General features: G+C 44.9%; 1 protein-coding gene across 1 annotated transcript; it reads left to right on the top strand.

The window, feature by feature from the left end:
* The first annotated feature begins 22,184 nt into the window (after positions 1-22,184).
* IL2RA (interleukin 2 receptor subunit alpha) lies at positions 22,185-64,763 on the top strand. The gene is made up of 8 exons (XM_065872064.1): positions 22,185-22,248; positions 51,875-52,057; positions 53,665-53,772; positions 56,158-56,379; positions 57,504-57,611; positions 57,955-58,026; positions 59,224-59,290; positions 64,739-64,763. The coding sequence occupies exons 1-8, from the start codon at positions 22,185-22,187 to the stop codon at positions 64,761-64,763; spliced, it is 849 nt and encodes a 282-aa protein (XP_065728136.1).
* The last annotated feature ends 7,326 nt before the right edge of the window (positions 64,764-72,089 follow it).

Here is a 72,089-nt window from a genome sequence, read left to right as displayed (position 1 = left end):
TTGTTTGGCATAGGGTGTCCAGCACTGTAGCTTGCTGGTTGTTGAGTGGAGCTGGGTGTTAGCATTGAGATGGAGATCTCTGGGAGAGCTTTCGCCGTTTGATGTTACGTGGAGCCAGGAGGTCTCTGGTGGACCAGTGTCCTGAACTTGGCTCTCCCACCTCAGTGATTCAGGCCTGACACCCGGCAGGAGCACCAAGACCCTGTCAGCCACACGGCTTGGAATGACTCTTCACACCAGCCAGTAAGAATGTTTATGTGAAGATCTCTTTCCTTTTTTTCCCCTTTGTTCTTCATCAGGTTTTACTGGCTCACAGGATGCTGTGTGTGCAGGGGCCTTGCCCTCGGCCCTTCAGACCAGAGCTCCTGGTACAAAATGGCTGCCGCTGCACCTCAGCTGGGGGGCCGTGTCGCTTACCATTTCTTGATTTAATTACAACTCAGTGATGGATTGTTGATTTATTCAATGGTTTATTTATGATCCTACTTGAATTCAGGATGCATTTCAAATTCTTTTTCTAGTTTTATAATTCCAAATAATGATTCCCAAACACTCTCATATTCCACAACACACATTTTTAAACCAGAGGATTGTTTCCTAACAGGGAGCATGGGAATCAAAATGAAAGTGTGGAGTACACATATATGGTTAGAAAATGATAAAATGACTTTGGAGACAATGAAAAAAACTTTTCTTCTGTTTTCCCCACCTCATCTCTTCTACCATATTTCAAGGTAAGGTGGCAGCTCTGTGACTAAACAGTACCAACTGTATCTCCCCCATCAAGTGAAAAGCCCACAAGCATTAAAGAGGATGTCTTTATCAAAATACCTGTAATTGTGACCTTCAAAGAAACAGAACAAGAAGTGCTAGTGAATTGTTTTTTCACAAGTATCCTTCCTTCATTTCCTTTAAAGCTAAGACCTCTTCTTTAAGCAAAAACATAGTTTCTCTCTATTACAAAAAAGTTGAAAAACATAATTTGTTTCCATCCATTTGTTTTCCTCTTCTATGATAGTTGGTTTTCACTGCTCTAAGAAGAGACATTTTGTTTGTCTGAACATCATCCCAGAAAAGAAAGCAAACCTGAAACACCTTCTTGAAATCTGATTTGGGTCATCCTCTTGCCAAAGGCCATAAAGGGACTTGCCTGCATGCCTCTATGCTTTGAGTGAGAGAAGGGAATGGAATTGAACAATCATTATAGGATCATATAATCTTAGGGCTGAAAGGGACTATAGGCCCCATCATCTTATTCATCTTAACAACCTAAATATTCATCTTTATTTATTCAATAAATCTTTTCTATTGATACTATACCCACAGTGTTGGGATTTCAGGGTGCTAATTAATTTCACCTCTCTCCACTCTGAGTTCTGACTTCTTGAGGCCTGGTTGTTCAGCTTTCTTTGGATTCTGTGATATACCCCATATCTTTCCATAATTCTCTCTCTTCCTGTTCACTCTCCTCTTTCTGTTTACTTTGAGTGGATTTCTGTTAATTGCAATTAAATGTTCCTTAAGACACTCTGTCTTTGAAAAGGTTTATTTATTAGCCCCAACTGTTACTCTGAAAAAATCAAACCATATGCCTCCCCTACTCCCAAACTCTTAATCTCAAATCTTAGTAACCATTCAAGCCATGCTTCTCAACCTAAGCCTACAACAGAAAATTACCAGGAAGTTTTCTCAAAACTGCCAAGGCCCCAGCCACATCCCACAATGACTGAGTCAAATTCCAGATGCAGAGATTTAACATCAAAATGATTTAAAGTCAGGCTTCCCTGGTGGCGCAGTGGTTGAGAGTCCGCCTGCTGATGCAGGGGACGCGGGTTCGTGCCCCAGTCCGGGAAGATCCCACATGCCGTGGAGCGGCTGGGCCCGTGAGCCATGGCCACTGAGCCTGTACGTCCGGAGGCGTGTGCTCTGCAACGGGAGAGGCCACAACAGTGAGAGGTCCACGTACCGCAAAAAAAAAAAAAAAATGATTCAAAGTCTCTCCAGATAAATCTAAGAATCAGCCAAGGCTGCAAACCATCGGAATGTGGCAAAAATCACACATTCTGCCAGCATGTCTAGCCCGTGATGCAGTTCACATTCACCATAAGCTTTGTCCAACGATGATTTCTACTTTAAGAAAATCAGACATAGAAACACCCATTTTCTTTCAAAACAGAAAAATTACCAAGTAATTCTTCCTCTTTAAAAGGAAATCTTTTCTTGCCTTCCAAAATGATTTTTTTAACTTTTCTTAAATTAACATTCCCTGTTGATTAAAAAATATGCTTTGATTGATTCAGCAGCCATTAAGAAAGTGAAAAGTCAAGCTACAGACTAGGAAAAATATTTGTGTTACCTATAGCAGACAAGGGATTCATTAATATAAAGGACTCAGAATATACAAAGAATTCTTAATAATCAATTTATTAAAGAAGACAAACGCAATTTTTCAAAAATGGGTAGAAGACTTAAAGAGGCACCTGACAAAAGAAGATATCCAAATAGCCAATAAATATATGAAAATGTCCTCAACATTATTATTTCATTAGGAAAATGCAAATTAAAGCTACAGTGAGATACCACTACACATCCAACAGAATATCTAAAATTAAAAAGATGGACAATACCAGGTGTGGTGAAAATGTAAAGCAACTACAATTAGAATCTATACATCATCGCTGGTAGGAGTATAAAATAGTAAAACCACTTTGGAAAACTCTTTGACAGTTTCTCATAAGGGCAACATACACCTACTCAATGACCCAGTTTTCCCACTTGCATGTATATGCCCAAGAGAATTGACTGTCTGTATCCACAAAGATGCTATCAGGAGCTTTATTCGCTGGCAGTATTCAACTGGTTGGCAGTTTTATAGTCAACACACCATATGACTCAGGAATTCCACTCCTACATATACCCAACAGACTTGAGAATGTATGTCTACAAAAAAAGTTGTACAAGAATGTTCACAGGGGAACACTCCTACACTGTTGTTGGGAATGTCAGTTGGTGCAGCCACTATGGAAAACAATGTGGATATTCCTCAAAAAACTGAAAATAGAACTACCATATGATCCAGGGATCCCACTCCTGGACATATACCCAGACAAAACTACAATTCAAAAAGATACGTGAACCCCTACGTTCATAGCAGCAATATTCACAAGAGCCAAAACATGGAAACAACCTAAATGTTCATCGACAGATGAATGGATAAAGAAGACGTGGTACATATATACAATGGAATATTACTCAGCCATGAAAAAGAATGAAATAATGCCATTTGCAGCAACATGGATGCAAGTAGAGATTATCTACTAAGTGAAGTAAGTCAGAAAGAGAAAGACAAATATCACACGGTATCACTTATATGTGGAATCTAAAATATGGCACAAATGAACCTACCTATGAAACAGACTCACAGACATAGAGAACAAACTTGTGGTTGCCAAGGGGAGGGGGATTGAGGGAGGGAAGGACAGGGAGTTTGGGATTAGCAGATGTAAACTATTATATATAGGATGGATAAAAAACAAGGTCCTACCATATAGCACAGGGAACTATATTCAATACCCTGTGATGAACCATAATGGAAAAGAATATAAAACAAGAATGTCTATATGTGTACAACTGAGTCACTTTGCTGTACAGCAGAGACTGGCACCACATTGTAAACTAACTAGACTTCACTTACAAAAATAAAATAAAGAATCTTCACAGGAGACATTCATAATAGTCAAAAACTGCAAATGTCCATCAATAGAAAAATGAGTGAGCAATTTTGGTGTATTTATATGGTGGAATACTATACAGTAATAGAAAAAAGAGAATAGCTTACTCATATATGGAATGACATGAATAAATCTCAAAAGCATTATGCTGAATAAAAGAAACAAACTCCCTGAAAAAAAAAATACACACTGTATGGATTCCCGTTATATGAAGCCAAAGAACAAGCAAAACTAGTCTATGGTGATAGAAATTAGAAAAGTAGTTACCTCTGGCAGGAAGGGGATATTGACTGGGGACACTTCCTAGGGGGTGGAAATGTTCTGTGATTTGGTTGGGATCGTGGTTACAAGGGTGCATATGTGAGTTAACATTCATCAGACTGTATGTACATTTAAGATTTGTGCATTTTAGTGTCACAGATGCTAAAATTATACTTCAGTAAAAATGTATTTAATAAATATTTACAGAGCCACTGTTATGTGCCATGACCTGTGCCAGGCACTTTGGATTCAAAGATGAATAAGATCTCAAGGAAATTTCTATCTAGAAGGGAGCTGTTGAAGCTTTAGACAATTCATAAATAATAGATAATACCTTCTGTTTCCCTCCTTGGTTTACAATGATAACTAATAATTTTTTTTTAAAAGCAAAGGGACTTCAGGTATCAGAATATCAGCATTATTACTAAGTAAGGATTAGAGAACATGGCTTTAGATTTATCACCTAAATCTAGGCGTGATTTGGCAGACCTTGGGCTCTCAAGAGTCCATCCGAGGAGGCCGGGTCTGCAGACAAGACCTACTTTCCGAGATTGGGAAGCTTCTCATCCTGACATTTGTGACAACAATGGGTGGACCTTGAGGGCATTATGCTAAGTGAAATAAGTCAGACAGAGAAAGACAAATACAATGTGATCTCACTTACACGTGGCCTCTAAAAAAACTGAACTCATAGAAACAGAGCAAAGTGGTGGTTACCAGGGGCTGGGGGTTCGTGAGGAAAATGGGAAGATGTTGGTAAGAAGTCACAAACTTCCGGTCATAAGCTGAATAAGTTCTGGGGATCCAGTGGATAGCATGGTGACTACAGTTAATAGTGTTGCATCATACACTTGAAAGTTGCTGAGTAAATCTTAAACGTTCTTCCCGCAAAAAACAGAAACGGTAACTATGTGACCATTTAGAAAAAAGAATGGTAACTATGTGTGATTGAAGGTGTTAGTTAACGCTAAGGTGGTGACTATTTTCCAATATGTTAGTGTATCAAATCAACACATTGTACACCTTAAACTTACACATCGTATATACAAATCATATTCTAATAAAGCTGGGGGGGAAAGGATTTCTGGCTTAAGATTGACACAGAGTAGACCCACTTCCGAAGATTGCTGGCTCAGGGAATGGTAATAGAAGAAAACAAGAGTGAATCTTTAGTGGTCTTGAATTTCCAGTAGATTGGCTCCAGCCAACTGAGGAGCAGAGGTCAGATCGATGTCACCCATCCCATCAAGTGGGTCAGTTCTCCATGGAGAGGAGGAAGCTGGGGGTGGGAGGAGAGGCCAGCTGCTTGCTCCAGCAGGAGACCCTCCCAATGAAAACATGAGGCCAGGTGCTTCCCTGGTGGCGCAGTGGTTAAGAATCCGCCTGCCGATGCAGGGGACACGGGTTTGAGCCCTGATCTGGGAAGATCCCACATGCCGTGGAGCAACTAAACCCGTGCGCCACAACTACTGAGCCTGCGCTCTACAGCCCGCGAGCCACAGCTACTGAAGCTCACGTGCCTAGAGACCGTGCTCTGAAACAAGAGAAGCCACTGCAATGAGAAGCCCGCGCACCACAACGAAGACCCAACGCAGCCAAAAATAAAATAAATAAAATAAATTAATTTAAAACAAATGAACAAACATGCGGCCAAGGGAAGGGCTGGACCACCACCCCCCAAAACAGGGAGATAGACAAACAAACAAGTGCAAAATGTTTTGTCAGTGATCACAGCACATTTACAACAGGTACAAAAGAGAATGGTCTACTCTACTTGTGGGTGAAGGTCATAAAAATTCAGAAAAGGAGGAAGATGGGCTGACTTTGACAGATGAGGGGTGGAGGGACTTCCCAGGCAGAGGCAGCTTGAGAAAAGCCAAGGAGGTATGAAGTGTGGCCTGACACACTTAGAGAACTTTGGGGAGTAGTAGTTGGCATAGTTAGTTGCTCAGAGGAGTGTGGAAAGAAAAGAGGCTAGATTACAAATGCCCTGTAGGCCCTGATAAGGATTTGGGAATTTACTTCCATGTAACGTAGATCGTGATATAATCTGATTACTAGTTTAGGTGGAGGTGCAGACGATGGAGGAGCTCGGGTCAAGGAGAGGGGTGCTGAGGACCTGAAATAAATCCACTGAGTGGGGAAAAGAAGTGATGAATGTAGAAGAGTTAAAATCCAAAGGACTTTGACCATCAACGGAATGCGGAGGAAGTAGAAGAGGAAATGGAAGAGTACTAGAGTCCCAGTTGCTAGGCTGGACGACCTTTGAAGGTGACAAAGGTCACGGAGTCTGGGAGAAAGACTTGGGGGAAAAGATAATAAGTTCAGTTTGGGAAATGTTGAGTTTGAGAGACGATGGTCACCTGGGTAAATCTCTCAGAGGCAGCCTAATGTGTTGCGCTGTAGCTGAGAGGGAAAATCTGGGCTGAATGTATAGATTTACAAGTGATCAAAATAATTAAAGCTGTGGCTAGACAGAGTGAGAATAGAAAAGTACCCCCCTTCTTGTTGGAGGATTCTGTGTCCCTACCTGCTGTCTTTCTTGCGAGTTGCAATGCCTCTTGCCAAAGGAATTTAGCTCCCCACCCACTGGTGTCATGCCGGGGCCACGCAACTTGCTTTGGCTAGTGGTATGTGATGTACACTGCACCCAAAAAGCCCTAAGAGCTATAGCGTGTTCCTGCAAGCTCTCTTGTGTCACAAAGCTGGCACGTGCCAAACAGGGGCTGATTTTCTAGCTGAGATCTGAGCATGAAAAAATGAGGACAGAGCAGAGTGTTAGTCTAACCTCATCCTGGAGGAGAGCCACAGCCCATAGCAGGGCTGTAGATGACCCTCAGTTGACATGCAGCAAGAGTGAGAAACTTTTGTTAGCCATTGAAACATTGGGGTCATTCATTACTATAGCAAAACTAATACCCACTCCTACCTCTCACCCCTTCTCAAATCTACTAGAATATCAATTCCATGAAAAGCAGGGGCATGATTTTGTTCATGGCTATTTCCCTGGGTCCAAAAATGATGACTGGCCCATAATAGTTTCTCAATAAAACTTGTTAAATGAGATGTCTTATCTAATACCTCTGTGCTTCCCTCTCTCTTAGGTAAGGACCTTGCTTCTCATTTCACTGAGAACATAAAGCAACAAAAGAGATTCATCTCACCTCCCTCCACCACATTTACCAGCAGACCTACCTCTGACCCATGATTTACTCTCTTCCCCCTGTTACAGTGGAAGGACTGTCTATGCTGCTAGCTCAGGCTGGTCCCTTCATCTCTGCACCAGATCCTCTGACTTTTACTCAGACTTTGTACCTGCAATCTTCTCTTTCTCTCTCTCTCTCTTCCCCTCCCTTCAGCATTTTAATCAGCATACCACTATACTGTAATAACTCCTTCTTAGAAAACAAAATAATCTTTTGAAAATCCTCGCTAATTGCCAGGGGTTAGTGGGGGAGGGATGAACAGGTGGAGCACAGAGGACTTTTATGGCAGTGAAACTACTCTGTGTGATACTATCATGGTGGATACACGTCATTATACATTTGTCCAAACCCATAGAATGTACAACCCCAAGAGTGAATCCTGATGTCAACTGTGGACTCTGGGTGATGATGACGTGTCCACGCAGCGTCATCAGTTGTAGCAAAAGTCCCACTTTGGTGGCGTGTTGCTAGTGCACGTGTGAGGGCAGGGGGTCAATGGGAAATCTCTGTACCTACTGCTCAGGTTCTGACTGATCATGGGTTTGGTCACTTGCAATCTGGGCCACCTGTGGATCTGTGGTACCTGTTCCCTATGGGCTCTACCTTTAAAATGTATCCCCAAAGTGGGCACTTCTCACCACCTCCAGACCAAGCCACCATGATCTCGCTTGGACAATGGTGATAACCTGGTCACTTTACTCCTCTGCTTTCAACTTTCCTGTGGCTTCCCATCGACTCAGAATAAAATCCCAAACTCCTGACCTGGTCTACAGACCCTGAAACAAGCCACCCCTCTTAACATTTCCAAATGCATCTTACTTCTGTCTTCCGGCTCATCCACTCACACCATCCTGCTTTCTGTTCCTAGATGTTGAGCTCATTCCTGATTTTCCCCCAAAGAGTTACATGCCTTGTTCCCTCACTTCACCCAAGTCTCTGGCCAAGTGTCAGCTCCTCCAAGGGGCTTTTTAAAAAAAATTTATTTTTAATTTTTTGGCTGTGCCACACAGCATGCAGGATCTTAGTTCCCCTAACCAGAGACAGAACCCGCACCCCCTGCAGTGGAAGCACAGAGTCTTAGCCACTGGACCGCCAGAGAAGTCCTTGAGGGGCCTTTCTTGACCTGTTCACCTAAAGAAGCATCCTCTCCATCCCCATCCCTGGCCTGCTTTACCTACCTGTATTGTTTTTCTTTGTAACGCTTATCACCATGGAACATTACAGTGTAGGTTCATGCGTTTATTTGTTTATTGTCTGCCTCACCAGAACTTAAGCACCATAATAATGGCGAGGATTTTTGTCTGTTTTATTCTCACTATAATGCCAGTCCAATGTGCCTGGCAAACAGTAGGTATCAACAAATAGCAGTGGTAACGGCAAATGAGCTCAAAAATGAGTTCAGCAGAAAATGAGGAATTCCCTTCTTTGTATAAAACAGCCAAGTCGCCAAGGTAGGAAATACAGGTAACAATAGGCAAGATAGGGATTTTTCAGAAAAAGACAGGTGAGTAAATTAGAAATTAGTCCTGTCTCCAGCCAGGATGAAATTAACCTAGTCTCAACAGCTCTCAATCTTGTCATTTTGCAAACAAGAAACAGCATGTGTCACAGTAGTTTGGGAAGGAAAAATATGAGGTTACTGAAAAAGTTTTCAACTTCTCAGAAAGAAATAATTTCATCAATTCGAGGTATTGTTAATACCTCATCTGACTGATGAGACAGATATTTGGATTCCATGAATTTAACCACTTGCTAATGTCACTTCTAGATTCTTCAAATGAGCTCCTCTGTTCTGTTTTCATCCTCCAGGTGTCATAAAAAAAATCTGCCCATTATGAAATAATCTTCTGGCTTCATTACCCCCCAAAGTCCCTGCTTTGTTTTTCTGTTGTTGTTTTTTGTTTTTTGTTTTTTTTGCGGTACGCAGGCCTCTCACTGTTGTGGCCTCTCCCGTTGCGGAGCACAGGCCCCAGACGCGCAGGCTCAGTGGCCATGGCTCACGGACCCAGCCACTCTGCGGCATGTGGGATCCTCCCGGACCGGGGCACGAACCCGTGTCCCCCTGCATCGGCAGGCGGACTCTCAACCACTGCGCCACCAGGGAAGCCCCCTGCTTTGTTTTTATTTTTGTTTTGTTTCATTTTGTTTTCTCAAGCTCTGAAACTAGAAGTTGCCAGAAAGAATTGTGGAAAAACTGCAAGTTTTTAAACAGAGGATCAAAGTTGCTCAGAACCTAAAGAAGCAAAATGTTATACTCCTCCCTCCATGCCCCTCCCCCTGCTTGGCCTGCCCAGCTGAGTTCCTGGAGGCCCATCTGCTCTTAAGAAGACGTGAGTCCAGAGCTTAAGAGAACACACTCAGCTCCTTACATCAGCTGGTTGATTGCATCCGATTCTCTGGATTCTTGGTTGAAAATACTGACCATCCTGCCTCCTAAAACTGAAGGTGAGTATAAACCAAACTCTTGGTGTAAGTGTGGACTCAGATATGCCACAATCAAATGATTTCTCCCGAAACCCAATTTCATAAAGTAAAAGCCTGATGAAAACCAGTGAAGACTGATACCATATTACTCTTGTCTCTCAAAAGCAGAGGTCTGAATGGGTTCCCCATGCAATCTACATTCAACAGATTCTTAGTGAGTTTCTGTTCTGTGCCAGGTACTGCTCTGGGAATGAAAGGGCACGTGGAGGCATTTCCTGCCTCTAAGACACGTAGAGTCGAGTAGGAATGATCAGACGTGTCTCCAGAGACCCTGGACACAGTTGTAAATTGGGAAGTGCCCTGAGAGTGATGGGATGTGGCGGGAGACCTGGGGACCCAGACATGACACCACTCCCAGCTAATTTTAAGTGTGGGCATTTCACAACCACAAGGAGAGTCTGTCTTCATTTGTAAAATGGAAATACTGATAGTACAGGGACCTCATCCAATTTCTGTGAGAAGTAGGTGGGATAATACATATGAAAAGCTTAGCTCGGTGCCTGCCCTGTAGCATGCATTTCATCAATGTCCGTGATTATTATTGGTATTACTGAGACATGGGGAAGAGAGGGCACGTCCAGACAGAGGGATTAGGTGAGATTCCCTTTAGCACAGGTGTAGTGTTTGAGCTGGATCTTAAAGAGTGAGTTAGATTTGGACTTAAGGATTTGGCAGACAGAACCAAGAACAGAGGGGGCCATGCTAGGGGATTAGTGAGCAGTTGACGATTTTCATTTTGTTGTTTTTTCTGTAGCAGAGACAGCATGAAGGAGAATGGGGGGAGAGAATTCACATTGGAGAGATAGGCTAGGGCAGATGATGAAGGATCTTGAATGCCAGGCTAAGGAATCTGGGCTTAATTTCAAGGACATTAAGGACATTTCTAAGATTCTAAGTTTTTGATAAAAGAAGGGGGGAAATTACCGTGTTCTTCAGAAAGATTAAGCTGAACATAATGGGTAAGAATTATGGAGGAGTAAGAGGTAATAATACATTTGAGCCAGGGAAGCCACTTGGGAACCTAGGTAGAGGTCTAGACAAAAAATGATACAGGGGGGCTTCCCTGGTGGCGCAGTGGTTGGGAGTCCGCCTGCCGATGCAGGGGACACGGGTTCGTGCCCTGGTCCGGGAAGATCCCACATGCCGCAGAGCGGCTGGGCCCGTGAGCCATGGCCGCTGAGCCTGCGCATCCGGAGCCCGTGCTCAGCAACGGGAAAGGCCACAACATGAGAGGCCCGCGTACGCAAAAACAAACAAACAAACAAAAAAATGATACAGGTATTCCTACATACCCCGTCCAAATAACCACAGCCACTGAGCTCAGATGGGGCCCAGAATCTGCTCCAGGCAACTATTGGTAATTGATCAGCTCTGGCTTGAGAGATAAAATGCATTACTACCCATCCCTGAACTAGAGCCACAATGGAAGAGGTGAGGGGGTTTTGCTGATTTCCATCTAGCAAACATATCCTGCTCTCAAACAGAAAGGGAGAAAAGGAGCGTCACTTTTTGACAACCTCTGTGGCATCCAATAGGAATAGTCTTCATAAGCTACAAAATGATAGCAAAGTCAATTTTTAACCATTAGAGACAGAGGACTTGGTTTTTGATTCATACACACCAACTGTTCGCTCCCAGGATTTTATGGGCAGGGCAATTCACAGCAATCAAACAGTTCCTTAGAAACTAGACATGTGAGTAGGGGAAGAGGAATTTGATTCAAAGTGGATTTTGATTTTCCACGGTACCCTTCTACTAGTAAAATCTGGTGGAAATTACAAATTGTAGAAATTCAACTCAGCGTCTCAATAACAGGATGTACCTGTAGATTTCGTAGAATTTGCAGCAGCATTCTCTTGACACCAGTTTGAGAGAAATAAGACTGTTTTCACAGAACCAACTGGGGCCAAATCTGAAGCAGCATTACATCAATACTGCTCATCCCCTCAATGATGGCAGGCATCAATCACGGCAGATACAGTCCACCATCTAACAAACACGGATCGAAGACTTCTGCGTTTGGGCCTCTCTTGCATTGATTGATTCTCTACTTGAGGGATTACCAATCTGACAGATATGTTTGCAGTTAGCTGGGAGCTTTTCTGATTCCCAACCCCCAAAATTAGATGGTGGGCTCTTTGAGAGCACGAACACTTTTAAATTCCTTTGTGTATCTCCCAGTACTCATTGAATTGAATTATACTAAAGAATGCTCCCCCAGAGTGCATGAACTATGGAATAAAGTAAATTGTGGGACCTCCAGTGGAGATTTCAGGTCCACAGCTAAGAGATAAGGGGCAGAGAAAGGGCTGGGACACCACAGGCCTGAGAAGACCACCTCTTATGGAACCGCATAAGGCATACCCACTATGTAAACAACAGGTTCCCTGTACCACCTGTGGTCATCACACTGCCACTATCCAAGAAGGCAAAGGTTTTCTTCTCTTGGATTCTGACTCTGAGACCACAGCTCAGCACATCGCTCTGCTAGAGAAAGGAGGGTGTGAGATGAGAGAGCAAGGCTGCTTTCATGTGGTGCAGCTGGGTTAGGCAGGGCAGGCCTGGGCGGCTACGCGTCCCTGCAAACCCATCAGTCATTTCCCTTGTCAAGGGCCCACCTCCTTTTCTCTTTGAGTAGATCGTGAGCACCCTCTGAGCAGGGATATGCCCTCATTTCTTGGATTCCCCAGGTCCTATCACAGCACTTGTTTAACTATAGGTACTCAGTCAACATCTGTAGATGGATGACTTGACAGAAGTGAAATCCTTTTATCCAAGTCTCACCTTCTCTCTTTCTTGGACTTCCCTTGAAGATGTTAGACAAAATGAAATGGTAAAAAGGGCAGAAGCAGGAAAGAAAGGGGAGAAATCATGTGATTCTGAGCTAAATAGGTTTCCCTCTTGTCCCAATCTCACACAGAAAGCCATGCTCAGCATTTGAACGCATCTTCAAAGCGAATGCAGCTCCGGAAGGCATGAACGAGACATGGGCATTTGACTCAAGATTTTTGTGGAATGTTGGGGAAAAGGGTGAACATTGCAAAGCAAATCACGAAGTGTTATCCTCCAGTGATTTTTAAAATCTCTTCTGAGCTCTCTATTATCCCCCCAAAGTTTCCCTTAATTTTTCACTCTATCCTAATCCCCTCTCTGCCGCTTTCTCTCAACCCTCCTTCCCCCTCATTCATCCACCGTTTCTTTTTTCTGTGGAGCAGTTTTTCTCACCCTTGGCTTCTCTATTGTGCATACTTATACCCATCCTTGCAAGGACGCCTTGGAGAACTAGCGTTTTAATACCCGAAAACAGTAATATGTGGATTCAGTAGAGAGCTCACCCTAGCAAAGTTCAGTCTCCAGGATGACCCCCTCCCATGAGGATCAGGGGCTAGCATCACCAGGTGGGACTCACCATCGCTCACTGTGGTCACTTATCTCTTTCTTCCTTACCCCGGCCTTCTCTTATTTCATCCTTTTTAATTTCTGCATTCGTTCTTTCATGACCCACTTTTTTTTTTTTTTTTTTTTTTGCGGTACGCGGGCCTCTCACTGTTGCGGCCTCTCCCGTTGCGGAGCACAGGCTCCGGAAGCGCAGGCTCAGCGGCCATGGCTCACAGGCCCAGCCGCTCCGCGGCATGTGGGATCTTCCCGGACCGGGGCACGAACCCGTGTCCCCTGCATCGGCAGGCGGACTCTCAACCACTGCGCCACCAGGGAAGCCCTCATGACCCACTTTTTAAATCTTTCTTTCATAGGAGAATCTGTGCCACTTGGGACTAGGGGCATTGTTGAAATGACCATTGACAAGCCATAATGGCGAGTGAAGGAAAAGTGAAAGAAGGTGATTGGTTTCTCACCGCCTCTTCCTCTTTCACCTGCTACTCCTTCACCCCCTCTTCCCCAATCTAGATTCTGATCAGTAGAAACAGTTTGTTATAAGCTCTTCATTAGTGGGAGGGAGGGAGAGATTGGAGAGCCAAGGCTTAGGACGCTCTTGATGATAAATGACAAAGATAAAGTTCCTGTCTTCAAAGACCAAACAGGAGAGTGGGAATGAGAGAACAACCAAGAGTGAACAACGAACCTCTATCCATTAATCGAGCTTTTTGGAGCTCGCCTAACCTCAGCCCCACACACCTGGATTGAATCATCTGCCATCGTCTTCCACCTCCCCTCCCCCCCCCGCCCCACTCCCCACCCCGCCGCCCTCTTTATTTCACATTTACTAGCAACTTTGCCTGGGAGTGTTCAAGGGAAGGAAAAGATGAAACTCAAATCAATGAATTTCACTTCTGCCAAAGCTCACAACTTCCATCCTCTACCTCTTGCTTCCAAATACCAGGTATTAAAAACTGCATTTTGGGGGGGCTTCCCTCGTGGCGCAGTGGTTGAGAATTTTCCTGCTAATGCAGGGGACATGGGTTCGAGCCCTGGTCTGGGAGGATCCCACATGCCGCAGAGCAGCTAGGCCTGTGAGCCGCAATTACTGAGCCTGTGCGTCTGGAGCCTGTGCTCTGCAACAAGAGAGGCCGCGACAGTGAGAGGCCGGCGCACCGCGATGAAGAGTGGCCCCCGCTTGCCGCAACTAGAGGAAGCCCTCGCACAGAAACGAAGACCCAACACAGCAAAAATAAATAAATTTTTTTTAAAAACTGCATTTTTCCTTTGCAAGATATTCTGACATCAATCCTTCTGCCATTCCAATTTGCATCATCACCTCATTCGGGTCCTCATTATTTCATGCCCGAAGAGCATCTCAGCATCTCTGTCCCTCTAATCTCCCCTGCAACTTAAATCACTCCTGTACCAGCTCAGGCTAATTATGTCACTTGAATTATGTCCCACCCCTCTTTAGACATTATCAGTGGCTCAAGTCCAAACATCTCATTCTGTCCTTTGAGGTCCACCTCAGTCTAAATCCAACTGACATTTCTACCCTTGGCTCCCACCACCTGTCTACCTACCTCTGTTTCTATTTGGCCATAGACCACGCCTTCCCACCTCAGTATCCACCTACCAAGGTGACAGCCATGCTTCAAGGACAATTCTTAGCCAGTCCAGATCATATCAACCCAGTAGTTTTCCCTTCCTGAATTTCTATTGCTCTTATCATGATCGTTACTATTTGTCACCTTTTACTGCTACAAAATTGTCACAAACCTCAGATAAGTCAGTGTGGGTCAGAAATGTGTTGTCTGATGCAATGAACAGTCCCTTCTGGGAAGTACCAAGTGTTTCTGATAATAGAATTGAGCAATTTCCTGAAAAATTGAGATTCAACTTGCACAGTTAACCATCTCTCCTGGGAGGAACTTAGTTACCTTTAACCAAATGTTCCTTTCTTGAACATAATCAGTGTTAACTAGCCACCTTTTCTTCCATAAAGAATCTCTACCAGGAAAGAAAACTTTGACCTGGATTGATTGGAAATTACCTCCTTGCAGTAGGCCTGAAACAAACCTTCAACACATGCTCACAAAGAATTTGTCTGAAGTTGCTTTAATAGATGCCAGTTATATTTTTATGGGTATGTATCTTTAAAAATAGCAGTTGGATACCCACGTGTGTTACACAGTGTGTTGGGTCACATGAGTTCAGCTTCCTAGAGGCCCATAACTTGGCATGAAGATCTTTAATCTGAGGTCCTCAAAGTGACCGAGAGTCTCCTGAAACGGCCTGCCAAATTCCTGGGGATGTGCTGATGTACATTTTTTCCAAGGGAAGAAATCAGAGATTCCATCAGATTCTCAAAAGCCTAATCACCCCTCCCCCCACCAAAGATTAACCACCAGACTAGAGGAAAAAAAGGCGTAGGAATAGTGGATGATAGAGTCAGTCTGTTACGGAACCAGGTTCATCTTACCCAACACAGCAAGACAAAAACGCTGGGACGCTGAGGTTTGAAGCAGAGAGGGATTATTCACAAGGCAGCCAGGCGAGGAAATGGAAAAACAAGTCTCAAATCCAGCTCCCCTAAGGCAAGGAGCCGGGGCATTTATGGGATGAAGACTAAAGGAGCAGGGTGATCTGAGGCGTAGGGAGCGTGGGGAAAGCTGATTGGGAAAAGGTGTGATGATGGTCGTTCTGCGCAGGCATAACTAAGCTACAGGCCTCTGCACGTTCAAAAGGTCACCACGTGGACACGTGCACCTGCCCAGTTGAAGGGTCAGTGGTCCTGTCTAGTCATAACCAGCTCAGCTTGAAATAGACACAGCTGACTCCAAACTCCTAAAAGACAACTTGGGCAAATATCTTATTGTTTAGGCTACATGCCACTTCAAGGACGTGCAAGTCTTAAAATGACCTTGATGAGTGAAGATGGGTGAAATGGATTTAACCCAGGGTTTCGAGGCTAAAGGATGAGAAAGTGTCTTTCCTTCTTAATCGTAAATCCACTAAGGGCAGCAGCTTTGCTCTATGGAGCCTCAGTACGAAATTATACAAAATTCACGACAGAATGGATCTGCTTTCTCCTCCTCTCCTCCCATCTCGGCCTTGACACTGCGCTGTCAAGATCAGGAGACAAGACTGAAAGTTCAGCTCAGTGCAAACTGTAAAAGATAACCAAGTTATTTGTCTTACATGAGTCCATCTTAGCGCCAAGAGACACCTGGTCTTCTTATTTTGTTAGAAAAATTCAGGGGACTTTGTGATATATTTTTAAAGCTCTTCATTAATATGAATGTAAATATTTCATCATTGCAATCCATTAAATACTTAAAGATATTTTTTCTGCTGCTGTACTAGTGGACTAGGTGTTGCTTAGCTACTTGAACTTCAGCAACGTCTTGGTTTAGAGGTCAAGACGTTTCTGTGAAACTTTAAAATAATATTAAGAAGAAACCTGGATTGAATAACATGTCAAACAATTGAATCATTTAGCTAGATTTAGTGTTTAGAGCCCTACATTTTGAAAAGGTAAGGTAAAACATTTTTGGTTAGAAGCTCACAAAATGCTGGGGTTTTTTTCCATTTATGATGAGTAAGACTGAGGCTATTATGATGGTTGTTCTTACGGGATTTGAGAATGGATGAGTCCTTCCTAAGCAAGCCTGCTGCCCCAAGGAAATCACCAATACAGGAGCACGTGATGTTTGATCGGTCTACTGGGACCAATGATATTAGTCAGGGTAGGCTAAGCTGCTGTAACAAAAGACCCAACAAGAATGTGACTTGATGTACAAAAAAATCTACCACTTTCCTATACAGCAATTTGAGGTACATGTTCCAGGTCATAGGTAGCTGTGCTCCAGGCATTCAGAAACCCAGGTGGGGCACCCAACTTCCACGATTACTCTGGTCACAGCATTCCAGCCAGCTGGAAAGAAGGGAAGCCAGGCAGAGGTGCTAAACATCACTTCCGCTAACATTTCCTGGCAAGAACATCACCACAGAACCACACCTAGCTCCAGGAGGCTAGGGAATGTGTTCTAATCATTCGCCCAAGACGAAGGGAAGGATGATTTGGGGGACCTGCTGGCCGTCTCCATCCCACCAACTGTCATGGTGTGGTTGTCAACTTATTGGTCTCTAGTCTCTGTTCTGTAACTGGGGTTTTAATTTCATCACGTGTTTATGATATTATTCAGTTTAACGAATCCCCACATTTACATCATGTTGACTTGGCTCTGTGACTAAAAGAGTTTTAACATGGTTCTCCCAACGGGACTGACTTAAACAACATGTCCTAACATTTCAAAGTGAAAATGAAAAATTCCAACCTGAAATTTCTTAAAAATGGAGAAGTGAGCTTCCCAAGATAAAACAACTGATCATGTTTTTGAGCAGTGTGCAATTTCTACATTCTTCCTTTTTCCTCAGCATTCCAGTGCAGGATAAGATGTCAAATGTGAGCCTCTGATACGAGGCTCTAATTCAGCAACACCACTCATAAAAATTATAGTCATTTGGGCTTCCCTGGTGGCGCAGTGGTTGAGAGTCCGCCTGCCGATGCAGGGGACACGGGTGTGTGCCCTGGTCCGGGAAGATCCCACATCCCACCTGCGGAGCGGCTGGGCCCGTGAGTCATGGCCGCTGAGCCTGTGCGTCCGGAGCCTGTGCTCCGCAACGAGAGAGGCCACAACAGTGAGAGGCCCGTGTACCGCAAAAAAAAAAAAAAAAATTATAGTTATTTGACTAAAAAGACCCCCCAGACAACTACAGGAAGAAAACCTCCAGTTGAACTAATATGAAACCCATCTGCTAATTGGCGGTGGGGGTGGGAATAAAGTTTCTAAATTATAAAAAAGACCCCCCAAATCACTATTTCTGTTTTCATAGTTTGTATATTATTTTTAATAATAAAAAATGTAAAATAAAAGATGTTTAATCTATTTTGCTATTATTTTGTTACTAATAAAATGGATTTAACTCTTCTAATTATTGTGAGGAGGGGTTGAGGGAGGTTCTGTTGTAAAGCAAAAAAAATTACAATTCAAGTTTTGATTATTTTACATAGCAGTGAATTAATCTGTGAGACTAATGTTTGCTACTTACTTCAGTCCAAATGTACCTTATAAGTCCTGGTTAATATTTCTTTGATCCTCAAAAATTTGTAAATATATATCATTAAATTTAATTTTACTTTAACTTCATAGAAGAAAAAGAAACTGATATAAAACTGAAGGTTTTGAGGACCTCCCTGGTGGCACAGTGGTTAAGAATCCGCCTGCCAATGCAGGGGACACGGGTTCGAGCCCCGATCTGGGAAGATGCCACATGCTGTGGAGCAACTAAACCCGTGCGCCACAGCTACTGAGCCGGCGCTCTGGAGCCCGCAAGCCACAACTACTGAAGCCCACACACCACAACTACTGAAGGCTGCGCGCCTAGAGCCCGTGCTCCGCAACAAGAGAAGCCACCGCAATGAGAAGCCCGCGCACCGCAACGAAGAGTAGCCCCCGCTTACCACAACTAGAGAAAGCCCGCACGCAGCAATAAAGACCCAACATAGCCAAAAATAAATAAATTTTTAAAAAATAATAAAAAAATAAAACTGAAGGTTTTAGTAAACTTTAGGTAACTGTTACTTTCCAAGAAGAAATATTAATTCCTAAGACCCTCCAGAGTTTAAAAACATAGGAAGCACCTTAAAAGCTTGGAGGTCATTATGGTTTGTTTGCTCCTTCATTGCACGTGTGCTCATTCTCTGAGCTTGGCTGGACTACACATTTTGGCCTCATTTTCCTTTTACGGCTTTACTCTTGAAGTGTGGGCACTAACCGTCCTCTTCTCCTTCCCTTTCTGAATAATTCAGCTAAAGCTTTCTGGTGGAGCAAAGGAGGGGAGACAACTGTGTGTCCAGTGGGAGGTGACACTGTAGCCCAGAGTTGGGGGGCGGTCACAGCCCAAAGAGGGTGAGGACGGTGTCTTTATGGGGAGACCATCCAAGATGAGGAGTCAGGGTCCAAGCAGAGCGGAGCAGGGGTCCCCACAGGGAGCAACCCAGTGGGGGGAGTCAGAACCTGATGAGGTGGGGGGGGTCCACAAAGACAGGCAGATACACTAGTGTTATCGGAGTCCACGCGGGGGGAGGGGGCTGACACCCAGTGCTGGTGGCAAGGTTGTCAGAGCTCACACAAGGGGAGGAGGTCATTCCCAAGGGGAACGACTTGGGATGGGGGTGCAGCACCCAAGCAGGGTCAGAAGGACATCCATGGGGGCGGGGGGGTGACCTGGTAAGAGCTGTCAGAGCCTGATCAGGCGAGGGGGCCATTCCCTCGGAGTCTGGGGGTGGGCTCAGAACAGGGATTCAGAGCCTGAGCAGGCAGAATAGGGTACCTGTGTGGGGAAGGGGATGGCGGCAGAGATGAGAGACTGGTAACATACAGGGGGACTGATCAAATGTAAACAGACAAGGGCTAACGAAGCCGATTTCCCACCATCAGGGAAGAGAGTTACCAACACATACAGAAAAGGAAATAAACTAGAATTCAATCCTGTGGTGCTCAGGTGGAATTGGGATGTTGGGATGTATCAGTGTGAACTCATGGTTTCCAATATGTATAGATGGATACAGAAATATAGATATAAAGGGTGTGTGTGTGTGTGTGTACATGCATGTATTCCTTACCTCTGTCCCTAGCTCTGTTCATTGGGGGAGCCTAGGAGTAGTGCCACCCCAATAGCAATGAGCATATCTTGGCATCAAAACACTATTTCCCTCTGAAGGAACCTGGACTCTTTGGATTAATGGCTGATTCCAGGGCTGGGACAGAGAAAGTACAAGATGAGCCTGGAAAAATCTCCTTATGCTCCCAAAGCAAAGAAGTACAGAAAGAATGATGGGGATGTGTCAAAAGGACACAGAAGCCACCTTGAATGGACTCACGGTGGACAAACAGGAGACAGTTTGAGCACTGAAATAAATGACAGCGCTAGATTATAACCCAGTGAAAAAGATAGAAAATCCTCAGTCTGTACACACAAATAAATGAATAACTTGAAAGTCTGATGTGTAACACGATATTTACTTCTTATCACCAAGTCCTTATTTATTACAAAGAGGGTTAGGGTTAGGGTTATAGTGACTGTAAAGTGGGGGCCCCTGGGAGACACCACCTGGATCAAGGGATCAAAGTGAACATTGTCAATTCTGTATTTGGAACATCACAGTGGCAGCTACTCTTCCATGGTTTGTGGGGGGGAGTTATTTATATTAGACTTCCAATTTTTTTGTAAGTTTATTTCAAAACTATACGATGATCACTGTAGCCAGGCAAAGTCTCCAGCTTAATAACAGGGACAGCCCGGCAGATAACAGGAATTGCCACACTCATCACATGGTTGAAATGTTTCCAGCAATGAGCGTAAGCCTAAAAGATAATCCTGTCACATTTCGACAAAGTATTTCACTCCCGGAAAGAGATCAGTTCATGCTTTTCTCTGCAAACTCTGGTACTTAATCTGGAAACCACTCTTGGTCCACGTGCAGCCTTTCAAAGCCCTTTTCAGAGATCGTAATTACCTTTCTTAGAGAATATCAGAATGTTTTTAGAGAATTATCAACAACACATATTGGAACCATGAATTGCTTTGGCTTGCCTGGATGGTTCTTCCTTTTGTCAATATTTTCACTTGCTTTCTAATATCTTTTAAATTGTATTTTACTATAACTACATGATTACACGAATTTCCACTTAGCAAAACATAGTCAACCATTTCGTGAAAATCAGAAGATAGCTCTGATCTCTAACGGAAGGGACTTCCCTGGCAGTCCAGTGGCTAAGACTCTGCGCTCCCAATGCAGGGGGCCCAGGTTCGATCCCTAGTCAGGGAACTACATCCCACATGCCGCAACTAAGAGTTTGAATGCTGCAACTGAAGATCCCACACACGGCAACAAAAGTCCTGAGTACCCCCAACATCGAAAACCAAAGTCCACATTTTAGTAATGATCCTTGTTTTGGGGTTTTTTTTTTCACAAATTTATTTATTTTTGGCTGCACTGGGTTTTCATTGATGCGCGCGGGCTTTCTCTAGTCGTGGCGAGCAGGGGCTACTCTTCATTGCGGTGCGCGGGCCTCTCATTGTGGTGGCTTCTCTTGTTGCGGAGCACGGGCTCTAGGCACGTGGGCTTCAGTAGTTGTGGTGCATGGACTTAGTTGCTCCGCGGCATGTGGGATCTTCCCGGACTAGGGCTCGAACACGTTGTCCCCTGCATTGGCAGGCGGATTCTTAACCACGGCACCACCAGGGAAGTCCCCAGTAATGATCTTTTAAGAGAAAGACACATCTGGTGGCAAAACATCTTATAAAATGACAACTCACATGCAGGAACCCAGAGCATCATGGTGAAATAATTATGGCTAGTACTGATTATAAATCTTGGGAGAGTATTCATGAGTTCTGAGTATGGAGACCCCACCCGGATGCCCACTAGACTTTTTAAAGGGATCCGTGGTCAGACAGCTTTAGGAAATTCCCGTCCAGGACCAAGACTGCTCCCCCACACTCCTGGCATGACCTTGCCCCCCATCTTGTGTGGCACCTGCCCACTCCTCCGGGAGCTGCAAGTCTGGGGAAGGACCTCAGTTTCACAGTGACACCAGTTTATGAAACTCTAGCTGAGACCACTGCCAAGAAGTGCTTGCTCAACCCTCCTTCAACGGCAGGGGGAATCTCCCTCCCCTTTTCAGGGGGACGCTGAAGAAAGGATTCATACACGAACCCCAATCTTCTCACCAACCCCGGCCCACACCTCCCAGCAACTGAACTTGAAAAAAAAAAAAGCTGGTTAAAACCACTTCCTATATTTGAGACTAGAGAAGAGAGTGGTAGGCACGATTTCCTGACTGAACAAACCAGGCTAATACTTATATAGAGCAAGTGCTGACTGTCCTAGAGACGGATGGACCAGTGAGGATGACAACCTGGGCGGATTGATCCTCCCCCCAGCCTCCCAGCGCGATGCCAGCAAGAGGCTGAAAGGAAACCCAGCATTCTGCAGAGAAGTACCTTTTCTTCCTGGCCTTCACATCGGCAGCTGATCCCAGGGGCCCGGAGGATGGAGCCAGGCTTGCTGATGTGGGGATTCTTCGTATTCATCGTCGTACCTGGCTGCGTGACAGGTAAGGGGTCACTGGTGTCCTCGGAGTCCTGGGAAGGCTAAGGATGTCGACTCTCCCCAGCCACAGAATCCGAGAGGCACCTAAGTAGAAAGCACGGGGAAGGGGGTTGAATCCTGGGTTCTACCCCTATGTCCACAGCCCACCAGGGGCCCGTTTTATGCCTCAATTATCGCCGACCTATAAAGAGAACTTGGAACGGTGGGCTCTCTGTCGCTCAAAGTCTTTGACGGCTGATTCTGGGAAGAATAGGGTGATGTGATATTTGAATGTTAGCATACTAATAAGCAGAGTCCTCAAGAACTTGGATTTTCCACTGAATTCAGTTTTCCACCGCACCCACAAAGCTGTAAGATAATACTAAGAATCCACTAGGAGTCTAAGACCAGGTGAATGTCTGGCAGACATTACTAACTCACATATGAAACATTGGGATCATTTAAGATCTCAGAAGAGTTAAGCCTCAAGGATGTATACTTTGTTTTTTACTGTCTCGGGAAATAATACCTAGGAAGTTTCTTATATGTGTAACTTTATAGAAGTTTTTAAAAAATAAGCATATCACTTTCAGAACATTAATTCTTATGTTCTTATGTGTATATATGCATGTATGTATGTGTGTGGATATATACATATGTATATATATGAAAGTTTTGAATTCCTTTCATCCTTTCAAAAGGGTTTGTCAGTTTTTTTTTTAAGCAATAAGAAACCACCAACTTCTACCTCAAACCTCCTTCTTAATTGAGTGTGAACTTTCTAATAACATCTTCCCTTGCTTATGCAGGAAAACAGGTAAGATATCAGAGTCTATGATATTATATCCTCGTTTCTAGATATATAATGATGCTAAGTGGCCACAGAAAGATATGTTAAGAAGTGAGACAGGATGATGCATAAGGAGTCTTTTTTGCTCGTTTAGGGGAAATGACCAAGTCACTGGGCTGTGAACTGACCCAGGTGTAGGATCTTCTTTACTTTAAAGTGAAAAGTGGGCATGATTTTAGGAAGGCTCATAATGAGATTTCTACCTCCACAGGGTCTTTGCAAAGTGGGAGGTCAAGCCAAGCCAGAACAGAAAAGTCTTTACAGTTAATCACGCCTCATCTCTGGGAAACACATTTCAAGTAAACGCGTGTTATTGCCGGCCGATGATGACTTATCTGAAGATTTGAATGGTCTTGTAGCAGTGAGGCCTCCTTCATACACTCACATCTTCAAAAATCTATCCAATACGTCTTGTTCCCCTTTTCAACACTGGAGGAAATACTAAAATGAACAAGACATAGCCTCACTCCTTAAGAGACATATAACCTAGTAAGGGGAAGAAAGGCATAGATATAATAACAGCAGTATGGGTGGAATGGGATAAGATCTAGGGGAGCAGGGGTATATCAGGGAAAGCTTCGTGAAAGCAGCAGCAAAAAGTGCCCTGAGGGGGCAGTGAATTCCCCTGAGTGGAGATTCCAGATAGAGAGGCCCACAGGAGCAAAGACACAGCAAAGCATCAGGGAACAGCCCCCAGCCTTGGACAGGGATGTGGGGTTGCTGGGGATTAGGACTGGAAAGGTAGGATGGCGTCAAATGAATGACCCAAGGCCTTCGTAACAAGTTTAAAAATTTAAAGTTCATTTGGGAGTCAATAAAAGACTACTAGAAAGTAAAAATGACCATTTATAGAGTACCTTCTATGTGCCAGACGTATAAGTCTTCTTTTCCTCTTCATAGCCCCTTTGCAAGGTGGATGTCACCAACCCATGAGATGAGGAAGACCTCAAAACTCAGAGGTCACACAGGCAGTGACAGAGCCAGGACTCAAGCCCAGTTTTCTCAGCCATGTGTTCTTTCTGGTCCCTGCAGACAGGGTCCGAGCTCTACAGAGATGATTCCGTAGAGAGAGTAGGTGCACAGACAGGGCGTGAAATGGTCCCATCCAGAGGCAAGTGAGGACTTGGTAGCTAAAGAGAATGATACGGGCTGAGTTTCTGGGATCCACATATGGCTTAGGAACCACTCCAGGGTGAGAAATAATCTCATCTCAGGCTTCTTCCTCCCAGGGGAACCCAGTCTTCAAATAAACAAATCTTTTTATTCCTCAGAAGGGAGAGGTTGCTAACGAAATCAATCAGACTGTCAACAGATGCAATTTCTAGCTGATTCATAAGGCAGATTTTCAGTCTGAAAATTTCCAAAGCCACCATTTAAAATTGTGATGGGTGACAGGGGATGTATTAGTCAACGTGAGTGTTTTGAGTCTCTGTATTACTGGGTCCTGGGATGTGGTTGAAAAGAGAATTCTCCTGATGTTGCCAACAGGCACCTTATTGAAGGTGCCTTTCTCAGCATTGTGGAAATTCTGAGAGTTTATCTATGCCTTGATCATCTTTCTTTCATTCTAGGAATTCTGTGATCAAATCTTCATGCCCTAGACTCAAAAAAAAAAAAAAAAAAAAACACAATGCGGAAACCCATTAAGATGATATTTTTGTCTAATTATCCCTTCTTGTAAAGATGACTGCCCACACTGGAATTTCCATCTTCACATGTATCATTAAAACACAAAATGTTTAACTCTGCATATTTAATCATTCAATTTCTCTAGATCCCAAGGTGTTATTACCACTGTTTCCTTGCTCATCTTTAAGATGTACTTTGGAGAAGATGTATATATATATATATATATATATATATATATATATATATATATATATATATATATATGGGGCTTTGGTAAACTTAGGAAGTACCTCATGAAACAGTTGCTACTTTCTTTAAAAACAGCATGTCTTAAATAGGCAGTTCTGTTTATCACCCGTACATCTGCTCCTTTTGAGATCTGAGAGAATTAAGGCACCAAAAAGAGTTGACTTCACTGATGGACAGTCAGCTAGAGATGCTATAGAGGACAGCTGATGAGCTCTACAGCTCCTATCCTCAACTTCACTCATCCGAAAAGAAGACTTCTTAGCTTCTTTGGCTAAAGCCCTGAGTAGTCTGGAGGCTTCTGTGTTGTTTCTTGTTGAAGTCATTCCTATCATAGCGACAGTCACACTTAAGTCAGGCTAGCCCTCAACGTGGTGGTCATTCAAGTTCATTTTCCGCTCCCTTCATTTCCAGTGATCAGTAGAAACTGTAAAAATAACAGAGTTCCTTTGGGAAGGGGGGCCATGTCACCTGAGGTCAGTGGATAGAAGAGTCAGGGATACTGAACTTCGCAGGGAACAGAAAGTGGTCCAAGGCACCTCCGAACGACCATCGTTGGAGGAGGTGAAGGGCGTGATTTTTGGCAAATTTCTATACCTCCCTGGGCCTCGGTTTCTCTGAAAAATGAAAAGGTTGATGGAGCTGATCCTGAGACTGACTTCTAGCTCTATCGCTCTATGTCAAGAATTCTGAACAGGAAATAAAATAAGCTCTGTCGAAAGGCCTTTTCAAGCCGGCGTACTTTTGGATGAAAAAGTTTCCAAACCGAAGACATACACAGCAGGGTCTGGGTTAAGAGACCTTTGCGGGCCCAAGTGCCGAGGCTGACGTATCATTGTAGGTTATTTCCAACTCCTGGAAGGTACCGCGCAGCACTCAGGCGAGGTTGTAAACGTCAAGGCAAAAACACTTCTCACTGCTGGGTGAGGCTCCTGCTATTCGCTTTTCGGGCATTTTTGCCCTCAAATGATTTCCTTGCTTCTCACAGGGGAGGACTTACATGAGTGGGGACCTCCTTCTCTTTATCCGAGGCCATTCCCTATGAGTAAAGGAAAGAGGACCTTAATTCAATCGATTGTTTCAAAAAGCTATAAGCCCTGCATCCCTGAAAGTGGTCAAGGCTTTCCAGCCACGTCAGGGGAGCCACAGAGGGGCGCGTATGCTGGCTGGGAAGATGGATGGGGCGGAATTCCAGTTGTTCTCTGCTGCCCTCCAATCTCTATGTTTTAACTTCCCCTCCTAGAAAGTGAAATTAGGGATATGTGTCTTTCATACTTTTCAAATGAAAGAGCACCCAGATGGCAAACCAGTAGATTCTTGGCTTTAGGAGAGGACCTTGGCTTTTGTTCATCATCTGCTCCCCTGCCCCAGACTTTAGGCGGCAGTGAGAATCAGAAAAGGAAGGAGACTTGAGTGGAAAGGTGACAGAGGCTGGGTGGGGGATGCCGCTGAAAAGGTAAAACTTTGGGAACTTCCCTGGTGGTGCAGTGGTTAAGACTCTGCACTTCCAACGCAGGGGTCACAGGCTCGATCCCTGGTCAGGGAACTAAGATCCCACATGCTGCGTGGCAAGGCCAAAAAAAAAGGTAAAACTTTGAACTGTGGGTTTATTCGTGTCTGGTGAATGTCTAACAGCCAAACAGAGTAAAGAGTTCCTCTATCCTTTTCCTCTCCATTAACCCCTGGGCTCCCTTTCTCTGCAAGTGTTTAAGCAGAGCCTAAATGAAAATTTGTCAAAAGTGGTGTAGAGATTTCCCAAGCCAGGCAGGAATGGCCTCTGATCCCTTTGGACTTAGAACCTAGGATTCCTTCTCTCCAGGCTAACAATGTGTGTCACCTTGGTACCAGTCATGGCCCACCCAGGGGCCCTCTGAAGCCACTGGGGGTATCTAAACTTCCAGACACTCTCCTCTCTTGTTCTTCACCCAGGCAGGTATCAGGGGAAGAGAGATTGGAGACCCTTAATGAGCTCCCTCATCCCCTCTTTGGCCACCCTTTCTAGTAATTTCTTCAGGAAGTTCTGCTTCAGTGGAGTCAGCCGCTGCCCCAAGTATTATCCAGGGGGCAAAAAAAATGGTCCATAGAACCTCACCACATAAAGACAGACCTCATTTGTCACTCCTATACATACATCCTGAATCTCCCAACAGGAAGAACAAAGTGATAGCAAGACTCCATCTGGCTTAATCTTTCTTGAGTGGTGAGTCCTTGAGCAAATTTGATGAGTGCTGTTAACTGTCTCCTTAGAAAACTGTACATATGCACAAAATTTTGAGGATAATATTTAGGGTTGTAGCCTCCCTATCAACCAGGGTCTCCAGGAAGGACCTCCAATGAGGTTCTTTAATATCTGAACAGCTATAGTTGTGAGCACAGAGGATGAGACACAGGAAGTTATGTTCCCTGGTAAGGGAGCTATAGTTGGCTTGGCAAAAGCAACCTAAAAGGCCCTGGGTGCCTAGACAAGATAGTAAGAAAAAGGTACCAAGGACACAAGGCAAGCAGGAAAAGTGAAGAGCCAGGACTAGAATCCAGGCTTCCCAAATTCCAGTCCAATATTCCCCTTAGGTCTTCACGTCGACTCTCAGTGACATCCATCCATCCATCTTTCCATCCATTGATCCATCCATCTTTCCATCCATCCATCCATTCATGCGTTAGGATTACCAAGATGGAAAAGGTCTTTGCTCTTAAACTGCTTCTGGCCTAAGACTGGAGATAAAACATCTGCTGAGCAACTCCCACCTTGAAGACTTGCCAGTGGAGGCAGCAGTGTTTGCCAGTGAGTCAACAGCCATCACTGAATCCCTCCCCCTCTCAGGCTTTCAAATAAGTCACCCATTTAGGGGAAAACAATAATAGAATCATCTCTAGGTATTTTCCACTTTAAGATTACTCAGGAAGTTTTTGGCTGTTTGACTTGTTTGGAGGTTACTCTGGGATTTGCCTCCATCAGGGAGAAAACACAAGTCCAACTGGGAAATGTATTTAGAGCAGTGGTTCCTAGCACAAACTGCACATTACGTGTGCGTCTGGGAAACTTTAACAAATGATGCCCAAGCCTCACCCAAGACCAATTAAGACCAATTAGGTCAGACTCTCTGGGGATGAGAATTGGACATAAAGATAACATTATTTTTAAGCTCCTCAAATGATTCGAGATGCGGTTAGGATTGAAATCCACAGAATAATGATTCCATGGTTGGTCCAATTCCATTGTTTTATTTCTATTCACTAGGAATAGGTGCCCTAGCACAGTATTTCCCGAAGTTTAATCTATTACAGATCACCTAGGGGCTTGTTGTGAGGTAGATTCTGACTCAGGATGTCAGGGGTGGGGGCTGAGATTCTGGTTCAGGCTCCCTGTGAGGCCCATGTTGCTAATGCCCTAACCCCATTTTGAGTAGCAAGGCTGTCACAGGAGAGAAGAAATGTGTGCTGTGTCCACCCCACACAGAACTTGCAAGTAAAATGGGAAAACCAGTCTGGGAAAGACACAAGATCAAATATTACAAAGTGGTATGTAGCAAAGTTGACACATGCCACAGCGACCAAAGCAGGGTAAGGTGCTTCGCGGGGCGTTCAGAAAGGCTGCTTGGAGAAGGTGGCTCTAAGCTTGTGCTTGTGAATCTCAGAAGACGCTGGAGGGTGGTGTTTCCTAATGATGTTGCTACAGTTGTATACGTGGGTCATGCTCCTTGAGTAACAACTGAAAATTGAGGTGTTAATGAGAGCAACGAAACAAATGACGCATATTTCAAATATTGAGTTGGCCAAAATGTTTGTTTGGGGTTTTCCGTAAGATGGTACGGAAAAATCCGAACGAACTTTTTCATATTTTGTGTTGGCTGCATGCAAGATGAGGCTCAAATGGCTAATGATGATCTGATAAAAACTAGTACTTTTGCTCCGACAAGAAGCACCTGTGTTCTCCTCCTCTCATTTTGATCCTCTAGTGTCTACACACCTTGCTGGGGTCTGGTAGACTTCATTCCCACAATGGGTCACTGAATCAGCATCACCAGGACCACATGACACCTCTGGGTAACAGTCAAGAAGTCCAGGGTCTTATTCCCCTACATCCAAATTGTGCCCCGACCTAGCCCTGGCCAACGGCACACCACAAGGCCAGAGCTCTGGGACCTCCATCCTGACCGCCCACGTGACACTTTGCCCCCACCCACCCTGGCCACGCAGCTTTCCATCAGCCATGGTGCCTGCACTCTGAACCCAGCGTCAGGTACCCAGGAGGATTTCAGGCAGCAGAAACACTAAGGCACCAAAGTGTGGATGCCATGGGTGGGGGGTGACCAGAAGCTCACAAGGGACCAAGTAAGGTGAACAGCCTGGGTCAGACTAGTCAGACCTGCTTCTTGGGTTGCTTTCCCCCCCTTTTCCAATCATTCTGGATGCAGTGAAAGGCCAGGCTGGCATCAGGAGGCTAGGAACAGTTAAATAATTTTTCCCAAAAGAAGAAGAAAGAGAAGCAGGTTTCTAAAGAATAAAAAGTAAGTGCTAAGGAGGCGACTGGTTCCTTTAAAAGAAAGAGCGTGGAAAGCCCGCTGGTCTTCAGGAGGCCCTCTTGAGAGAGAAAGCTGAGTGGTGGGCGAAGCTGTGAACTGGAGAACAGACGGCTAGCTGGGGCAGGCCTGGCACAAACCCTGATCCCAGTACCCACTTTTTCCTTTGAGGCTTATTTGCCTTCAGCCTTGTTGCAGGAAACTTTTTTTTTTTTTTTTTTGGCTATGCCGCGTGGCTTGTGGAATCTTCGTTCCCCGACCCGGGACTGAACCCGGGGCCACGGCAGCGAAGGCACCGAGTCCTAACCACTGGACCACCAGGGAACTCCCCAAGAAACATTTTAAACACGAATGATAATAACAAGAGCTAATATTCACAGCCTACATGCTCTCTTACAGGCATTATGTGAAAACGTAGTGTTCCTTCCAATAATCCTGAAAATCAGGTCGGCCTTGCTCTCACCCCCATTTTGCATCTGGTAAACTGAGGCTCACAAAAGTGAGTAAGTTAGCCCATGGAACACAACCGGGGTGGGGAGCGAGGATGTGAACCAGGCTGGAGTGGTGCAGAGCCCTCTTTCTTGATGATTCTCCTGAACCCAGGTTAGTAAACAAGTTTACTTTCACTTTTTTAAAAGTGGAAGAGTCCGCTCTGAAGAGGTCCCGCTGCTGCTGTGGTTGTGCGTAAGTGAACGAGCCTGTTCCTACAGACTCCGACCCCAGATGCCCAGCAGCGATCCCTCCATCTCCTCTAGGAGCTGACCTCTTTGGGCACACAGAGCCCCTGCAGACTTAAATTCTCTGAATCCCGCTCTCCCCCTCCTTCTATGCCCCAAACAGCAGCTCGGGGTGTCTTTCCTGCATTTGACTGTGCTTGAAAGAAAGCACTCGAGTCGAGCCACGTCTGCCCCAGACGCCCACGAAACAGAGGAAATTCTGAGCACCTCCGGGCATGAGTCAACCCCACCACGTTCAGGAATCTCTGCCCACAGAATCACCCACTCTTTTCTGTTTGGGCCCAAAATAGATACCTCCTTCAGAAGTCTTGCTTCTTTTTGTATCCTCAGCAATAAGAAAACAAAGGTGAGGATAGGTGTGCCTCTGAGGCATGATGGTGGGAATCTTCTCTGCTGTGAAGTTTTTCAGAGTGAAAACAGTGCTGCCAAGGTAGACAGACAGGATGGGTGTGACAGGTGGAGGAGGGACACAGGAGGATGGATGGGGACAGTCTCACCTGTGGCATCACCTTCAGGCACTGCTTCATTCCTTTGTTGATTCATTCATTCGGCAAATATTTATTGAGCAACTACTATGTGTCAGATACAGGGTTAGGAGATGAATGTAACCCAGTCCTTGGCCTCCAGGAACACACCATCCAGCAGGAGAGAAATATATCGCACAGATAATGCCAACATAAGCTGAGATCTAAAATGCAAATACAAAGAAAGAGTGGATGGAACACACAGACAAATGTTTGTTCCTATACGAGTCCCCGTACCTCTTTTTTTTTTTTTTTTTTTTTTATTTATTTATTTTCGGCTGTGTTGGGTCTTCGTTTCTGTGCGAGGGCTTTCTCTAGTTGTGACGAGCGGGGGCCACTCTTCATCGCGGTGCGTGGGCCTCTCACTATCGCGGCCTCTCTCGTTGCAGAGCACAGGCTCCAGATGCGCAGGCTCAGTAGCTGTGGCGCACGGGCTTAGTTGCTCCGCGGCACGTGGGATCTTCCCAGACCAGGGCTCGAACCCGTGTCCCCAACATTGGCAGGCAGATTCTCAACCACTGCGCCACCAGGGAAGCCCTCCCTGTACCTATTGAATCAAGAACTGCCTCACCTTTACACTAACATTTGGGACAGAAAGGAGGGCTGAGAGCATTACTTGGTCATTATCAACTACTGAAGTTATTAAAATCAAACACCACAGATTTTGAATTTATAACAACATAGAGGATGTGCAGAAGCTTTCTTTTGCTCGAGAAAGTCCCTGACCGAGAAAGTGGGAACATTTCAGGTGGGAGTAGTTACATTCCTTGAAGAAGAAACTAATGGCTCCCACAGCCCCCAGGTATTGCAGAAGTACCATTTATACACAGTGCTGACCGATGGCACGTCCTCAGCGGAGTGTTTACCACTCCCCAATTCTAAACGCCCAGGAAGGACCTTCCTCTCCAAGGAAGAGATGAAGGGAACCTAGTCAGTCCGGTTACCTTATATACTTAAAAGCAAAGCAACAGTGTTTCTTTAAAACATATATATATATAGTATGTGTTTATGTGTATACATGTTTGTGTATGTATACACATACATATATATACTATGTATATATACATATAAGTGTATATATGTACGTGTGTGTACATATACACACACATGTATATAATATGTGTATATATGTGTGTGTGTGGATAACTACATATACATAGTTTCATGAAATGAGGTCCTTGGAGCAAATTGGCTCATCTCCTCAGAGAAAGATCATGATACCAAATAAAGGGCAGAGGAATCATTTCTAAGTTTTGCTTGAAATCCCCGAAGGCTAAGTTGACGTCAGCTTCTTCCTGCCTCGGGGCTCTGTGAGTTTCCCGGGAGTTTCGGGGGAGGCTGCGCATCTGGCATCTTTCCTGGTTGCGGCCGGGGCTGTCACGGGGTCCCCGGCTGATGAAACCCGCCAGAGCCTGCACACCCAGCTGAATGTGGTATCCGTTTCCGGTCCCTGTGGTGGTGACACCTCTGTTCAGAGCCTGATTTAGAATAAAAGGATCTTTGTGAAGAGAAAACTCCTTATTTTAAGTGGAAAGCAAAACAAACAACTACAAAAAAAAAATTACAAACCCCAAAACCTTTTAAAAATAAAAGGGCAGTTTCCGCTGACACCCTGCTGACACCCAGGAGAGCACAGTACCGCAAAGGGTGAGCATTTCGGCTCTGATGTGCAAATGGGTCGTTGTTTATCTCACTTTTGGCTTTCAACGCCTTTCACTGGCCATCAAGTTTCACTTTCCCTCTTCCCAGGTTTTGGTTAACCTCACTCCTCTAGCCTGAGTTTGCAGTGGGCTTGTGCAGAGGGTCTGCGAGCAGAGCTGTCAGGACACCTCAGCCTCCCGCCCTCCTCCTCCTGGGAGAGTAAGTGTGTGCGCTGCATCTGTTACCTCACAGAAGCCTCACAATGACCCTGTGAGTCAGGTACCACCATGATCATTCCCATTTTACAGATGAGGAGACTGAAGTTGTGAAGCAGTCATTCCTGCGCCCAAGAAAGTGATGGAGGCGGGCTACCGGCTCCATCCCTGTACAAAGGAAACACACAGTCAACAGGTCTCATTAACTCCCGTGGGCTTCTTAGGGTAAGCCTTCCAGGTCTCATTTTAAGTCACTCTTTGATCCATCCCCAAATTAATTCTCCTGAAAACAACTTTCGTGATGCCTTTCCGCAGATCAAAGAGCTCAAATCATTCCCCGCTGCCTGTGGGGCACACTTCCTCTGCCTGGCATCCCATATTCTTTCTGACCTGGACCATCTGCATGTCTTCTGCACATCAGGCCCCCCACCTCCAGGCACCCCAGCCCGCAGGTCTCCTATTCTGCAACCGTAGCTTCCTCACCTATGATTTCAAAGCCTAGGGGCATCCTCGCCTCTTATAATCTTCCACGTCTCGTCGGCCTATTTGGAATTCTTCCCAACTGGAAAGCATCTTGGGAGAGCAGAAAGGGCTCATGAACTTGGGATTCTGCAGGCTTGGATTCAGATCCTGGTTTGGACTTGTGTGACTCTACTTTCCTTTAAAACAATCGCTGGGTACCATTCTCTGCAGGCTCCAGCAGGGTGGGGGCATCTGATGGACACGGTGTGGCAAGCACTGTGTAAAGAAATGGCGGGTAGCTTGGGAGTGCAGTGGAATGCCCAAAACCAAAGAGACAGGTCCAGGAGGCTTCCCAGAGGAATGTGACAGCAAGGGAGGCCTGCAGGACAAGCAGAAGTCAAGAAGGTGGAAGCGAAGTCGTGAGCAAGGTTAACGACAAAAGACAGAGCATAGTCCACCAGGCTGGAGAGCTCAGGCGGGGGGCAGAGGTGGAGGCTGTTGAGGCTGAGCTGTGAGCTATGTCATGGAGCCTTGCCAAGTACAGGGGCTTCGACTGTATCCTGGGAGGAATGGGTACCACAGAGCGGCGTGGGCAAGGGAAGGATGCAGTCTGGGCTTTAGAGCATTGGCTCTGGCACCCGTGCGTATGACAGCAGGCGGGACAGGGGGAGGGGGTGCAGCCTCGGGGGGCGCTGAGTGACCTAGTGGGGAGCTGGTCATGGGCAGGTTCTTCTAACCTCCATGGGCTTCAGTTGCTGTGGGTATAAAGTGGGATGCGGCGGCCTGCCTACAGTAACCAGGATATAGTAGGTGCTCAGTAAACATGGCTTGCTGGGCTTCCAATCTGCACAGCTAAGGCCCAGAGCACCTCTCCACAGGGCTGTCTCACAGACTTCTCAAACTCAGTACAGCCAGAGCTGTGGCCCCAGGCCTGGTCTTCCTCCTCTATTTCCCATTTTAGTGAAAGACACTACTATCCACCCAGCTGCCCAGGAACCCTGGGCAAATTCCTTATTCCTTTCCCTTGGCTGGCACTCCCTATGAAGCTCCAGTCCCTGTAGAGTCCATCCCGAATGATCTCTGCATGTTAGCACCCAGCATCTGCTCTTCAAGCTCCAGCACGCACCCCACCCCAAGATGCCCACAATGGCCTTCCCACCACGCGGGACACATGTGGGACGGGGCGGGGGACGGTCAGAGCATACAGTGGCCACACGAACAGGATGCAGCCGAGACACAGGGAGGAAACTGTGGACGAACGGGGTCACGTGAGGCTGCGGATCCAAACGCTGGCCTCACACCGACCAGCTGTGCGACTCCGCGAAGGTCACTGACCCTGTCAGGGCCTCACCGCCATCGTGTATGACACAGAGCCAGTAAGAATGACTATGTAATAATTAATCATATTTAAATGTTTCTTATTTATAACTATATTAATCATACTGTAGTACTTTGTATATCAATTTATTATACATTTAATATTTTAATTATAATAATGTACTATATAATAATCATTGTATTAATTGTCATGAATATTCCTAACAGCCTACTTCATAGGGGGCTGTGAGGACCAGAGAGGTCCATATATGTACCCCGATCAGTGCCCGGTATGCAATGTCTCACACACCTTGGACAGAGTGGGCACTGTCTAAGCATGCGAGGAGATGGATAGGGAGGGTCTCTAAGCCCCTTTCTGTCCCGACATTCTATGGCTTAATAAACACCCTATAGCGGAGTGAAAAGTCATCCCTTCAGCCCTGTGCTGACCGAGCCATTCAGCCCCCCAGCGGCCGGCAAGCTCCCCTACCTGCATCCGGTCCATTTGTAAGCAGGACTGAAGGTTTCAGTTCACACTATGGAAGGAAGTCTATCTAGTTCACGCTACAATTACCACATCCTTGGCGAGTCCCATCTGTCCTTTTCAGCGCAAAGCAATGCCCAGTGAATCATGGGAACAGGTCTTAAGTGCCCATGCCCTTGGAAAGCGCTGCCACCTGGGGTTTAAATTCTATATGAAGCCCGACACAAATGCCCCTTGTCGGACCATCACCTGTGGTCGTCAAGCCTGAGGTGTCTGTTGAAAGGAATAGCACCCACCTACGGCACCGAGCAGAGGGCCGGATTTCGGTGCTACCTAAGAATTTAGGGAAGGCAGGAATGGTGCAGAGCTGGCCCTTTAAAGGGCACTCTGGGGAACACGGAGCCTGTTTCCTTCAGTGGCGGCTGAGGGAGGACAGCCCAGGCTGAGTCCACAGACTGAATTCATCAAAAGCCTTTCAGTTGAGGCTGCTTTTCTGAGGCCAGTCCCCGGAGTACCGGGGAGGGCTTTGGGTCTCATTTAATCGACGATCTTAACATAACCTCTTCCCGACCCTGTGTCACCCACTCCATCATCCGCCCACTCTGACACATCCTCATCCTTCTTCTGTTTATGGGGCAGCGCCTGCCGACATGCAGATTTGGGAAATACGTTCAGGCTGCTGTTTGTCTACCCTGAACCCGACTTAGGCGAGTCACGGTGGACAAGCAGATAAGGGCTGCCCCCAAAGCACCAAGAACCCCAGAACCTTAATCAGCACCTTCCCCTCCGGGCAGTCTGTGGCCTCCATTTCCATGTCTGGATTGACATTCTCCATGCAAGGGTCTGATCCCCAACCAAAATGCACGGTGATGTCTTAGTCCGTGCAGGCTGCTCTAACAGAATACCAAAGCCTTGGGGGGCTCAGAACAACAGAACTTCATTCCTCACTTATTCCTGGAGGCTGGGATCTGAGATCAGGGGGCCGGCGTGGTGGGGTTTGGGGGAGGGCCGTTGTGTCCCCACATGGTGGGAAGCAGAGCGGATGCCAGCTCTCTCATGACTCCTACAGGGGCACAAACTCACCCCTGAGGCTCCACCCTCATGGCCTCATCTCACCTCAAGGCCCTACCTTCTAACACCATCACGCTGGACAGTAAGGATTCGGCATACGAATTTGGGGGGGCAGGGGGGCCTCAAACATTGAATCCAAACAGCACACACATGTGTCTTGTTTAAAACTGAGTGTGATTCTTGAGAGCAGGCGTGAAGAAGAGTGTCCCAGAGTTAGGGGGATGGCAGGCATCTCCGGGAGGTGGAGTGGAGGCGGCAGGTGTGGGTTCCTGCTGACAACACCTGACCCGGGTCCTCCCAGGCTCTGTACACGTGGATTTGGGGTGCCTGCCACACTTAGGGTCCGTGTCAGTGTGGCCAGCTGCTGTTAGAGACCTGAATGGGTGGGACAGTGGGTGGGATTCACCAACGTAGCACATTTCTACTAAAAACATTATTTCGTCCCAAGAAATGGGTTTCAAAGATTTGAAGGAAAACTGCTTTTCGATTTCAGAGAAAAAACACGGGTGTATTTCTATCCCCCTTGTTTTTCTTATCTGACAACCTTTAATTTTCATCAGGTTGACATTCTGCAGTAAACTTGTGGTTAACCCTTTCAAGTACAGAAGTTTGTTATCAGCTAAGGCTCCCAGGGGCAAAACACAACCACCCCCAAAATTTCATTCACAGAAGCATCTGAGACCCCGAAACACGAGAGCTTTGATTCAGGGACAGCTTTCTAGGAGGAATATTGTCGGTTCTCAGTCTCCTTTTTTCCCTTCCAAGGGAAAGAGAAAATAACTAGATTCCCACCCATCTCCCCCACCTTCTTTTTTCTTGGTAATAAGTGTTGATTAAGGAAGAAGATGTTCTCCAGAAGGATCTTACCCCATGAGTCACTCATTCTTGGGTAGTGGAAATTCTGACTCTTTGGCCTGGGAGGCCCAGCCGGGTCTCAGAAACTGTGGGTCAGACACACACAGAACTCACAGATGAAGGATGCTAATTACTGCAGAATGAGCCCAGTTGCACTGAGATCTTCCCCTTCAGAGTACACAGCCTCCCCTCTTATTCTTACCCAGGGAATCAGACACCTTTTCTTTGATGCCATTAAATTGCCTTAACCCGTCCCTCCAGCCCTGAGCACAAACAAACTTGGCTCTGCCACGTTCCCCTCAGCATTTATGCTGAACAAAGATGGATACGTGTCTGAATTAACTGATTAATAGACCATAATATCGACGCAATTGCCAATACACTCAAGCATTCATTCAGTGCCTACGGCTGCCCACGTTGAAGAAAGAGTTTAAATAAATAGTAGGTGACATGGACAGCCAACAACAACAAGAAATGACTGGAAGTTTTCAAATTAAACCATGGGGAGCTAGTCGGCAGTGACCAGGAAGTTGACCATGTTTTATTAGATGTGAAGGCCATTGTGAATATAGGTGAGAGGAAGGAAACGAGTGCAGAATTCTCATAAATCGTCCTTAGAAGATGACGTCAAAAGAAACTCCATTTCCTTGCTCTGACACAATCAAGCTTTAAGTAATTAACGTTTTAGATAATTTTTTTTCCAACTCACGAAGGAACCTTACATATTTTATCATTTGGTCCTAAAAACAACACTGCTCGAGAGATAATAGCAACAATCAAGACTTGTGGGACATTTTACAGATATCAAGGTCCTTTCACTTACATTATTTCCACAGATACATTTCTGTCATTCACAGCCTTGCCATTCACACTCCAGCAAACATTCCACTTATAGTCCCCTGAACCTGGCATTCCCCCTGCCAGGGTGACATATTCTGCTGAACCTGCCAGGTGAACCCTATTCACCCTTCAAACGAGGTACAGCCAGGAGCAGCCTTCCTCCTTACCTGGCTCACAGGCCAGGAAGGATTCCACCCCCCCATCAGGGATACCATGCCAGGAGGCCCAGAAAACCAATCAGCATGGCAAAGGCAGTGACCTGGAGTATCTAAGAAGCTCCTATGGTCACAAGCTCCTTAATGGCTCTGAGGAATCTGCCATCTGCTATTTGATTGGCAGACTCAGTCCCCAAAGCAAAGCAAGGAAATGCTGTCAATCCCTCCCGACAGGAGGGAGTCCAGTGTTTGACAAACCCACTTCCCAGATTAAAGGAAAAAGATGGGGGGGGCAGTTGTGGTACCCAGTGGTGAATCACGGAGGCAGAGAATACCTCACCTGCAGGCATTTACCGTGACACTAGCGCATCAGCTCTGTGCTCTGGGACCCTAGGATGCTTGGCTTGACGATATTTTAAAAGACATATCGGAGGCGGCGAGACATGGGAGGTGGAGGGAAAGGATAAGATGCTACTGCTCTGGCGGGTCTGCAGCTGGGAGGGCTGCAGGAGAGTGGTGAACGTTACAGAAGAGAGGGGGCGTATGCGAGGCTCCGCAGAGGTCTAAGCAAGGACTCTTGAGAAGGGTTTGGACCTGACAGCAAAGGAAAGTGGAATTTAAGGGAGATGCTGAAGTGTCACATCACAGGAATGTCAGGGTCACCAAGAGAAACAAGGACAAGCAAAGGAACAGAGGATTGTCTGTGTGTTTGTTGTTAACTTTTTTTTATGTATAAAGTTTTTATTTTGTGATTTCCTCAGGATACATTTCCAGATATAGGATGCATGGGTAAAAGACTGTGAAGATTTTGATAACTATGTATTGAAGCTCTGTATTGTAATGGTTAAGATGTTGGGCTTTGGAGTTTAGAATGAGCTGGGTTCAAATTCTAGTTCTGCTTTATCTTGGACCAGCTACTGTAAATCTGTGTTTTTAACTTTTTATTTTGAGATAATTATAGACTCACATGCAGTTGTAAATAATAATATCGAGAGATCCAATAGAGCCTTCATTCAATTTACCTCCAAATTATAGCATGATATCACAACCAGGAAATTGACCTTGCTACAATCCATCAGTCTTACTCAGATCTCACCAATTTTATATGCTCTCATCCGTGCATGTGTGTCTTTGGTTCTACACAACTGTCCCACATGTGTAGATTCATGTGACCATCACCAGAGCCAAGACACACAGCAGTTCTCTTTACAAGGATCCTTCCCGCTGCCCTATCATGGCCACAGCCACAGGCCTCCTTCCTCCCTAATCCCTGGCAGACACTAAGCTGCTCTCCATCTCTATAATTTTGTCATTTTTAAGACTGCAAAATAAATGGAATCACACAATATGTAACCTTTGAAACTGGCTTTTTTTCACTCAACTTAATTCCCTTTCTGCACGTAATTCTCTTATGATCCATCTTTCTGCACATAATTCCCTTGAGATCCAGCTTTCTGCACACAATTCCCTTGTGATCCATCTTTCTGCATTCCTTAGCTGGCATTATCCTGTAAAAAAAAGGTGTTTCTTCCCTACCCACCCCATGCCACACTTCTTTAGTATCACTCTCGATTGCTCTCTTTTAAAATTATTTCATTATTTTATTACTCCCACCATTGATTCTCTTGGGTTTACTAGACACACTACCGTATAATCTGCAAGCAGAGATAGCTTTATTTCTTTTCTTTCCAGTTTTTATGCCCCTACATTCTTTCATCTGATTGAATTGACTAAAACCCCAATGGCAATGTTAAGTAGAAGAAGAAATAGTATCTTCACCTAGAAGCTTTGAACAGAGTTGAAGTACCAGAGGATGGCCAGATGGAAAGGCGGAAGGCATTCCGTCTAGACTAGAGCTCAGGGCTAGAGGTAGGAATTTAGAAGAGGCAGTACAGCATCCTGTCAAGACCATGGCTCGGAAGCCTAGATGAGCCTCCAGCTCCATCCCTGTGGGTCCTCTAGCTGGGCGACCTCGCTGGGTGACCTCAGGCAATTCTCCAAACCTCGTTGTGCCTTGATGTCTCATTTGTAAAATGGCAGTAATCATGATAATGTCCACTTCATAGTACAGTTGTCAGGATCAGATTAGTTCATATGTGTGAGGGCTTGTTACTGTTACTTAAAAATGAATTAATAGAAATTGAGCTATTTGTAATGAGGTGGATGGACCTAGAGTCTGTCATACAGAGTGAAGTAAGTCAGAAAGAGAAAAACAAATACCGTATGCTAACACATATATATGGAATTTAAGAAAAAAAAATGTCATGAAGAACCTAGGGGTAAGACAGGAATAAAGACGCAGACCTACTAGAGAATGCACTTGAGGATATGGGGAGGGGGAAGGGTAAGCTGTGACAAAGCGAAAGAGTGGCATAGACATATATACACTACCAAACGTAAGGTAGATAGCTAGTGGGAAGCAGCCGCATAGCACAGGGAGATCAGCTCAGTGCTTTGTGACCACCTAGAGGGGTGGGATAGGGAGGGTGGGAGGGAGGGAGACACAAGAGGGAAGAGATATGGGAACATATGTATATGTATAACTGATTCACTTTGTTATAAAGCAGAAACTAATACACCATTGTAAAGCAGTTATACCCCAATAAAGATGTAAAAAAAAAAAAGAATTAATAAACATGTACTCAAACTTTCTCAGTTTTAATTTCTAATATGGCAAACAATGATGGACATAACCCACAAAAACAAAAGCTTTGCTGGGGGGGGCGGTCCTCAGTAATTTTTGAGAGTATAAAGGGGTCCTGATACCAAAAGGTTTGAGAATCACTGCCTTCGTCATACTGGTGGTTAAAATTTGAAATACTTCCAAGCTTGTTGGTAAACACCTGCTGCTTTGAACCTGTCAAATGACCCTCCCTACTCATTCCCCTGGCTCCTCCCACATATCAGCACTGAAGGGTTACTGTGTGGCAGACAGGGCTCCAGGACCCTCGGCTTCATCCTCATTGGCATCCTTGGTTCCTGACCCTGCTACCCTGCTTGTTCAACATTTTGAATCTTACTCCTACAGAGAAACCAACTGCATCGCCCTCTGAGCTTTTACGGCGACCTGAGGTCCATGCAAACCTTTTCTCCACACTCTGTCCTCTTCTTCCTTGCTTCTTCCTGAGACATTTATGTTTTCTATTTGAAAGAATTTCCTGGAAGTAAAAGTGAGATTTTTTTTTTAAAGGTAGACATGAGGGCAACGATAGTGGGCTTTCTTGTGATTCTGATCCCATTACCTTGAGCTGTGTGACCTGGGCGATTGACTGAATCTCTCTGAAACTCAATCTCCTGCTGTACAGAGTGGGGTGACAACATGTCCCTTTGAGGGTTGTAGTGAGCATGGAAGGTGATCTCTACAAGTGAGCAGCACACAGGCAGGGCTCAGATGTGAGTTACTATTATATAAATAGCCCCAAATGGGGGACCTGAGCTCTCTGACTTCAAAGATAATGATCTGAATTAAACCACAACATCTCACAAACACTTCCCAGTAACCCAGATACTTTAGACATAGCTCTAACTCCTAGCTAGAGAGAACCTTCCATAGCAGGGTGAGAAGCATACTCGTTTCTGAAGATAATGATGAGAAAGCACTGAACTGGGAGTCAGGGCTCCGTTCTACTCCCAGGTTTGCCACAATTGGAGGAACGGCACTCAGCCTGTTTCCTTATCAACAAAAGGGGAGATTAACCTAAATCATCTTTGGGGTTTCTCCCAGCTCTCAGATCCTGAGATCCTATTGAGAGGAATAGTCAACAAGTCCTATAATATTTTATTTTGAACCCAAAACACCCGCTTTCTATAAGGCTCAGACTGCTGGGTGGATTTCCCAAGGAATTTGGAGACTTGTCTTTGACATTAGGTATATCTTGGGCTTCTTCTCAGATCTGACACAGAAGATGAATGTCTTTAGGTCAAAAACTACACAATTTCTTTATCCAGGGCCCCAAACTCTTGATGGACTCCTATGTCCCTTGCATAAAGCTTAGTAAATCATCATCTATACGTTTCTGTGCTTAGTGATTTATTCTAATGTTCATCCCCGATCCCTATTGTATAGACGGCCAAGCAGAAGGACACAAAGATGAAGCCATGCACTCAGTGCTGGCTGGGCTGTACGGGTAAACAAAACTTGACCTTGATTCATCCACAGAGCAAAGAATCTTATCTCAGACCCTGTCCACATCCTTTTGAAGCCCCTTCCTTTTCCTTATCTTTCACGTTACACAGGCCACAAGGGCCAGATCAGTGCTCTCTCATTTTGAACAACATCAGAAAAGAATTTTTTTAAAAAATCACCTTGCCCACAGCCATTTTCGCCCACCCACCTTTCCTCCAGCCAGGGGAGCTCTCACTGCACCCTTTTAGATGCTTTGCCTGGAAACGAAGTGTTCTGTAAGCAGATTCAGCCCCGCCTGAGGGCCCCGCTCTCGGTCCCCTTGGGGAGGCAGGCCCTCCAGAGGGGGCAGAAGAGGGGGGAAGACGGGCAGCCACTGCTGGGTGCTGAGTGCGGCTACAGCCCCTGCAGCATTGGGGCGCTTTAGAGAAATAGTTTCAGCCTCCACACTCACCCCATTGTGCCCAAATGTGCATTTGACAAGCCCCCCAAGCCACGTGTACACACATTAAAGTTTGAGAAGCTCTGCTGTGAACAAGTGAAGCAGAGTCCTACCAGCTGTAGGAAACCAACTTCCCAGCTCAAAGAACCGACTGCCTTCCAGGTGTTGATATTTCTGGTTAACTCGAGGAACACAAAAATATATCGGCACAAAATTTACCTTAGTTCTGTTCCCTTCTAAAAACAAAACAGCAAGACACCAAGGGGTAGCTTTATTTAGGGGAGTGGAGTTGAGGTCATATGCTAAATGAGAGAAAGGGTGTCAGCATTCCAGATCCAATCAGGAAGCCCTGGTCTGCATCTCTTATCTCAGTGAGTGACAGGCCACTTAGAGGAAGAGAAGGGAGTGCCTTGTTTCACCAAGTTTCTCATCTTTTATTGGAAACCCAAGCAGTAGAAGCTGTACGACTGTCCTTCTGGGAACAGTGGCGGAAAGGAGAGAGCAGACGCCTGGGAGACAGAAAAGCTGGTCTGAATCCCTAAATCTGTTGCTGTGTAACCTACGAATGCCTAATCTTTCCCTCCCTAGCATGGGCGTGGTGAGATGGAGGAGATGAGCCTCTAGCAATTCAGTGGAGGGAAAACAAAAGGCAAAACAACACAGAAAAAAAGGCGAAGCGTGTCCCAGGGTCCGTCACCCTCAGCCACCTTCCTCCCAGACCTGTGCGGTGACACAGCCCAGAGCAAGGTGGCTCTCAATTACTGTCGCTAATGTCGGCTGAAGAAGTCAAAGGCAGCCATGAATTCCTGCATTTCAGTTGAGCCGGGAATTCCTGGAGGCCGCAAGCCTACAAATATCCCAAGGGAGGATGCACCTGGGACAGTGTTTCAGGGACAGGGATGGAGGCTGGGTGGGCACAGGGGGTGGGACATATGAGGTCCTGCCTGTCTTTCCAGTTACCATTCTTAGCAAAAATTTGAAATAAGATGTGAAACACTTTCAACATCGGAAGAGCTCAGTTTAACTCTCAATGCAAGGCCTTCGGGAAAATCCCTTGGGATTTTTCAGGATGAATGATAATTACTGGCTCTCTTTCCCCTCTGCCTACATAAAAGGTAGGAGGCAAGACCACATCAATGTTCCTCGGAGCCCACGGTAGGACCCCTCCAGGGTCCCCAGTGTCCCAGCTCTGAGCATTCACCCCAAGTCCCAACACGAGGCTAGTAGTCTCAACTTTTTCCTCCAATCTGCAGGCAGCACACCCTTTCAAAACTCTCAGAAGAGAAAATGACATCCAATCTGGAAATGCACCAATACTTAAAAATGACAGAGAGAAAAACATTTCCCTTCCCACCTTCCAAAAAATATTCTGCATTTGCCTCCTGAGCTGGGAGAATGGGCCAGAGCTGAGAGGAGAGAATAATTTCTGTTAGAAAGTCAGAGCCTCTGGTGGAAGCAAGAAATAGATCTGGAAAGGTGGGTGCAGGAGTAAAGGCAGAAACAGCCCCTGTTTGCTGAATTTCGAGAAATTTTAGAGCTTTTGGAGTAAAACTAGAGAATGAGGGCAGCTGCCACGCTGTGTGAAAATTTGTAAGTGATAATATGGGGAAGGAGGCTGTAAAGACATTTTGCCGGGTCACATAAACAGAACTGCCCTTCAATGTTCCTCTGCAACATTTCAGGAGAGATAAAGTGTTTTCATCCTTTTTTTTTAAGATGTTGTACTGCTGTTTCTTTTACGACACCGCCCTGAGAAGGGCTTTTAAAAATCCCAGATTTATTCCTGTTAAAAGAAACACCGCCCGCACCCCAGGTCTACATTTCCTGCACGCTCCCCTGCCCCCAACACACACACTTCCTTCAGGTGATACTTGGAACACTCTTCACGTGGTTCCAGGGGAAAGGGTTATAGTCAAGTTCTTTACTAGTTCTTAGCTATAGACCAGGGAGGTTTCAGTGCTTCTAGATTCCAGGAAAGATGCTTTTATAAAAGGCAAGTCTGTGGGAGTAAGAAGTTCTGGAAATTTCTCTTGTACCCGCATGACCTCCTCAGATGCTCAGGCTAATTTATGATGGTCCTGGAAATTCCCATGGCCTAATTTAGAAAAGCACATCATCATGTAAATAGTTTTTAAGGACACAAAGTTGCCCCGAAGGCAATCTGTCTGCCTTCCTTTCAAATTTCTGTGTTTAGAAACTCTCTTGGTTTGTGGTTGAGTCGTCAGATTCCAAATTCGGCTGAGGTCAATCCTTGATTATTTGTGCTAGTGGATAATCACGAGAATTGCACAATATACTTCTTAATGATTTTTTTGAAGTAAAATTACATGTGGTGAAATGCACAGATCTGAAGTATACAATTTGACGAGTCTGGGCTGTTAACCAAAATTTCAGAAACGGAGACCTGATTGAAATAAAAAGGTGTTACTTGGGGTTTGTTAGGAATGCCCCAGTGACACAGATTCAAGAAGACCTTGAATTGTTTCCCCAGCTACAAAATAAGGGACACTTATAAAGGCAAAACCCCACAAGGTTACAGTTAGTGACATGAGTTGCCTATCAAGAATTATAATTGGAGCTGGCAAGCAGTAAGGGTGCTTATTGAGTAAGAATTGGTTGGGGTCTGAAATGGTTGCATAATTTCAAGGGGAGACCTTGAGACCATAAGGTTGCAGCTGCGGGCAGATATTGTTTTGAAAGTGGCTGGTGGTGTCCTTAAGTTTGATGCAGTTCAGAGAAAATTCAAGTTCTCAGTGGTGCAGGGACATGTCTGAGACCAGGTCCTCAATGGCCCCCAGACTTGAACTGTGACAAGTCCATTATAATTTCAATTTGTCAGCAGGGCAAAGATGTACACTCATGTTTCCATCCCCCTACTGTCTCCTTCCAGTCAATCCCCACCCACCACAAGCAACCACTACTTTGACTTCTTTCTGCATACTAGTTTTGTCTTTTCGTAAACTTCATATAAATGGAATCAAACAGTGTGTGTATTTTGTGTCTGTCTTCTTTTGTTCAACATAATGTTTTTGAGATTATTCAAAGCTACTATAAATGTTTTGCTTAAGTCTTTTTGTAGATATGTGCTTTCACTCCTCTTAGATAAATACCAAGGAGTGGAACGGCTGGATCATAGGGCAGGTATATATTTAACTTCATTTTAAAAACTTTGAGTTTGGGCATTATTTTACACTCCCAACAGTAATGGAAGTGAGTTCCAGTAGCTCCTTGCCAACATTTGGTGTTGTCAGTCTTTTATCCATTTTACCCATTCTAATGGACTATTTCATGGTGGTTTCCAATTTGCTTTTTCTTGATATCTAATGATGTCTTCTGCACATTTTCAAGTGCTTATTGATAATCAGATATCTTCTTTGGAGAAGTGACCATTCAAGTCTTTGCCCATTTACTTATTGGGTTGTTTGACTTTTAGTATTGATTTGTAGTTCTTTGTATAATGTGGACACAAGTCTTTTTGTCAGATATATGTGTTGCAAAGATTTTTCTCCCAGTCTACCTGCAGCATTCATTTTTTCATGTTCTTAATGCCTTAGGAAGAGCAGAAGTTTTACATTTACTATTATTTTATGGTTAGTGCTTTTTGTGTCTTCCCTAGGAAATCTTTGCCTATCCCTAGCTTGCAAAGCTATTCGCCTTTATGTTCTTTTAGAAACGTAATAGTTTTATCTTTTATGTTTACATCTATAATGTATGGATTTGGTGTATGGATGGATCTTTTATGTTTAAATATACAATAAAATTAATTTTTGTACGTGGAGTAAAGTTCTTTTTTCCCTATACAATTATCACTTGTTCCAGAAGCATTTGTTGAGATTTTCCCTTCCCTCATTGAATTGCCATGGTGTGTTTGCAAAAAATCACCTGAATATACCTATGTCAGTCTATTTCTGGATTTTCTATTCTGTTCCATTATTCTATTTGTCTATCTTTTATCAATATGTACTGTCCTGGTCACTGAAGCTTTATAGAAAGTCTTGGTATCAGATGACATGAATTCTCCAAATTTGTACATCATTTTAAGATTGTCTTAAAAGTCTAGGTCTTTGTGTCTTGCCAAATTTCTGCCAAAAAGTGTGTTGGATTTTTTTTATTGTAATTGCATTGAGTTTATTGATCAATTTAAGATAAGTTGACATCTTTAAAAAAAAAAAAAGAATCTCCCAATCCATAAATATTGTGCATTTCTCCAGTTATATAATTCTTTATGTTAGCAGTGTTTCAGAACTTTCAGTTTAAAGGCCTTGTGAGTTTTCAGTAAATTTATTCCTCAGTATGTTATGTCTTTTCATACTATTGTAAATGGGATTGTTTTAAAATTTTTAATTTTCTAATTGGTTGCTCACAGTATAACCACAAGTGATGTTTGTATATTGAGATCGCTAAATTTGATAAGTTCTCATAGTTATTTTGGAGATTTCTCAGTAATTTCATGTCACCAACCAAGTCATCTGTGACTATTGTTTCTTACTTTGAAATCTACTCTCTGATATAAATATAGCCACACCTGGCAACAGGCAACAAACAGATGCCTGTTTTTGTAAATAAAATTTGGTATAACTATTCTTCTCTCAGTCTCCACAGCAGAGAGTTGGTTCTAAGTCACAGGGTCCTGCCCTGTTCATATTCAGCCCAGCTGCTGGATTAAAAACCCGAAGAGTATCCTCACACACACTTCTGCCCCCCTCCTCTCTAGAGCCCCATCCCACAAATTCCACCCATGCCAGCAGCCTAGGGCTCTGATTTTTTCCCTCTTCAGGTCAGTGAGGCCACCACTCTGCTGGCTCCACTTTGTTGCTACCTGGCAGGAAAGTGCCCCAGGAGGAAAGCCATGGCAATGGTGGGCTCACTTCATGCGCTTCCTTCCTCTCAAATAATGCTGTGCTGCACTGCCCGTTGCTAAATGCCTGCAAACTCTTGTTCACATATTTTGTCTGGTTTTAAAGTTGCTTTCAGCAGGAAGATAAATTTTGTCATGGTCGGAAGCAGAAGTCCTCATGGGCTGTTTTTCTTTTTCCCTTCAATTATTTTATCCAGCTCAGGGAATGTCCATTGTGTGCTTGTAAGTTGTTCTTTTTAAATAGGCTTTACTTTTTAGAACAGCTTTAGGTTCACAGTAAAATTGAGCAGAAGGTACAGAGATTTCCCATATACTCCTGACATCACACATGCACAGCCTCCCCCATTGTCACATTATCAACATCCCCCACCAGATTGTACGTTTGTCACCATTGATAAACCTACACTGATGCATCATCGTTGCCTAAAGTCCATAGTTTACATTAGGGTTCACTCTTGGTGTTGTATATTCTATGGGTTTGGACTAATAGGTATCCATCATTATGGTGTCCTACAGAGTAATTTCACTGCCCTAAAAATCCTCTGTGCTCCACATAGTCATCCCTTCCTCTTCCCTACCCCCTGGCAACCTACCAATTCTTTTTACGACCTTCATAGTTTTTCCTTTTCTAGAATGTCATATAGTTGGACTCATACAGTGTATAGCCTTTTAAGATTGTCTTCTTTCACTTAGTAATATGCATTAAAGTTTCCTCTATGTCTTTTCATGGCTTGAGAATTCATTTCTTTTTAGCATTGAGTAACATCCCATTGTCTGAATGTACCACAGTTTATTTATCCACTCATTTACTGAGGGACATCTAAGATTGCTTCCAAATTTTGACAATTATTAATAAAGCTGCTAGAAACATCCGTGTGCAGGTTTTTTTGTGGACTCAGCTTTTCAACTCCTTTGGGTAAATACCAAGAAGCATGATGGCGGGATGGTACATTAGGAGTATGTTTAGTTTTGTAAGAAACTGCCAAAACTGTCTTCCAAAGTGTCTGTACCATTTTGCTTTCCCATCCGCAATGTACGAGGGATTCTGTTGCATCACATCCTCACCAGCATTAGGTGTTCTGAATTTTGGTCATTCTAAAGGTGTGCCGTGGCATCTTATTGTTGTTTTAATTTGCATTTCCCTGATGACATGATGTGGAACATCTTTTCATATACTTATTTGCCATCTGTATATCTTCTTTGGTGAGGTGTCTGTTCAGGACTTTGGCCCATTTTTTTCAATCGGGGTTCTTATTGTTGAGCTTTAAGAGTTCTTTGTATATTTTGGATAACAGCCCTTTATCACATAAATATTTTCTCCCAGTCTGTGGCTTGTCTTTCCATTCTCGTGACAGTGTCTCTTAAGAGCAGAAATTTTTTTTTCCGTTAAATCAGAATTTATTTTTTTTAAAGCATATGGTAACAAGAAAATAACACAAAAACAAACACCCTACTCCTTTTTTTTGTTTGTTTTCTTTTACTTTTTTTTTTTTTTACTGAAGTATAGTTTATTTACAATGTTGTGCCAATCTCTGGAAATTTTTTTATTTTAATGGGGTCCAGATTCTCAATCCTTTTCTTCATGGACCGTGCCTTTGGTGTTGCATCTAAAAAGTTGTCACCAAACCCAAGGTCATCTAGATTTTCTCCTATATTATCTTCAAGGAGTTTTATAGTTTTGTGTTTTACTTTTAGGTCTGTGATCCATTTTGAGTTAATTTTTGTGAGGGACATAAGATGTGTGTTTAGATTTTTTTTTTGCATGTGGAATGTCCAGTTGTTCTAGCACCATTTGTTGAAAAGACTATCTTTGCTCCATTGTATTGCCTTTGCCCCTTTGTCAAAGATCAGTTGGTCTATTTCTGGACTCTCTATTCTGTTCCACTGATCTATCTGTCTATCCTTTCACCAATACCACACTGTCTTGATTAATGTAACTTTATAGTAAGTCTTGAAGTCAGGTAGTATGTCCTCCAACTTTGCTCCTTTCAGTCAATATTGTGTTAGCTATTCTGAGTCTTTTGTCTCTTCATATAAACTTAGATTCAGTTTGTTGTCATCCACCAATTAAGTTGCTGGGCATTTTATTGGGATTGCCTTGAATCTATAGATCAAGTTGGGAAGAACTAACATACTGACAATATTGAATCTTCCTATCCATGAACATGGAATATCTCTCCATTTATTTAGCTCTTCATTGATTTATTTCATCAGAGTTTTATAGTTTTTCCTCATGTAATCTTGTACATATTTTTTTTCTCTTTACTTATACCGAAGTACTTCATTTTTTGGGTGCTTATGTAAATGGTATTGTGCTTCTAATTTCAATTTCCTCTTGGTCATTGCTGGTATTTAGCAAAGTGGTTGACTTTTGTATATTAGCTTTGTATCTTGTAACCCTGCTGTAATCACTTATTAGTATGAGGAGGTTTTATTTTTGGTCTATTCTTTCAGATTTTCTACATAGATAACATGTCTTCTACAAACAAAGACAGTTTTATTTCTTCCATCCCAATCTGGATACCTTTTGTTTCCTTTTCTTTTCTAACTGTATTAGCTAGGACTTCCAATATGATGCTGAAAAGCAGTGGTAACAGGGAACATCCTTGCCTTCTTCCTTCATTTGGCTTTTCTGATTATTACACACATCTTGTTTTAGCAACAGATTTACCTTCCGATACTTAAATTGTTCGTTGGTATTGATGTATAATAAGTGCCAGCGAATGGTACTGATGACATGGGCTGTAGGGAGAGATGAACTTTTGCAGGAGTTAAGGGTTAAGGTAAAACTCAGCCCAGTCTCTATCTGGACATTTTCTTTTTCTGGACAGGAAAAAAAGGGAGCGGAACTAGTACCTATTCTTCTTTTTCTTTTTCTTTTTAAATTAATTTTATTGAAGTACAGTTGATTGACAGTGTTGTGATCATTGCTGCCGTACAGCAAAGTGGTTCAGTTATACATACATATATACATTCTTTTTCATGTTCTTTTCCATTATGGTTTATCACAGGATATTGAATATAGTTCCCTGTGTCATACAGTAGGATCTTGTTGTTTATCCATTCTATATATGATAGTTTGCAACTGACTAGCATCTATTCTATGCCTATTACGTGCCAGGTGCTCTGCAAGTTACCTTAATATGTTATTTCATGTAATATTTAAAAGAAATCAGTAAAATAATTATTATACCCATTTTACAAAAAAGGAAGCCAAGTCTTAGATACGTAAAAACAATAAAGCTGTATAGCTAGTAAGCTGGTAGAACTACAATTTAGAAACCTATCCTTCTCCTCTTTCCACCATGCTGTGTTTCTTGCCTTATGATTATTATAATTCCTGGAATTTACATTATTTTACATGTTCCTCTACAACTGCTGGCCCAGTGAGCTATTCAAACTGCTTTTGTGTAGTCCCTTCTTGGTTAGAGGTGGGACAAGCTGTCCAGGTTCACCTCACCTTCTTTTTTTTTTTTTTTTTTGCGATACACGGGACTCTCACTGTTGTGGCCTCTCCCATTGTGGAGCACAGGCTCCGGACACGCAGGCTCAGCAGCGATGGCTCATGGGCCCAGCCGCTACGCGGCATGTGGGATCTTCCCGGACAGGGGCACGAACCCGTGTCCCCTGCGTCAGCAGGCGGACTCTCAACCACTGCGCCACTAGGGAAGCCCCTCACCTCACCTTCTTAAGGGTGTCAGGAGGGTCCCGCATCTTGGTTGGGGGTAGTCTCCAGGATGACAAGATGCTGGGCGGACTGTGAGGGCTCAGAGAAGCTCCATTCCGCCCTGAGTGATTAACAGACGATCGGCAGATGGTCCTCTGCCAGCAGCGAGTGCAGCGACCTGCCCGGACCCTGTGCCCGTTTGCTGGGTGGCAAGGCCAGATGTGGGAGCCCTGGCTGCCTCCCTTTTTTCTGTTTCCTGTGGTCCTTCCTGTCCGCTTCCTTTATCCAGCCTGTGACTTTTTCCTGAAAAATCTCATCTCTTGAAGCAGGAGAATTTGTTGCGAGATATACAATGGAATCATTGCTCTGATGAGACCAGCACCTTTTCCTCCCATAATAGTTGGGTGTTAAACTATTCAAGTGTCTTTAGTGGGAAGCCAGTGACTATTGTGGGGGGCTAGGGAGGGTCAGGTCTTCGTGGTGTGAGAAGGAATTTGGTAAACTTAGAGGTGGGTAGGTGGGTGAGAAACATACATTTCCTACTCACCAGACATTGAGTGAAGCACTTTACAAATATTTCTTCAAAGATAAACAACCTTACAGAATCATTAATTACAGAAAGTCGGACAATCTTTATTTCCTTCAAAGTATTTCTCACAGACACATCTCATCCCTCAATTAAATCAATGTGGTTCGTCCCTCCCTTTGCTCATGTCCCTTGTGCCCCCTCATTCTACACTTGCTCAGCAGGAGGCATATTCAGAATAAAACCTCATTCGTTTCTATTCATTTAGTTTGAAAGACACTGTAGTTTGGAGATGAACTTGGCTGAAGTTAAATTTTGAACCATCTCTGATATGAAGGTTTCTAAAGAAACTTCAACAGCCTTAGTTTCTCTCCAGGAAACAGTGGGGTACATACAAACCCCTTAAATCGAGCGAAGGAACGTGTGATTCGATCATACGCCCATGTTTGGAAGCTCCTGGACTCCGAAGGTGCCTTTTTGTCTTGGCAGATGCTTGTCTTGAAGACCCACCGAGTCTCAGAAACGCCATGTTCAAGGTGCTCAGGTATGAGGTGGGCACCATGATAAACTGTGACTGCAAGAAAGGCTTCCGCAGAAGGTCGCCCTTCATGCGCTGCACAGGAAACTCCAGCCACTCTGCCTGGGAAAACAGATGCCACTGTGACAGCACCTGTAAGTGTTCCCATTTGTAACCCCGGAGGGAAGGAGAAAAACTGTAGCAAAGAGGGAGACAGGGCTTCAACTATTATTCGCACGGCCCTACAGACAAAAACTGGCCGCGCCATCTACGTGGAAACTAATGTTGGTGGTTCCCAGAATAGTCATTCACTGAACAGATATTGAATGAGTGTCTCCTAGTTCCAAGGCCTGTTCCAGATACTTGGGGATATGACAGACCCAGCCCTCAAGGAACCTATACTTCGGGTGGAGGGAGGGAGGACAGACGTTACACTAATAATTACTAAACAACTAAAAATAATTCTAGTTCACAATGATGTGAATGTAGCTCATGCCACTGAACTGTACACTTAAAAATGGTTACTATGGTGCATTTTATGTTATGCATATTTTATCACAGTTTTTTAATTGAGGTATAGTTGATTTACAATGTTGTGTTAGTTTCAGGTGTACAGCAAAGTGATTCAGTTTTGTGTATACACACACTTTTTCAGATGCTTTTCCATTATAGATTATTACAAGATATTGAATATAGTTCCCTGTGCTTTACAGTAAATTCTTGTTATTCACCTATTTTATATATAGTAGTGTGTATCTGTGAATCCCATACTCCTAATATATCCCTCCCACACTTCTTCCCTTTGGAAACCATATGTTTGTTTTCTATGTCTGTGAGTCTGTTTCTGTCTTGTAGATAAGTTTATAAGCACTATTGATTAGATTCCATACATAAAAGATATCATATGATATTTGTCTTTCTCTGACTGACTTATTTCACTTAGTATGATAATCTGTAGATCCATCCATGTTGCTGCAAATGGCATTATTTCATTCTTTTTTATGAATGAGTAGTATTCCACTATACACACACACACACACACACACACACACACACACACACACATACTACATCTTCTTTATCCATTCATCTGTCAGTGACATGTTGCTTCCATGTCTTGGCTATTGTAAATAGTGCTGCTATGAACATTGGGGTGTATGTATCTTTTTGAATTAGAGTTTTCGTCTTTTCTGGATATATACCCAGGAGTGGGATTGCTGCATCATATGGTAGCTCTATTTTTAGTTTTTTAAGGACATCCGTACTGTTCTCCATAGTGGCTGCACCATTGTCATTGCTTTAGGAGGGCCTCTCTCTAACTTTTAAATGAACTGCCTTGGGAAACAGAGGAGTGGGCAGGCTGTTGAATTAATAGCTCCTCTCGCTACCACACTCACCCCCACGTACACTGTTGATGGGGTTGATGGCCAGAATGGTGTCCCTTTTGGAGAGACACACAGACACAAACAATTCCACCAGAAAAATCTCAGCTCCTTCAGAAACTCGTTGTAGGCCATTGACATCATGTACAGGAAACCTGACTGACAGGCCAGTGCTGCACTGGCCAGGAACAGGCCCCCTGAGAGCCCCCCAAGGGCAGGGTGTGTGGGGATCATCTTTATAACCCCAGTATCCCCCGATATTGCCTGGCACATCACAGACCCTAGAAAGACTCTCTTTTTGAGCAAATGAATACATGAAGAGTGTGTTCTCTTTTAAACTTTTGTGAAGCTATCTTCTTCATTCCATCCATACTCTCTAGCCTCCCCTAAGACTCCAGGAAAACAAGTTACTCCTGGACTCGAAGATGAAGAAAAGACCACAGAAATGCAGAGCCAAATGCAGCCCACAGGCCAAGCTAACCTTCCAGGTAAGAGGGGACCCATTCTCTTGCAGGTACAGGATGTGTGCCCCAGAGGAGGAGGATCTGTCCTGCTGTCCTCTTTCCTAAGGATGTCATGTGGACGAGAACTATTGTGCAGCGTTTGCAGGCTGTTTGCTCAGCATTTCAAGCCACTCTTACAGCACCCAACCTGGGCTCTGGGTTGCCTCCGGGTTTGGGAACTGGCCAAAAAGAACTCAATTCAATTCACTTCATTTCAATTCAATTCAAAAAGCATGTTTGGGGACAAACTGTGCCAGGCACTGCGGCCAGACAATACAAACCTGAGTAGACGGTCATCCCTGCCCTCAAAGAGATGCTGTGTTTTCCCCTTAAGTACAAGGCAGTGAACTCCAAGCAAAGCAATTTACTTCCAGACATTCCTTACAGGACAGAGTTGTGAAGTGGGCGGTGCCACACTGGTGCCTGTGGAAGCTGCGGACAAACACCTCCTAGCTAATAGGATGTGGCCTAGCGAGTTGCTGCCCCAACTTCCCAAAGTTAATAATGTTGGGGCTTCCCTGGTGGCACAGCGGTTGAGAGTCCGCCTGCCGATGCAGGGGACACGGGTTCGTGCCCCGGTCCGGGAAGATCCCACATGCCGCGGAGCGGCTGGGCCCGTGAGCCATGGCCGCTGAGCCTGTGCGTCCGGAGCCTGTGCTCCGCAACGGGAGAGGCCACAGCAGTGAGAGGCCCCGCGTACCGCAAAAAAAAAAAAAAAAAAAAAAAAAAGATGTTGAAGTCAAGCCATAACATCAGGAAGAAAGAGAGTCCATTAGGAAAACCTGAGCCTTGTGGGGGACCAGCTGACCTTACAAGACCCCATGGTCCTATGCTAATTTTATAACCTTACGAAGAACTTTACGACATTGTATATAATCTCATTTGAACCTCAGAAGCCAGTGAATCAGGGAGCAGGAAATATTACTTCAATTCACTGAATAAACTGAGACACAGAGACATTTAAAGACTTGGCTAAACTCACATAATAGGACTGAAATAAGGCCTTGGGTCTCCTGAATTAGAACAGGGATCTTGCTACTGATTATTTAAACTAGTCTGAATTTATTTTCAGCTTCTATTAATTAAAAAGACTAAAACCCAATGACTAATCCAAGGACTACTCTGCAACATGCTGTTTCCAGCCCTTTTCACTCTGACTTTGTGCTGGAACAAGGTTTCCGAACACATTTAGTTATTTGTTTCTCTCTGTTTCTCCCGCATCACCTTCCACAATTATTGAAAGTTTTCTAAAGAGGTCAAAGTTTACTGTCCTTACTCAAGAGATAACCAGCTGGCTCTGGCTAAGGGATACTTCACAGATTGTCTTAATGTGGAGGTTTTCACTTGAAAGAAGCAAACCCAATTCAAATGGGTTCAGACGGTTATGAATTTTACTGACTGTAAAGGCAATCTGATTCTGAGACTGAAACACACGTTCAGTCATGATTTGCAAGGTGCTGCACTGAGCAGACCACCCTGGACGGGACCACTCGGCCTCCTGCTGCAGAGGGTTACAGAGGGCACGGGGGAAGGTTATATGGGTCCTTGGGGTTGTGGAAGGTCAGAGCATATATGCAGTTTCACACTTCTGGGCTTAGAGGGACCTGTGGTCCATATGTCCAGATTTGGCGGGGGCAGGGGTTGGATTCTGGGATTAAATCAGAGCAGGACATGATCTCTGAGGTTAAAGGTCAGCCAGGCTTGGGTTTTAGTTGGGTGAGTGGAAAGTTACTGGGCATGGGAGTTTTCAGAGCCCTTAAAAGGGCCCACTTGGGTCAAGCTTCAGGCATGGCTTGATCAGGGATCAGGCTCCATTTCTCCAAGATCATCTCAGTGTTCCCCTCCTCCTGGCTTTGGATTTGTCCCCAGTCCTTCCGCCGTGGCCCCAAGATGACCACCAGCTGCAACTCACTTAGCAGTAGGGATCCAGACGGTCTCCACACTTCATTGGCCCAGATTGGCTTGAGCCTGCCTTTATCCCTAAACTGAGACCACCGTTCACACACCTGTCTACTTATCAAATCTCTCACCATCAGCAGAAGTAATTGCTCGTCTCTCTGCGTTCCGAGAGCAAGCGTCTGTCTCTTGGCTGTCATCCTCACCACGTTCTGCCTGTATGTGCTTCCTTTCCAGATCCACTGTCTGCTCCTTGCAGGGGGACTGGGTCTTTATGTCTTTTCACAACGTGTCTAGCAAAGGTCCTAACACATAGATGTTATCAATACTTACTGGAAGGAAGGAAGGAAGGGAGGGAGGGAGGAAGGGGACAAAGAAAAGAGTAAGAACCATGGTCCAGTCTCTAGGAAGAGGCAACCTGGACTCACAATGTCTCCCCAGCTTTGCCTTTGGAATTTCCTTTCCCTCTTCCAGGTCACTGCAAGGAGCCTCCACCATGGGAACATGAACGTGAACCTTTGAAGAGAATTTACCATTTCATGGCGGGGCAGACAGTTTACTACCAGTGCACTCAGGGATTCAGGGCCCTACAGGGAGGCCCTAGCAAGAGCACCTGCAAGATGATCCATGGGAACATGAGGTGGACCCAGCCCAAGCTTGGGTGCATAAGTGAAAGGGAGAACAGTCAGTTTCCAGGTATGGAGATGCCCCCACCAGGTCCACCACCTTGCTGCTTCTGTCAGGCGGACCAGCCTGGAATCCCTGACCCACCTGCTACATGACCTTGGGCAAGTCTCTTCCTCTCTTGGGGCCTCTGTTTTTTCTCATTCTAGAAAATAGACTAGATAAACTCCAAGGTCTTCATCACCTGAGTTCCCCTGTACCCTGATGGGGATAAATAGCAGGAGATAGAAGAGGAAGAAAGGTCTTCCGAAGCCCCCTGGGTGCTACCTCACTGGCGATCCTGCTGCCCCCTTTTCTAGCTGATCCTGAAATTTTCCTTCTGACTCTAAGCTACCAAAACTTCCTCTTTCAAAAAGGAAAGTCCACATGCCATGCACACATTTCCAACTTGCTGATACATAATGTAAATCCATTATTTGTGCCATGCCACACCATTAGCATGCCCCCTCCTCTTGTGTGAGTCCCACCTGAGCTTTGCCAAAGTGCAGACGTGCAGGGAAGGGAATTTTTCAAGCACAAACACACATGCACACACATGCACGCTCTTTCATACACGCAGACAAGCCACCTACGTTGAGGTCTTCTGCTATTTTCATTCTGAAATAGTCTTACTATTTCTACAATCAAAAGTCGCTTCCATTTGACCCTAAGTGTTAGTGGTTTCTTCGCTCACCCCCGCTTCCCAGACCCCATGTCTCCCTCTTGGATCTTCTGGGAGGCTGCTGTGCTTCTTTCCCATAGCCTGACCCCCATGAGCCAGCCACACTGCACGCCAGGCGTGTCCACGAGCAACGGGGAACCTGTCACAGAGAAAAGCTCTCCTTTTGTGCATTTCTACTTCGTTTAATGGTTTGATGGTATTTGTATTATGATGACCCGTTTCCAAGCCACAGAAGGAAACCAGAGCTGCGTAGGCAGCGTGGGGAGAAAGTTGCTGAGTTCTGTAGAAAGCCAGGGTCAGGATCACAAAATTCCCTCCCTCCTGCTCTGCTGCGGCCACCGAGCCACTTCGCTGTGACCCTAATGGGGAACCGAGAACTGAGATTCACACCTCAGCTAGTGCATCTGGGGTCAGCTGAGGAGGCCAGGGAGGGGGTGGACATGAGACCTCCACTCCCCACCTTCTGTTCCACAAGCATCCTTACTCTCTCCTCCCGGTGATGAAGAGCCTCAGGAGAGCACGGATGCTCCCCCTGGCAGTGAAACGTCTTTTCCCTTAACAACGAGGATGGCAGGTACCACAGGTACGGCTGGAGTTTCTTGGAAGATAAAAGGTTGGCTATTAAACCATGATGCAGGATAAGGGGAGGAGTTGGCCTGGAGCTGCCTGTAGGTGGTAGAGATGATCACACACCTGCGTGCAACCTCCCGGTCCTCAAACACCGCCAGTGTCACAGGAGAAACAAGATGAGGGCGGCGCCTCGAGGCAGAAGAACGATATGTTCAAATGTTGGCCCCAGGTTCCCCTGGTCTCTCCTAGCTCTCCAGTGGTTTCCGAGCCCCCAGCCCCAAGAAGCCTGGACTCTCCCAGCCCTGTGCAGCCCCACGACCAGCAGTGACTAGCACCCTTCTCTCTCTTTTGCACAGATTTCCAAACACCCACAGAAGTGGCTGCGACCATGGATACGTTCATATTTACAACCGAGTATCAGATCGCAGGTGGGTAGTGACAAACGTGCACCAGACAGAGACCAGGGGACGCTTGCTTGGTGGGTTGGTGAGTTGCTTGGTTAGTTACTATAAACTAGCTCTTTACACTATATAATGTTTATAAAAGTCAAAGACGAATCCAGATAGTAACATGACTCGGAATCACAGGCACCGGTTGTAGTGAGTTAGGAGTGAGGTCTCAAACCAGCCTCAACCAGTGCCTCCCGACCAGATCCTAGAGGACAAAATACCCGGCATCTGCGTGTGAGGGGAGGCCAGGGTGCGGGGATGTGGTGGAACCAGCGGAAGAGAGAAGCATGCCACCAACACTCCAGGTGTTTCCTGGTGGGAGGCAAAAACGGGCTTTGAGAAAAAAACAAAACAAAGACCAAAACCGAGCTCTTAGAAACAGAGCAGAATGCTGGTGACCAGGGGCTGGGGGTGGGGTAAATGGGGAGGCGGGTGTCAGAGGGCACAGACTTCCAGTGAGAAGTGGAGCAAGTATGGAGATCGAACGTAGAGCATGGTGATCACAGCTAACGATGCTGTATTGTAGACTTGAAAGTTGCTAAGAGTAAATCTGAAATGTTCTTGGCCCAAAAAAGAAATGGTAATTACAATACATTTTGCAATGTATAAGTGTATCAAAGCAATACATTGCATACCTTAAACTTAGACAATGTTACATGTCAATTATTCTCATAAGGGGAGGGGGTGAGTGGAGCAAAACAGGCTTTGAGGCACGTCTAAGACACATAGACAGATGGACGTATGGATAACTTGACAGCTTCAGGACCACAGGAAAGAAGCATCTGGGAAACAACACTTTCAGGAGATGCTAAGTGTTTATCATGCATCTTTATATTTCAACATTTCTTTTACCCATCGCGGGCCTCACTCACGGCCTCTTTAACTGAGGCCGGGGACTCTGAACCTTTCTGAAGAGGGTGCCTGTCAGCTGCTCCCCACAGAAAGAGTGGAGCGCCCTGAGGAAAGGTTTGTGCCCTTCCAGTCCACACCCCCAGGCCCTGGTCCTGGAGCCTCCAGGGAAACTCTGCCGGGAGTGAGCCGCGTTCTGAAAAGGGGCGGCAAAAACCGCAGCGCTCGCCTCTCGGCGAGCCCTTTGCTGGGGGTGGGGACGGATACAAGGGGACGGGCTCTCTCAGCCCCGGGGCCCCCTTCCCTGACCTGCCTCTCCGTCCACAGTGGCCGGCTGCATCCTACTGCTCATCAGCATCTTCCTCCTGACCGGCCTCACCTGGCAGCAGAAATGGTGAGTCCCGGGTGCGCAAGGAAGCCCCGCCCACGCTGGGGGGAGGGGGAGCGCCGCGCAGAAAAGCACCGGGGCAGGGACCCGTTCCCCCCCAGCCCACCCCCGTCCTCCCTGACCACCAGGGGTTTGGGGAGCAGCAGAGGGAGAACTGGCCAGTGCACGCCTTCCCAGAGTCGACCCACAGAATTACAGCCACAGGGAAATGGGAAAGCCAAGGAAGCGAACATCCACTGAGCGCCTACTGTATGCCAGGGTCCATGCTTATCTTGCGAACATTATGGCAACCTGAAACCTTTGCTACAAGCTCTGGCAGGTTAAGCAACGTGGACAAGGTTGCACAGCAGAGGCCCAAACTGCAACCTCTGTCTAGTGCCCAGGACCTATTTGCCCCTGTCACCTGGCAGCAGAGAACCAAGGGCAGCGTCAGCCCTGGTCCTCTCCTGCGCTCCTCACCCCCCAATGCAGACGCTCACACCAGAGCCCCCTAGGCCGGGAACCTGACCCACGCGACCCCACGTGTGGACTTACTTGCATTAACTCTCCCGGCTGCAGAGGAGAACAACCCGGTGAGATTTTAAAAATACCAATGCTTGGGTGGGCCCTAGACATCAGTACTTTAATTTTTAATTGAGATAAAATTCTTCGTTTTAACCATTTTAAAGTGTGTCATTCAGTGGTTTTCAGCACTGTTGCGTATACACCACCAGTATCTAATTCCAGAACATTCCATCACCCCAAAAAGAAACCCCACATTTCCCAATTCTCCACCCCCCCCCTCATTCCCTGGCCACCACTGATCTACGTTCCATCTCTATGGATTTGCCTGTTCTGGACATTTCATGTGAATGGGACCACAATGTACGTACTGTGTGCCCTGTTGTTACTGGGATGTTAGTACTTTTTAAAAGCTCCTCAGTCACATCTAATACATACACATCCAGTTTAGATAACCCCGAGCTGGACCCGTGGTTCTGAAACATGAGTGCATCAGAATCTCCCAAGGGGGCTTGTTTTTTTAAATTGAAGTACAGTTGATTTATGGTGTTTCAGGTTTACAGCAAAGTGATTCAGATATATATAAATACACATATATATACTTTTTCAGATTCTTTTCCATTATAGGTTATCACAAGATACCGAATATAATTCTCTGTGCTACACAGTAGGTTTTCATTGTTTATCTATTCTATATATAGTATCTGTTAATCCCAAATTCCTAATTCCCTGTGGGCTTCTTAAAGCAGAGCCTGCCAAGCCTACCCCCAAAGTCCCTGATTCAGCAGGTCTGGGGTAGGGCCTGAAAATTTACGTCTAACAAATGCCCAGGTGATGCCAATGCTGCTGGTCCAGGGACCAAACTTTGAGACCCACTGCACTAACAGTGTTAAGAATCAAGAGCGTGAAATCATTTCTCTCTCTCTCTCTCTCTCTCACACACACACACACACACAGTGTCAGTCTCTCCCTCCCTTTAGACAGAGGACTATGGAGACCTAGCTTGTCACTCTCCCCACCTCCCAGGGCATCCCCTACCCCCTCCTCACCGGGTGCACTCTGCCAACCCTGATATAAACCCCCCAGAAGACCCTGAGAAGACAGAGAGTCACCCCCCTACCCCCCGCCAAGAACCAAAGCCCTCCGACCCCCCAGCCTGCCTAGCCAGAGAGAAATCATCAGATTCCTTCCATTCTTATCTTGATCATCAGGCCCACGATAAACTCCTGGTTTTCCTTCTGTCAATTAAAAAGCACAAATGATTGCAATGCAAAGGAGAAGCCCTCTAGGGTTGCCATGTTAGGAATTATTCGCATACCTGGCAACCTACCAATCCCTCTACGTGTTAGCCAATTCCTGAGGCGTTTTTATAGGATTCTGTGAGATGATGCAGGTAAATTGCCCAAGACGCTATTTTTACTGCACAGACAGATCCTCTCCTTCCCTCACTGACAGGACCTAATACCTATCAAGGATCTTTGTATTTGGTAGCTTAAAGACCCAAACCTTCGGACACAAAGGGATGAAGCTATTTGGGAGTGGGAAAGGTTTGGACTTGATGTTGTGAAACCAAGAACTGCCTGAAACTATATGAGTTTCCAAGATCTCCCAGAATTGCAATCTTCCAGGAGACCTAAACAGACACCTCAAACTGACCCAGAGAGCTGGTCCAAAAGCCTTCCTAGAATTGAATTTCATCTGATGGTGCCCTCTTGTGGCCAAACAGAAATACTACATTTGATTTTTAAAATTTTTTAAAGCAATTACTGGGAGCTGACTTACCCCAGCTCCTGAGAGCCAAAAGCTAGATGTTCTGGAATTTTGAGAACTGCTTTTAAGCATAGCCATTGTTAAAAATTAAATTATATAAACTTACAGTTAAATAAATTATATTAAAAACAAAGTCAGGGACTTCCCTGGTGGCACAGTGGCTAAGAATCCACCTGTCAACGCAGGGGACACGGGTTTGATCCCTGGTCCGAGAAGATCCCATATGCCGCAAGGCAACTAAGCCTGTGCGCCACAACTACTGAGCCTGCGCTCTACAGCCCGCGAGCCACACCTGCTGAAGCCCGCATGCCACAACTACTGAAGCCCACGAGCCACAGCTACTGAACCCGCGAGCCTAGAGCCTGTGCTCCACAACAAGAGAAGCCACCGCAATGAGAAGCCCGCGCAAAGCAACGAAGACCCAATGCAGCCAAAAATGAATAAATAAATAAATTTATTAAAAGAGAAAACAAAGTTAATAAGTACTCAAAATTAATCACTTTCTAATTGTTTTACTGCATTTTACTACTTTATTCTCAGGGTTATTTGCATCTGTGTATCTGTATCGAGGAAATACTATCTATATGATGGTTTTATACTGCACGTCTCTCCCCAACTCTGTATTCAAGGTAGCTTGAAACTGGGAGTGGTGGGAGTTTTTACACCATGGAAACAGGCAGCCTTTTTCAGACAGCTGGTTGTTAAACATTTGCCAACACACCAGTTCTTGGAGCCTTGCCCCATGGGAGCTCTGAGCAAATTAGGAAGTAACCAGATGTTCCCATGGGCTGAGGAAGGGCTGGGGAAGTCTAGGATTGTACTGTCTGATAGGGTTGCCACTAGCCACGTGTGGATATTTAAGTTTAAACTGAAATAAATTAAATGCAATTAAAAATTCGGTCTACGCGTTGCACCAGCCACATTTCAGGTGTCTGATAGCCACACGTGGCCACATTATTGGACAACATAGATACAAAACATTCCCATCACCACAGAAAGTTCTTATGGTACAGCACCAGCTAGAAAACTAGGAGTTTTCAATTCATGAAAACCCCTTAGCACAGCGAATTGGTTTTATTATTCCTTTTAGGCAGCTGTTGTCTTCCGTATACTTCCAAAAAATTTTGATAGGATATCTCCTACGTAGATGCTGCTCAAAGGGTACAAACTTGCAGTTAGAAGATGAATAAGTTCTGGGGAATCTAATGCACAGCAGAGGTGATTATAATCAACAACATTGTATTATATACTTAAAAGTTGCTAAGAGACTAGATCTTAAATGTTCTCACCACCAAGAAGAAATGACAGTTATGTGATATGATGGAAGTGTTAGTTTTAACACCACGGTGTTCATTACACCTCAATATATAAATGTATCAAATCAATACACGGTACACCTTAAACTTCCACGATGTTCTATGTCAATTATATCTCAATTTTAAAATGACTATGAGAATATCTCCTATGTACCAGGCACTTGCCAGGGGCCTAAGGATGAATACAAATGGCCCCTGCTCTCAGGAGCTTACAGATCAGTGGAGGAGAAGGGGAAAAAAATTGAGACTTTAAATGTAATTTGTTAAAGCCTAAGGTTGAGGTGTTACAGGAACGAAGAGAAAAGAACCTAATCCTCTATGGGGACACCCAGAAGGCTTTCAGAGCTGATACCAGTGGCCAGATAAAGAACGGCAGGAGGGCTTCCCTGGTGGCGCAGTGGTTGAGAGTCTGCCTGCCGATGCAGGGGTCACAGGTTCATGCCCTGGTCCGGGAAGATCCCACATGCCGCGGAGCGGCTGGGCCCATGAGCCATGGCCGCTAAGCCTGCGTGTCCGGAGCCTGTGCTCCGCAACGGGAGAGGCCACAACAGTGAGAGGCCCGCGTACCGCAAAAAAAAGAAAAAAAAGAACGGCAGGAGAAGCTGCAAGTCAGAGGGGCAGGAGGAGAAGTAAGGCAGCCTGAAGGGCACGAGGACGTCTGGGAGGATCTAGCAGTTCTGAACACTGGGGTGTAAAGTGCACGGGGCAGTGGTGACAGTGGTGCTGTGGGAATGGCCAGGGACCAAGGCCTGGAAGATCAGGCCAGACTGAGGAGCTCGAGCCCGATCCTGAGGACGACAGCGAGCCACAGAAGCTCGATTATGCGATAACTGGTAGCACTGGCCCTCTGAACAGTCTGGCCGCAATAGAGGCTAGAGTTACAGTGGGTAATGGTGGTGGCAGTTTGATTATGTTACGATGGAATAAATCCACACAGGGGATGAGGAGAGCATGAACTAGGTCAGTGGACATAAGTTAAAAAGGAGGAAAAGGACTTCCCTGGTGGCGCAGTGGTTAAGAATCCTGCCAATGCAGGGGACATGGGTTCGAGCCCTGGTCTGGTCTGGGAAGATCCCACATGCCGTGGAGCAACTAAGCCCGTGCGCCACAACTACTGAGCCTGCACTCTACAGCCCGCGAGCCACAACTACTGAAGCCCACGCGCCTAGAGCCCGTGCTCCACAGCAAGAGAAGCCACTGCAGTGAGAAGCCCGCACACCACAATGAAGAGTAGCCCCCGCTCACCGCAACTAGAGAAAGCCCACGTTCGCTGCAACTAGAGACAGCCCACGCACAGCAACGAAGACCCAACACAGCCAAAAATAAATAAATTAAAAATAAAATTTAAAAAAAAAGTAGAAAAAAATCGAGAAATACGTGAGTCAAGTTAGCAGGATTTGGTGGCTGATCAGAAGTGAGGGTTAAGGAAGAGGGTTGACTTGGGGATGACACCAGATGTTAGAGTGTTACGGGGGACTGTTGTCACTACACACTAGGATGACGTGTAACGTGAGGGTCATGTACCCCGTGGGGAGTAGCCCTGGAGCAGACCCCCTCCTGTAGCCCCTTCCCTAAGACCCACCCAGCCTCCACACCTGTAATGATCTGAGTCCCAGGCTCTTTCTCAGCCCCACTCACCACACAATGATTGGATCATCACGCTGTGAGGACCACAGGGCTGCCAGTCTTGATCTCTAGAGGGGTGGTCAGCATGTGGGAAGGTCACAGTATCCCAGGGTGGGATTTAAAGTTAGCGGGTCAATGGGGGCTTCTGTTGAATGCTCCACCCACATCAGTTTAGGGTGCAGACCACATTCTTCTTGGTGCGGCATTACACCCATGACTATGACTTGTTATATCACTACAGGAAGAAGAATAGAAGGACAATCTAGAAAACCAAGGGCAGTAAGAAGCCAAGAAGAACCCGCAGATGTCATGGACCACAATCAAAATCAAGGCAGCTGAACACTCATCCAAGAGGCATCTCCTGATCCCATGGGTTCTGGAAAGCTCTGAAGTCACATCACAGGACACCAGGCACCTGCAACCCCATCGTGAAGCCAGCTCTGTAGTATCAACGAGCGAGCTTGACCTGCATGTAGGCAGCAAGTCCAAGGTCACTGGAGGAACAGGGAGGAAAAACCAGAACTCTTGGTCCCATTTTCATGTGTATGTGTTCATTAAAGCATGACCGGCATGGAACTCTCTCTATGCCATGTATAATACAAAGAAGAGTAGCCTCATGCTAAGTTCATCGCAACTTCCCAGTTTAGAAATCCCAAGGAAAACCCTAGCACTAATGTAAATAGACACACACGCTCTCTACCCTATGTAACTGGACCTTGTTCCTCGGTCCACGTAGGTCCTTTCCCAGCCTCTGGTTGACTACCCCATTCTCCTGATCACATCTTTTAATGAATGCCCCCTAAGAACTCTGGACTGGTAACTAGGAATGCTTTGGACCTTAGCTCAGTGCTCTAAACTAGCCCCCCTCCACTGAACCTTCAATTCTGAGTTTCTAAAGAACAGAGTCCATGGGGGAATAGTCTTTGGGTAATACCAAAAGAGGACAACCAAGCCCTTGGAACTGTAGAGCTTCAATATTTGAAAAGATTTCACTGGAGTTAATGTCGGGAGAAGGGGGATAAGCTAGATCCTAGGTAATGGATTATTCCGGTCAAAAAGCTTCAGCTGTACATGACTAATGGGCCACTTCAAGAGTTAGTTTCTCTTGGATTGCTATAAATGATACTCTGTGTTTGGCCAGCACGAATTTGATGTTTACAGACAGACACACAATGTGCAAATGTGTACATTTTCAAACAAGTGTCATAAAAACACTGATAAGGGAGCAATACATTCAATGTTTATGGAAGGAAAGAAAGAAGGAAGTCAGGGTGGGGTGGGGTGGGAGGGAGAGCATGTAATTATGGACAAGGTCACACCAGTGATCCTCAAACTGTTAGCACAACGTTGAGCAAATCAAAACCACCTGGAGGCCTTGTTAAAACATAGAAGGGGGGACTTCTCTGTGCGCAGTGGTTAAGAATCCACCTGCCAATGTAGGAGACATGGGTTTGATCCCTGGTCCGGGATGATCCCACATGCCGTGTAGCAACTAAGCCCGTGCACCACAACTACCGAGCCTGCGCTCTAGAGCCCGTGAGTCACAACTATGGAGGCAGCGTGCCACAATTACTGAAGCCCACGCACCTAGAGCCCGTGCTCCACAACAAGAGAAGCCACCACAATGAGAAGCCCACGCACCACAAGGAAGAGTAGCCCCGCTCTCTGAAACTAGAAAAAGCCCACGTGCAGCAACGAAGACCCAACGCAGCCAAAAATAAAAAACAAAACAGAAAACACAGAAGGCTGGGCCCACCTCCAGAGTTTCTGAGTTAGCAGGTCTGGGGTGGGGCCTGAGACTTTACATTTCTAACAGGTTACAAGTGATGCTGATGATGCTGGTCCAGGGCCACACTTTGAGAACCACGGGGTTTATGCCTCCCACCCTCAACTCTCACTGGAAAAGTCAGCCTCAGGGGCTGAGATTTCAGTGCAGATTCAGACTTTTGCCAAAAATCTCAATTCTCAATCAGTTGACTTAGATGTCCAGGTTAAACAAAATCACATAATGAAGATTAATGAAAAATTTAAATCAGCAGCCAGTTTTCATTTCTGAAAGGGCAGGAAAATGTTATGGAAAAAATGGGCAGGAGTCAGCAGGTCCATATCTAGATTAAAGAACCATTTTCTGTCCTTTCTGTGACCAACCAAGTACCATCAGGTTCCATCATCAACATCCCCCAAGTATATGTTTTCTGGGGAAACTAATGTTAAGACGAATATAAGACCAGAAAAAAAAATTTTTTAATCTTATTTATCTTACTTGAATAAAACTGGATTATCATTACTCATTTTGGGGGAGGGAGGTCCATGAGATCAAAATTTTTTTCATAATACAGTTGACCCTTGAACAACACAGGTTTGAACTGCATGAGTCCACTTACATGTGGATTTTTTTGTGTGTGGTGTGGTACGTGGGCCTCTCACTGTTGTGGCCTCTCCCGTTGCGGAGCACAGGCTCCGGACGCGCAGGCTCAGCGGCCATGGCTCACGGGCCCAGCCGCTCCGCGGCATATGGGATCTTCCTGGACCGGGGCACGAACCCGTGTCCCCTGCATCGGCAGGCAGACTCTCAACCACTGTGCCACCAGGGAAGCCCTATGTGGATTTTTTTTTAAAGTAAATTCTACAGTGCTACACAATCCCTGGTTGGTTGAATCCGCAGATGCAGAATCAGGGATACAGAGGAACCACAGATACATAGGAACCACGGATACGGAAGGCCAACTATAACTTACACGTGGACTTTTTACTGCACAGAGGGTCATTGCTCCCAACTCCAGTGTTGTTCAAGGGTCAGCTGTGATTAAGATGTTATTTACCTTTTTCACTCTCATTCTCTTACAAATGTATGGTGGAGTTTTCCAGAAGCTACATGATATGTGATGATGTCATCGCTCTGGTGTTAACACATAATGAGTTTACTACTGCTGTTTATAGAAGAATTAATAAGTAATATTTTTAAAATTTCCTGGTTTTAGTGTCTAAGTGTGATAAGTATCACTAGATGTAACTACATAACAAAAAGTTTTGAGGAGCCTCAATACTTTTTAATAATATGAAGAGGTCCAGACAGATGGCTAACAAGCACATCATCATTGGTCATTTCAGAAATGCAAATCAGATATATATGTATATATATATATGTATGTATAATGGAATATTACTCAGCCATAGAAAAGAATAAAATAATGCCCTTTGCAGCAACATGGATGAACCTAGAGATTATAATACTGAGTGAAGTAAGCCAGACAGAGAAAGACAAATATCATATGATATCTCTTACATGTGGGATCTAAAAAAATATATATGATACAAATGAATTTATTTACAAAACAGAAACAGACTCACAGACATAGAAAACAAACTGATGGTTACCAAAACGGGGTGGGGGGAGGAATAAATTAGGAGCTTGGGATTAAAATATACACACTACTATATATAAAATAGATAACCAACAAGGACCTACTGTATAGAACAGGAAACTATAGTCAATAACTTGTAATAACCTATAATGGAAGAGAATGTAAAAAAAGAATATATATATATATAACTGAATCACTTTGCTGTACACCTGAAACACACAACACTGTAAATCAACTATATTTCAATAAAAATTTTTTTAAAAAGAAATGCAAATCAAAACCATGGTGAGACACCACTTCATAACTGTTAAGATGACTTTAAGGGAAAAAAAAAGAGGAGATAACAAATGTTGACAAGGATGTGGAGAAATAGGAACCCTCATACGTTGCTGGAGGGAATGTAAAATGGTGCAGCCATTGTGGTGGTTGTTCCTCAAAAAGTTAAAGAATTACCAGATGGCCCTGCACTTCCACTCCTGGGCATGTTCCATAGGAAGGAAGAAAACCCGTGTCCGCACAGAAGCTTGTATACGACTGCTTATCACAGCCAAACAGTGAAGAGATGGAAAAAACCCAAAAGGCCTACCAACGGAGGAATGGATAAGCAAACCATGGTCTCTCCACACACTGCAATATGACTCTGCCACAGAAAGGAATCAAGTCCTGATAAAGCCTACAGCATAGATGAGCCTAAAGAACATTATACCAAGTGAAAGAAGCCAGACACAAAAGGTCACATGTTGTATGATTCCTTTTGTGTGAAATGTCCAGAATAGGCAGCTCCAAAGAGACAGAAAGCAAATGAGCAGTTTCCAGGCCTGGGGTAAGAAGAAAAGCCTGAACAAACTGAACACCAGTGACTCTTCTCAGATCTTCAGTCACAGGGCAAAGCTCTGCCCCCAAAGTGAAGTGACAGACAGGTGGATGCAAAGAATCAACGGCCCCCTGGAGCAGACACTGGGGCAGGGAAACCGAAACCCATGACTGCTGGAGGCTCGGTGTGCACAAGTCTGGGAGGTATAAACTCCAGGGGTCCAGTCATAGGAGGCCCTACGTCTCCATGAGTTTTACCTCCCGGGGGTGAACCAGGTCCTCATGGTGATGGTCAGAGAAAGCCCCCTCATGCTTGCAGCAGGGGGAGGGGGCAAAGGAACCAATTTTGAAATATACCAGACACTCTGCTCTCCTTGAGGAGGGCTGTCCCTGGGAGAAACTACTTCCCTAACTATCTTGGGTTTTATCTAAGCCTAACACACCAGAGGGAAGGGAAATGCCCAGTTCTGACCTGCTCTACCTTGCACACAGGAGAAGCGAAATATCAACTCCAGATTCCTGGATTCCTATCCAGGCTTTCTATCCCACCTGAGGGGTTGGGGGAGAAGCACAGCCCCAGGCTCACTAAGGAGACTTAACCCCTAATTGTAAGACAATTGTAAGATAATTGTAAAACAATCCCTCCCCCACACCTCACCATCACATCAGTATGGCTCCTGTATGATAACGGGGAAACACAGCCCAAAGACCCATACATCTTAGACATTATTGAAGAAAAAGTCTCTAGGGAAACGCAGAGAAAACCCAGGGAAAGCCAGGGAGATAAAAACAATGACACCATAGGCAATTTCAGCCTCCACAGGTATAGTAAATGCTAAACACAGCCTAATTCCTAGGCAAACACAAAGCCTCACACCATAAGACCTACTTACCTCAGTTCCTTTTACCTAGTACATCATGTCCAGCTTTCAATAAAAAATTACAAGGCATGCTAGGGAGTTCCCTGGTGGTCCAGTGGTTAGGACTCGGCGATTTCATTGCCAAGGGCCTAGGCTCAATCCCTGGTCAGGGAACTAAGATACTGCAAGCCGCGCAGCCCAGCAAAAAAAAAAAAGAAAGAAAGAAATTACAAGGCATGCTAAAAGGCATAAAATGCAGCCTGAAGAGACAGAGCCAGCATCAGAACCAAATTCAGATATGGCAGAGATGTCAGACTGGGAATTTAAAACAACTATGGAAAATAAATTATTCTGACAGAGATTGCTATGACCCCTAAATCCAGTCTTTCCTTGGTAATGAAAGCCCAGGTTTTAGTGGAACACAGCCCTCCCCCAGCTGAGGATTACGTTTGCCAGCCTCCCCGGCAGCTAAATGGGCCACGTGACTAAGTTCTGACTCGTGAGACATGAGTGAGGTAAAGTGAGCAGTTTCTAAGGTGTCCTTGAAGAGAACAGGTGTGCCTTGCCCTTCCTCCCCTCTTCCACTGGCTGGCAGGTGATCTTCGTAGTGGGAGCTAGAACAAGCAGCGGAATTAAAAACTACACATTAAGTTTAACAGGGAAATAAAACCAAAGGAGCCTGGATGTCTGACATGGAGGGGCCCCGCCAGAGCTGTTTACTCTTGCACTGGACATAAGTCAGAAATACCCTCCCCTAGAGATAGATTGGGAGTTTGGGATTGACATGTACACACACTACTGTATTAAAATAGATAACCAACAAGGACCTGCTGTACAGCACAGGGAACTCTGCTCAATATTCTGTAACAACCCAAATGGGAAAAGAATTTGAAAAAGAATAGATATATGTGTATGTATAACAATCACTTTGCTGTACACCTGAAACTAGCACAACACTGTTAATCAACTATACTCCAATATAAAATAAAAAGTTTTTTAAAAAAATAAAATGCAGATGTGATATTTATAACAGTTATAACTACCAAAAAAAAAAAAAAAAAGAAAGAAATACCCTTCCCTTTAGGCCACTGTGACCTTTGCCCTCATTAGAGCAGCTGTATCAACATCCCATAACAATCATCCACCCTACATGCACCTCCCCCAAATTTGGCTTAGACAGTCATAACAGTATCAAAATATTTTCAGTGGAAAATGGGACAAGAATTAGCATAGGACTTTTTTTTTAATATTCCTCTTTTATTTTTTAACATCTTTATTGGAGTATAATTGCTTTACAATGGTGTGTTGGTTTCTGCTGTTATCACAAAGTGAATCAGCTATACATATACATATACAAGCATATGACATTTAAGCAGACTTTCAAGTAAGTACATGTTTTCTGTTCCACAAATGTTATCTAAAAAAATTCTCCCTCCAGGAGGTGAACAAGTGTATCAGAGAAAATGGCATCAATTTTCCGCACTAATTTGACTACTCCCTTACTCATCTTCAGAGAATGACTGTAGTTAATTTAAGGTGTCCCTGAAGGCTTTCCAAAAATATGGGCTCACATGGGGATGTTCCTAGCAGACGGTGCTTTCCAGCTAGTCAGGAATCAGAAAGAGACAGCTGCTGAGATTTTGAAAGCCAATCCCTTTGTAATTCCATTCCTCCTCTGAAGGAGTGCCATGCAAAACCCATGACCTCTTCTTCTACAATAAGTTATCCTAGTTATATGATGTTATCCTACTGATACGAGGGTAGGTTAAGAGAATATTCCATCTGGAAAAAAAAAAAAAAAGGCTAATAACTACCTTCAAGCAGTCACGCAAGGCGGGTGGCTATGTGTTTTCCATTAGCAGACTCGGGAAGAGAAAATCTGGCTTAAGATCTTCAGATTACCTTGATAGAATAGACCCTAATAAGAGAAGGTATAAAGTGTTTTAAATCTTCAGTGGAATAAATGCTTTAGAGCAAAGTGATTAATTGTGCAGGTAAATACCATTAATCAGCAAAGAAGTAAAAGATGCAGCAGCAGATATGTGATGACTTCCTGTCCTTCCACACCCTGTTCTCGACTGTCAGGGGCTGGGTCTTTGCAAATTACACTTCCCAGATGCTCTTGCCCCAGCCATGGGCTAGGTGGTCAGTGGGAAGTCCTAAGAAGAGTTTGGAAGGCAGATGAAAAAAGAGAAGCCATAAACCTTCCTTTCTGCTTTTAGCAGCATCTACATCAGCGAGAGATGGCTGTAGGCTCCAGCAGCCTTGGTAAAGAGAACAGTGGTTGACTGCCACTATAGGCTCCAAATTTTTTTGCAGTTACAACAGCATTGATTTCTATGGCAGCAACAGTTTCCTCCAGAATCAGCCATAAGTATATTCCCAGATATCCAACATCCCTTATTTTAGGGAAATGCAAATTAACACTACAATGGGATGCCACCTCACACCCATCAGGATGGCTATTATCAAAAAAACAGAAAAATGGGACTTCCCTGGTGGTGCAGTGGTTAAGAATCCACCTGCCACTGCAAGGGACATGGGTTCATGGGTT

This window comes from Phocoena phocoena, chromosome 2 (genome assembly GCF_963924675.1).
Source record: "Phocoena phocoena chromosome 2, mPhoPho1.1, whole genome shotgun sequence".
Taxonomy (NCBI): Eukaryota; Metazoa; Chordata; class Mammalia; order Artiodactyla; family Phocoenidae; genus Phocoena; species Phocoena phocoena.
Note: the sequence above shows the minus strand (reverse complement) of the source record. Positions and strands in the feature narration are given on the sequence as shown.

Coding starts and splice junctions, on each gene's coding strand:
- IL2RA (XM_065872064.1), top strand. CDS start 22,185: ATGGAGCCAGGCTTGCTGATGTGGGGATTCTTCGTATTCATCGTCGTA. Junction 53,773..56,157: donor AGGCCAAGCTAACCTTCCAG/GTAAGAGGGGAC, acceptor TCCCTCTTCCAG/GTCACTGCAAGGAGCCTCCA. Junction 58,027..59,223: donor AACCGAGTATCAGATCGCAG/GTGGGTAGTGAC, acceptor CTCCGTCCACAG/TGGCCGGCTGCATCCTACTG.